The sequence below is a fragment of the Haliotis rufescens genome, unplaced genomic scaffold (assembly GCF_023055435.1).
Source record: "Haliotis rufescens isolate VD_foot unplaced genomic scaffold, xgHalRufe1.0.p SCAF_13, whole genome shotgun sequence".
Lineage (NCBI taxonomy): Eukaryota > Metazoa > Mollusca > Gastropoda > Lepetellida > Haliotidae > Haliotis > Haliotis rufescens.
Genome location: NW_025963813.1, coordinates 35204346 through 35265293, shown reverse-complemented (window position 1 = coordinate 35265293; position 60948 = coordinate 35204346). Strand labels below are relative to the sequence as shown.

The following is a 60948-nucleotide window of genomic DNA, read 5'->3' as shown; positions in this document are numbered from 1 at the left end:
CCCAGCGTCCAAACATCATCTTTATTGTGGCAGATGACTTAGGCGAGTATAGGTAGTAAAGACAATAAGACATTAAATTAATGTGAAATACGTATTGAAATGGGTCAATCAAAATGTGTCTCATTTCAAAGTAGAGATGTTAACACGGTGGTGTTGTCTTCATAACCGAGTATTCAGGGAACTCTGTGTTCATACAGGTTGGAATGATGTTGGTTTCCGGAATCCCGACATGATGACCCCAAACATCGACAAACTGGCAACAGAAGGAATCATCTTCGAAAATGCATATGTCCAGCCTCTGTGCAGCCCGTAAAGTGTTCTTATATTCTTTCATCTTGATTTTTAGAAAACATTAGAGACGTAAGAAAAGACATATACATGTTACTTGTTTTATCCTTCAATTTCTAATTGCCTAATCAAATAAAAAATAAAAAATACACGTACGTTTTCAAAAAGCCATAAACAAAAGCAAAAAACAGCAGTGGGTGAATTTGAAGAATGAACTTCGCCTGATGAAGGAGCAGCGGGCACGGGTGGCCCAGTCGTCTAAGGCGCCGCGATTCGCTGTGCAGAGTTGCGTCCCTTGGGCACGCCACAAACCTATGATTGTGGGTTCGAATCCCGGTTCGCCCCGATTATGTTTCTAGGTTTGTCAGCACCATACCCGTGCTCGTGGGTTTCACCGAAGTGGTTAACGTCTGAGACCTGCATCACTTCGGGCTTTCCTCCCACATTAAGCTGACACGCCGTGATATAACTGGAATACTGTTAAAAGCGGCGTTAAACCCAACTCACTCACTCACTCACTGATGAAGGAGTAAGCATATACTCCAAAACGTTCTGTTTCTCATAGTAAAGATGTTGACATCCATATATTCTCTTCCTCGTGTGTATGACTTCTAAATGCCTTTCTAAGACCTGAACTGGTTTGGGTTGGAGCTATATTGCCGAACTGCCTATGTAATAACAATATCATTGAAGTATTCAATCATTGTTTCAGATCCCGAACCGCCTTTATGAGTGGAATGTTTCCATTCCACGTAGGAATGCAGGTAAGTATGTCGTTGTTTTCTCAACATGGTCAGAGCAGCTATCTATCAACTGCTTGGTTATATTATACTATTCGTCATACTGGCATATTAGGACGTACATACACAATATAAATCATGATACAAGTTTTGGTTTGGTTGGTTTGGTTTGTTGCTTTGCGTCGCACTCAGCAATATTCCAGCTATATGACGACGGTCTGTAAATAATCGAGTCTGGACCAGACAATCCAGTGATTAATATCATGAGCATCGATCCATGCAATTGGGATCGATGACATGTATCAACCAAGTCAGCGAACCTGACCACCCGATCCCGTTAGTCGCCTTTTTTGCGACAAGCATAGTCACCCATGATACAAGTGGGAAATCCCTGAAAAAATACAAGTTGTATTGAGTGATACTCTGCCGCTCCTTGAGGGTAAATCCCTTCACTCATTGTTTGATTGGTCCTGTTTTAGAATAAACTATCTTTCAAGACCTATCGTCAGATTTAATTGTTTGCTCTTTTAAAAGGTAGCCACTTCTAATAGCTTTTCATGATTCACATTTCTGATCAAAATGATTTTCATTTCATATCACCCGTGAGTGAGTGAGTGAGTTTGGTTTAACGTCGCTTTTAACAGTATTACAGTTATATCATGGCATGTCAGCTTAATGTGGGAGGAACGCTCGAAGTGATGCAGGTCTCAGACGTTGACCACTGCGGTGAAACCCACGAGCACGGGTATGGTGCTGACAAACCTAGAAACATAATCGGGGCGAACCGGGATTCGAACCCACAATCATAGGTTTGTGGCGTGTCCAAGCGACACAACTCTGCACAGCGAATCGTGGCGCCTTAGACGACTGGGCCACCCGTGTCCCCTCACCTGTGAGCGTATATGATTTTTACGAAGAGAACATCATATTTAGCACAGGGTTTTGGGAGCTAGCCAAGCAGCATGTGTACCCCTCAACTATACCTTCCTGCCCCAGGAACTGAAGAATCTCGGATACACTACGCACATGATCGGAAAGTAGGTACTATGTAACATTGAAGTTAAGCATTCATAACCTGGAATAAATGAAAACATACTGCACGACACACAATCATTAAACCTTCAGATGACAACTTGAGACATGTGTCTTCTGGGAAGAAACATCATTCTTAGATACATTTGTAGATGGTAATGAAGGTGAGGTGAGGTCAAATGGGGCTCAACCTCGCGTCCAAGATTATTGCACTTATATAGCGACGTGCATGCACGTGTGTGTGTGTGTGTGTGTGTGTGTGTGTGTGTGTGTGTGTGTCTGCTTGTACTAGTCCGAACTGATGCCGATTTATAGTGCTAGCACACTGAGATACCATGCCGCAGTTTAACATGAATACCCCACTCAGACACAGTACACTGACTCCGAGCCGACCAGTCCTTGTTTTAGCCCTTAATGCCGAGCGCCAGACAGGGTAACAACAAGGACCATCTTTTGACGTTTTTTCGTATGACGCGGCTGGGGATCGAACCGCGGACCTTCCGGTCTCCAGAGAAATGAAGTATCTAATGAAATCATAGTGAAGGCGTAATGACGATACATGTCTGTTAAATTAATTTCGGACGAGTAGATCAATATCAGGTGTTTCTCAGGCTGAGTGACGCTGGCGGGTGCCGGGTGCCGGGTAGGAGGCGTACTGGCGGACCAGTCCAATGTCCATATGCCATCTCCTTGAAAGTAATCGGTAACGACCTCGGCATGATGTGGCATTGTTATCGTGCAGTTCAATACTTTCTGCCAGTAAGTCTGCCATCTGTGAAAGGGAAGCAAAACATTTAATCGTATGCAAACGGCGTAACGCCGTCCCTAGAGTTACCTAGCCCATCTCAATCTTTCCCGCCTATGATAAGCTGTAAGATCCACACACTTCACAGAATGCCTTGAAGTTAGTTCCTTTCCGTTTATTAAAGGTAGAAGTTGAAATTCGCTTCCCTGTTATTGTACGAAATTCTATATTGCTACCAGGAGCAGATTTGTATCTATTGCAAAATTGATGTAATGAGACGATCTTGTCTAGTTGTCGTTGTTACGTCTCCCACGACCATGTCTCATTGCAACCCGACCTGTTTGATGGCACTTGTCCCACAGACGGGAATAGAAACATTTCGATTTGAACAAACATTTGGGCAACTTGGAATATTGACGTCATTTCATCTGTTAATTGTGGCATTCTAGGCGTGTACCTAGCAATATTCCATAAGTGATTATGAATTCACCTACAGGCGCACACACTTTGTCTTATGTGTGCTCCTGGGACACGTACTGTTCATATATGATGTGAAATTTATTTATGATTAGATTGATGATGTTGCGTTCAGTATTGTAAATGTACACCTAAACGATAGCTATGTTCAAAGCATCAGATCCCTTTGTTTTTGTCGGTAGTATATATGATTACTTATGAGTTGCATTTTAAACGATACAAGCATTTTGTGACTCCAGATGGCATCTGGGTTTCTGCAAGTGGGAGTGCACACCGACGTACCGAGGATTCGATACTTTCTTTGGCTATTATAACGCAGGTGAAGACTACTTCAATCACACTGTTGGTGCGTATCATTAAAACTTGTGGGGTTTTATGGAAGCTTGTTTTAGACGTCATTTCGTGAATAAACGTTTCACCTATTCATTGTTAGTAGATGTAAGAATATGATGTAAGATGTATTATGGTCTAAGTATAATTCATATTTCACCAGGAAAGTATTTAGACTACACGGACAATCAGCTTCCCGCAAGAAACTATTCGGGAGAATATTCTGCTGTAAGTATGCAAGGGAAAAGACAAACTTGAGTTGACAATCTTCATATCCATCGCAATTATATTCTTAAAATACTTACTTTTTGTAACATATCTACATCCTCGGTGAATCATTTATTTGCCTGAACATTATATTCACTTCTATTACCATTTCAGTTCACATTCGCTCAGAGAGCCGTTGACATCATTCATCGACACAATGTTTCACAGCCGTTGTTTATGTACCTCCCTTATCAGAACGTACATGGTCCTCTTCAGGTAACGAAATTCTCTGTATTGAGAACGTGTTCCCGTTTAATGCCACCAGGCTTTCTTGTAGGTTGAGGGGCGGTCGGGTAACCTAGTGGTTAAAGCGTTCTCCCGTCACGCGGAAGACCCGAGTTCGATTCCCGACATGGGTACAATGTGTGAGGTCCATTTTTGGTGTTCTCCGCCGTAATAGTGCTGGAATATTTTTAAAAACGGCGTAAAACCATAATCACTCTTGTAGGTTGAGCGCGCATGATGCCAGTTGTCTTAACATGCACGTCAGCTTCACTTTTTTCGAAAGACATTGTTGCTAAGACTTATATATTTTCAATCGATGAATGGGTTACCATTTCAAAAAAATTTAGGTCGGTGGTGGTGTTTCTTTAGGTGAGGTTATATTTAATTACAATGCAATTACCATGTACTTGTTGTCAATATGTGTACCTCTACTTGTTTACATCACAGGTTCCTGAGAAGTATGAGGATATGTACCCGAATGTGATTAACAAAGGGCGAAGGACGATGAGTGGTATGGAAGTTTATGTCCGTATTTCATATTTTATTCAAACACTTGTCTCTGAAATCCTCACAAAGTATTTCTAAGAAAATATTATGATCATAGTTCCAATCAATTGTTATTTACTTTTATTAAGTTGATCAGCATAACCGTCACATGAGACCCCGGAAATACTGTTCAAAGCACCGATCCAGTATTTTCATTCCCAACAGGAATGGTGTCTGCCCTGGATGAGGCAGTGGGTAATGTTACCCAGGCCCTGAAGGATCGGGGCTTGTTTGAAAATACTCTGATTCTATTCACCACCGATGTAAGTAGTTGCAGTATTACCATTGGGAGAAGTTTTGTACAGAGGTTTTCTGTACATTTTGTACAGAATGCTTCTCGTATCTTGAACTCTGTGAACAGCTTCATTAATTTTGACTTATCAGCCTTGACCTCCGTTTTTTGATGATTAAATATACCTTGCCTAAAACCAACAAAAGTATGGCTTGTCATTCTGCAGTTGAGGAAAGAAAAAATAGATTATTTCTATTTCTTGTGATCATGAATCCTGAACGACAGAAAGTGCAATTGCGTGTCTAAAAAGAAACACACAAACCACCAAACCGTTGTGTGTTATACATTTGGAACATCAAACGATTGCCATTTCAACGGTATTCGTGAAGAATCCAACTGCTAATCGTGTCATTCTCTCTTCGAATAAAACATTGATCATTCAGAATGGCGGCGCTCTCGAAGCTTGTGCCAACAACTGGCCCCTGAGAGGAGGGAAGCACTCGATCTGGGAGGGTGGTACGAGAGGGACATCCTTCATGTATGGTGCTGGGCTCCAGAAGACAAGGACTACATACAATGGGTAACGCCATAAAATACAATAAGACAAAACTCAATGTTAAGTACCTTAGTGATAATCCCTAAAATCCAAAAGATTATCCTGGAAATAATTACGGCAGAACATGGTTATTCAGTAAAAGACCACGTACATTTTGGTAAACAACTGTCCTCACTATACTAATTTTATTCCATTGGTGTTTGTTCAAAATACACCTTCAATAAAGTCTTTATACACCCGACCCATGAATATCCGGGGTAGAATAAGTCTTCAGCAACCCATACTTGTCGTACAAGGCGACTATGCTTGTAAGAGGCGACTAACGAGATCGGGTGGTCAGACTTGCTGACTTGTTTCATGCATGTCATCGATTACAATTGAGTGGATCGATGCTCATGATGTCAATCACTGGATTGTCTGGTCCAGACTGGATTATTTACAGACCGCCGTCATATATCTGGAATATTGCTGAGTGCGGCGTTAAACAAAACCAATCATTGATTGTTAAGTACATCAACTGAAACTAATTGAAATGTTGTTGACAATGTTTGGCGGATTTTTAGCTGGTGGTATATTTTCATATGTTAATGGCTTCTATCTCTAAACAGGATGATCCACGCTGTCGACTGGAAGCCCACTTTAGTATCTGCTGCCGGGGGAACACCGGGTAAGGAGATTCTCATTTATACTTTACCGAATTGTGTCTCAATTGCAATAATGAAAGATTATTTTGTATCTTGAAAGAATTGGTGACATGATTTTGAATGTGCCATTAGATTGATAAAATGTTCAGAAAATAACAAAAAAAACATCGGCAAGGTACAACACAACGGTTTTACACCTTTCGTTGCATATGGGGCACAGAAACTACCATTGATGGAATGAGTCACTGGGATTCTATTCGAAACGGGCTCCCTTCATCAAGGACAGAGTTCATCTACAACATTGACTACACTGAAATTCCTGTCGAAGGCCATGCTGGAATAAGGTATTTTAGGACGTCTTGTCATCAAATAAGTTTAAATGCAACAGCTTGACTGAGTTACCTGCATGGTGTACCCCGATTTGCATATTTACATACCTAATCAATGAACTATTTCAAGTACCATATCACACGCCACTGCACTGTATACAGTCGTGATCTTAAAAGCAATGAAATACCTATTTGCATTATTATGTATCAGAGTAGGAGACTACAAGCTCATCATGGGATACGCTGGGGCTCCTGATGGCTGGCACAGACCCATGAACACAACCCAGTATGAACAATATGAACAGACAGTTTATGTCAAAGGAGATTCTCCAGTCCATCTCTTCAACATTCGAGGTGCGCTATGAATTAACATATAAATCTGAGTATTTGTCATTTGTCTTTAGTAGTCCTCCTTAGCGTTGGGCACACAGTACGTATCAGCACCTATGTGTACTGCTGCAAAACTGCAAAGTCACTTACTGTGTGTTTGGATTCGGCTAGTAATTTTGATCGATCCATAATAGTATACATTCAACGCTTAGTAGAACCCTCTCATTCTGATGCATTTCAAGACTTGTCTTTTAGGTTCTCATCATCCCATCATTACTAAACTTGATTCATGCTCCAAAATGTATGCAACATCACGATGAAAACAATGCTTATAAAACTCTCTTCCCCTAAGTTTTTACACATATTACGTTTCACATTCAGAGGATCCGACTGAGCACAATGACCTTGCACAGCAGATGCCAGACATGGTGGCGAAGTTGCATGCCCGGTTTGAGGAGTACAAGAAGACCATGGTGCCAGCCAATTTCCCCGATCCGGATCCTGCATCTGACCCCCAAAAGTTTGGAGGCGTTTGGAGCCCCGGGTGGTGCTAAGGAGATGTACTTGTGTCAATATGAATCATGCTCTTATGGTATAATCTTCATTTCGTACGCGCATAATAAATTAAAATGTGTTAGTTAACATAAGCATGACTTAATGACGAAGTCTTTTATCAAAGGATAGCCATGGTTACCGTGAGTAATTAATTATTGACTGATCTAGACTTTTCCCAGAGCATCCTGTAATGTTTAAGGTATATCATTCCGGCCAATACTTTAACGACACTTGCAATACAAATATGTCATTGGTATACATTCTAGAATTGTACACTATTGGGAATTTCTTTCATTCAATGATGCACACACGCTGAGCCCAAAGGTTTGCATTTAACAATGGCACGGAATGTTATCGGTGAAATTTCTGAAATCGAAAATCGTTCGAAAATCACTTTATGTTTCATTAATATATCTGCTACTCAAAGTTTGCAGAGGCTCATGTTTTGACTATATAAAGAACTCATCCAACAAATAAGATTGAAATATCCCGGTCCACAACGTTTGACTAGTCCCAATAGGACGTCAATTCCTGCTTCTTGTACATATGTGCATGTCATCGATCTAAATTGCGTGGATCGATGCTCATGATGTCAATAACTTGGTTGTCTGGTCCAGATTCGATTATTTACAGACCGCCGTCATATATCTGGGATATTGCTGAATGCGGCGTTAAACAACAAACAAACAAACAAATCTAATTTTTATTTTGGGTGAACAACTGACTTGCCTTTGAGTGTGCAAACTACATAGATAACATCCATGTGTTTGAGTTTTAGGACACGTTGGCAACAACGTTGACCTTTACCTTAATCTTCATGTGTATAGTTGATCAGATATTGTTCGATAATGATCAAGACCCGTGAAGATCCGGCGTAGAATAGGTCTTCAGCAACCCATGCTTGCCTTAAAAGGCGACTATGCTTGTCGTAAAAGGCGACTAACGGGATCGGGTGGGTGCTGCCTGGGTAGATGCATGTCATCGATCCCAATTGTGTCGATCGATGTTCATGATGTAAATCACTGGTCTAGATTCGATTTTTTACAGACCGCCGTCATATAGCTGGAATATTGCTGAGTGCGGTGTAAAACAACACACCAAACCAAACGAATAATGATCAAATAGCCAAGTCCCTTCCAAATACAGATAAATGAGAAAGGTAAAACCGCATCTTCTGTGTCAAACAAGACCCTTAGTGTGATGACTTCTACTTTGCAATCGTCAACTTTCCTTCATGTCGAGAAATATTACTGCAGCACCAGTCTTAAGTTTGTCTACATTTCACAACTTGTGAGGTACAGTCGAACATCCGTTTTTTTGAGTGACATACGGCTCTGGCTCACAAAAGTTGGTTGATAAAGGTTACAAGAAAGGCCACAGTAAAATTTCGTTGGAATCGTACAATGGACTATCGTATGACAAGATAGACACAATTTTGTGGATAACAACTTCTTTAATACTGTAAAAAGCGACGTTTCGGTATAGATCCTTATACCGTTGTCAAGCAAGACTGAATGAGGGACATAGTGCAGAATATATATAGCAAGTGGAGGATTAACAGTAGAGGATTAACAGTGGAGGATACTTCATTATTGTAATGTTTGTATATGTTTCTTATCATTATAATATACTTCACCTTATAATGTATAATAAGGTATGTATAAATGCAGACAAGGTTGTTCTGTGCGGCCTTCAAATCGTTTTGGAAAGAAATGTGGAACTGATGTAAAATGTTATCACTCAGAATGACAGCATGTGATAGCAAATATACGAAATTTAGACTGAAATTAAAACTTCAGCGGGGGTAATTACATGTACATATACTAGTTGAGCTAGTTATGAAATTTACATGGATTTATATCAAATTCCAATGAATTTGGTGTTTAGGTATTGGCGCACTTCAGTTCCTACCCATCACCTTAATGTCATCATGTCAATGTATTTGGAAAAAAACAGGAGGTGTGATATTAAAACTTCTGCGGTCAAATTTGGAAATTAACCCATATCTGAACGCAGGCTCAATCATACCCCTCTTTTAATCAGTTTATCTCAAATTCACTGAAGAACACTGGGATATTCCTAAGCCTCGGCTATTTCGTCCGCGGGGAAGAACTGGCAAGCGGAAAGTTCAGCCTGGTACACCGGAATATTTCTGGCTGCAACGTTACTCAACAAAGTAAAATCGCACTATGACAGCATGCATCATTCTGTAATAACATGGTTCTGGGATTGCGTATGTGTTTGAGATGTCCTGTACTGTCTGATCTCTTTACCCAACATCGTTAGCTCAGATGATTATTAATCGACCCTTTATCTCCCTTTAAATGCCATTCTTCTCATAGATGCCCAACATTAGATGGGTGGCGTCTACGAACCCATTATAAGTTGTCTTGTCTTTTTTAGTCCAGTGCCATACATGAAGGATGTCCCCCCTCGTACCCCCTCCCAGATTATGTGCTTCCCTCCTCTCAGAGGCCAGTTGCTAGCATAAACGTTAATAGGACCGCCATTCTTGAGTGATATTAAATATCCTCTGTGCACTCATTAACGACACTTTCCATTCACACTATTTCGTTTGATCAAGAATACGACCTTCCTCACTATGAATAGAATCAGTGTGTTTTCAAACAACCCCTTCTCCTCAAGTGCCCGTGTAACGATTCCAACTGCTTCGTCGAGGGCAGACACCATTCCTAAAAATAGATCATATCAACATACAATTCTGTAATCATGTAAGCATTTTGTTTTCATAACATATATTCACAGTTTAGCAGGGATACCACAACTTAGGCACATTATACTGATTCCAAGGCAACACGTCCTTGCTTTATCCGCTTAATGCCCATCAAGAGGCAGGAAACAACAAGCAAGTACCATATATTAATTAAGTACCGTATCATTTGGTATGACACGGACAGGCGATCGAATCTGTCTATCCCCTACACCACGGGGTAGGAATAGGGAACACGAAGAGGAATGTATGTGTAATTACAGTTTGAACAAAAGATTTCCTGAGTATGTTCTGCGACCTTGGTCTATCACATTAGAATACACGTTGAAGTACTTTTCGGGAACCTGAATATAACAAATTGGCAAATAAGAACATGAAAATGCATGAGTATCAAATGTCTGGTGATTTTGCAATTATTTCCTCCGACAGATAAATATTTCAACTATTTGAAGTCGACTCATCCAGTGACATTTTCAAAGAAAGCTAAAAGCATTAATTTGGCTAAACATATTGTACTGTCTAGACTTTCAAAACATACATTCTTGGGAATTAAGATACACATACTGGGGGGTGCAATTGTATTCATCTTAATTCCCAAATCTCCCTGTTTGCATTCTCTCAGAAGTCGCATGGCATAGGATGCTGCTCATCTCCATGGAAAAGAAGGAGCTGTTCCAGAAATATTTTTTTTCAAACAGACAGACAAAACTGATGCGACGGAAGATGCTCGTTTTTGTCTTGTAACGAAGCTACCTAAAAGACTTCCTAATTACCTCAATAGGAGCATGGACATTCTGATAGGGCAGGTACATAAACAGAGGCCGGGAGACGTTGTGCTGGTGGATGATGTCAACAGCTTTCTGTGCGAATGTATACTGAAACAGAGCAACAGAATGAGTATTTGACAAATTATTTAAGTTTGATACATACATTGTGATATTATAAAAGCCTGACTATTTTAGTGAATGAAAACAGTATAGAATGAGCAGTTCTCAGTATAACCATCGTATTTAAGACCTCAGATACATCTAATCATCAGATATATCTAAATTCACAAATAACTACCTGAAATTCATTTAGACACAAGGAGGAAACACAACATACAAACAGGTGTTATTGTTTTGCATTTGTTTTGTTGATAATCTCATTATTTAATACCTTAACAGAGGGATACATTAGCGGCAATTAAGCATTTTAGAAAGATCCACCTCTTCTTGAGTTGCGAACTTTTTTTCCATTTTAATGTCAATAAAACCGTTTGTGAATGATACAGAGAAATGAATACACAAAAAGCTTCATCAATATCGTGGGCATCATAGAAGATTAACATTTGTCAATAATCATTAATTTACATAAACATCCTTATATTTCACAGTTATAAATATAGAAACTTTTCTATATTGTGGTAAAATATCTAAACTATTTGAAGACGAATATAAAGTTTCATAAATATGTGAAACATGTCAAATATGGAGTTCCTGAAGAAATCCATTGGTGGGGGGGGGGGGGGGGGGGGGGGGGGGGGGGGGAGACTGGGCATAATTATATAAATAAGTTACTTTCCTACATGTTTGAATACGTGGGGAGGTACGACCACAGTGAATAAGAACTGGCCTGAGATGAGAGAGAACTGGCTTAGGTTGGAGCGAAGAGAGGGGCAGGCGTGGCCTTGTCTGAACCTTCCCCGAGGAAGAACTGGCCGGTTACGGCGGTTTTATGGGATCTGGGCCAGAGCAATTAGTGGTTTATACAATCTGGGTCCCATTCCATCATCATACCATGACACACAGTCACCCAAGTCAGACCACCGGATCCATTTAGTCACCTCTTACGACAAGAATAAGTGTTGATCTTGGGATCCTTCTGACCTTGGTTTCCCTCGTGACTATCTACAGTGGTAGAGGAACAAAATTATCCTTCTGACCTTGGTTTCCCTCGTGACTATCTACAGTGGTAGAAGAACAACATGTTGTACATTGCAAAAGTTCACATTAATCAAGATACGCAGCTGGTATCAGTACCTAACTTGAATCTGGAACATGGTGATACTTATTAACACCATCGTCCAATATCGATATATATAACTACTAGAGGCGATTTTTGTGCACATTACTCACTACTGAATACTCTACCTTGTAATCCCAAGCAGGAAGTTTGTTATCTCGGTAGTCTAAATAGGCACCTGTAAAATACATCAACGAACACTGATTTAAACAAAATGTTCATTCACCAGACTTGAGCATCTGAAATAAAATTAATGCAGGCAGGAGCAGCAAACGTTTAACAACATTCATGAATTACCAACGTCATCAGTACTAAGTAGGTAGATGATGAGTAAGATTTAATGTAGCTGCCCACCCATACATCAACATGAATAGGTTTCGAATTAACTCACACTCACACAATTTATTATGTTCAATCAATTAGTTACACTCCGACATGCATTCATTGTTCAAAGAGATATGCTGGGCAGTATCTTTCAGATTTGCTGGGTTTTTTAAACACGCCTTTGGTGGTGGCATTGTCAAGCATTGTATGTGGTTAACATTTCATAACGTTGAATATATTTTGGATGTACATTCACGTGCGTTTTTAGCAAACATCCACGTGTACACTGTGATACATACTGATTATTCAGGTCGAAAATGGTTATTTTAAGTTTATTGCGATTATCGGAATTATTATAATTCAGCCAGGATGTTCAACGTATAGTCCCAAATTGCACATCCCATCACTTCTGAATGACAGTGTTGTAGATCCAACGAAGTGACACATGAAACGATAACCTTGAACTCATCAGTGAAAATGGTTTCACTTGATCATTGATTTTCAGATGATCCTGGGTTGGATCACCAACTACCACCAAGTTCGATGTGCTGACATGTTGAGTCGGAAAAGGTTTATGTCGTATTATGGGAAGGGTGTTTGTCGCATTTATTTAGTTAATGTTAAGAACAGTTATATGTGGTTTGATTCTGATCCCATGTAATGAACTTTGGGTCTAGTTTGAAAAAGGATCCAATCAGAAAAGATTCGAAATTACTGGTTACTTTGTCTGGTTTAATGGAAGTTGAGATAAGAACAGGGTTAGAATAGGCCTTCAACAACCCATGCTTGCCATTAAAGGTGATTGCTTGCCGTAAGAGGCGACCAACGGGATCGGGTGGTCAGGCTCGCTGACGTGGTTGATGCATGTCATGGTATCCCAGTTGTGTAGATCAATGCTCAAGATGTTAATCACTGGATTGTATGGAACTGACTCGATTATTTACAGACCGACGTCATATAGCTGGAATGTTGCAGAATGTGATTTATATCATAATCGGGGCGCTCCGGGGTTCGAACCCACTATCATAGGTTTCTGGCGTGACCAAAGGACACTTATGCGAAGGCAAGTCAATTGTTCACCGAAAAAACACGTGAACCCGTGTACAATCCCGCGTCATCGTTATACATGGATATATGCAAACTTGTGTGGTGAAAACATATTAGATGCATAATATTGTCCTTATGTTCACATGAACAGAATGTATACCAATGATAATTATTTTTGAAATGATGTTTCCCTCGTTTGACGTTTTGAATCAGGGGGAAACTACTTTCTCCTAGTGGTACGTTCTATAACCAAGGGTGGTAATTATGCCACTATATGGCGCTGATATTTGGGGGTTTAAAAGGGTAGGGTTTTATGTTGTCGCCTCTCTCAACATATAAATTTATTGATGTTTGCTTCATGAGCATGTACACATGTTTTGTTTTCTTTCTTTTTACATTATTCTGTTTCTGACACCTTTTTCATGTGTTTCAGGGATTTCGTTTGAGATGTGGACGTGTGACGGTGAGGTTACATTCTGTTACGGTTAAGTGTCGCTGTTGACATGTCATGTTTGTTGATGAAGCTGGAGAGATGTTATAATACCCACTGGTATAATTGTGTTAACTTTCACGTGTGCATTGTGGCTGCAGAGCCTTTAGAACACTACTTTGAATGTATGTTTGCATTTCATTGGCTACATAATGCACGGTAGGCTGCGGATCCATAAGACTAATTCGGTTGGCAGAACCACTATAATACTGCTGTATTGGGTGTGTGTGACCCATGTAAGATGAGTAAAATAAAGGTTTTGTGTATAATCTGTATTTGTAAAAGTATGTATGACGTATGTAAAAGGTCAAAATTCAAATTCTGTAAACTCACCAGTTACTGGTGCTGTTGCATTCGTAGGGAGAACACGGTTCCAGAGCTTTTTGTATTCACAAAAGATTTTATCTCTGGTTTGACATGTCGGGCTTCATCCACCATTACAATCCGTATGTTTCGATATTATATATGATATATGATATGTAATAATGGTATATGGAGTGAAGTGATGTCACTGTGTGTTGCGTGAGCTTCGTAAATAAACTGCCGTGTACCACACAGCCGTTACAGTATATATTTGTGTTGTGTTTTAGATGATTATATGAGTTTGGTGTGGTCTAGGAGAACGTTGGTTTCACCTCTTGGTCGTCATGATATAGCTGGAATATAACTGGAGGTTATTTATCAGTCAATGAATAATTACACGCTAACGCTGACGATGCTTTGATAAAAAATTCGCCTTAAAGTAACACTGATATTGATTCGTGACAAATTTTCGTTTATTGTGCACGTACGAAATACACATTACACTATTATACTAATATGCACATCATACTAATATACTGACACGAGCAAATCTGATCAGCACCACCCGGGGGTCCAAGCGTATCCATATTTTCTGGGATCAGATGCAGGATCCGGTTTAGGGAAATTAGCTGGCACCATCGTCTTCTTGTATTCCTCGAACCGGGCACGCAACTTCGCCACCATGTCCGGCATCTGCTGTGCAAGGTCGTTGTGCTCGGTAGGATCCTCTGGATATGTATCAGAATATTTGTTAACATGAGAGAGCTTTATAAGCAATATGCATTCATCGTGGTGTTGCATTGATTTTATAAACAGCTTGTATTCTCGGGTCTGGATCCACCATTAGTGAGTGTGTATGGTTTCATGCCGCTTTTAGCAATATTTTAGCAATATCACGGCAGTGGACACCAGAAATAGGCTTCATACATTGTACCCATGTCGGGAATCGAACCGGGTCTTCGGCGTGACGAGCGAACGCTTTAACTACCAGGCTACCCAACCGCTCCGGGATCCACCATTAACATATGCAGCATGTATTTGATGCTGGCGCTGCAATCATGTAACGGTGGTCAAGTTCAAGTGGAATGTGATGATGAAAACCTGAAGCAAACCAGGTCTTAGAAACCCATCGGTTTGAATGTATACGATTACAGATCAATAACCACGAGTCGAATCCGAACACGCAGTAAGGTGGTCATAGCAGTAGCACATACAGGTGCTGGTAGGTACTGTGTGATCAGCATGTAGGACATCTCGGGATGACCATTCACTTTTATGTTGAATAATTGCGTACCTCGAATGTTGAAGAGATGGACTGGTTCATCACCAGCGGTGTAAACTGTCTCTTCATATTTGTCATCCTTGGTTCCGTTCATGGGTTTGTGCCAGCCATCAGGACCTCCTGGGAACCCGAGGATCAGCTTGTAGTCACCTACTCTACACAAGAATGCAGATACAGTTACATAAAATCTGTACTTGATTGCTTTAATGATAACGACTTCATATAGTGGCATGTGATACTAGGTATTGCTTATTAAATAGGTCCTTGATTAGGTATAGTAGATATGCAAATCCCAATAACAAATGATACTGGTAATTCTGACAGCCTGTTGTATGTACTCTTATTTGTTGACAAAACATGCTTAACACACCTTATTCCAGCATGGCCTTCAGTCGGAACTGGAAAGTCATCAATGTTGTAAATGAACTCTGTCCTTGATGAAGGAAGCCCGTTTCGAATGGAATCCCAGTGACTTATTCCATCAATGGTAGTTGCTACAACCCAAATGCAATTTAAGGTGGACAAACACTTCGAAGAACCTTGGCGATGATTTTTAGCAATAGTTTATCGAAATAACATTTTAAATTGTCTCATTGATTCTTTGAAGTTACCAAATAATCTGTCTAGATTGAAATTGTGACAAAATATTTTGGAAATATGAATGAGAATCTCCCTACCTGGTGTTCCCCCAGCAGCAGACACTAAAGTCGGTTTCCAGTCGACGGCGTGGATCATCCTGTTTAGAGGTAGAAGCGATTCACATTTACAAAAAAACACATACTTAAACCCATCAAACATTGACTAAACATTTCAACTAGTTTTAGTTCATGCAGTATATATATTCAATGAGTGGTGTAACAAGAATGTCATCGAAGGTACATTTTGAATACACTCATACAGTCATGATATTATTACAGTGATATTAGACATAGTTATGTAACAATGTGGACATGGTTATGGAAACATGAACACAGAAACGTTTCACATGCTATGTTTTCTTCAATTCAGGTTTCGATCGGGAAAGGTCAATAATCCTTTACTATTTCACTATATGCCTGTCGAAATTCGAACTAGGATCATTTATTTTATTTGCATTATCACTGAAACACTTTTCCGAAAGAGGATCATTTAATTGGGTCTGATTGTATTCACTTGTCTTACTACCCATCGTAGGTCGTCCTTGTCTTTTGGAGCCCAGCACCATACATAAAGGATGTCCCCCTGGTGCCCCCTTCCCAGATCGTGTACTTTCCTCCTCTCAGAGGCCAGTTGCTGCCGAACATTTTCATATGACCTCCATTCTGTATAATCAATGGTTTATAACAAGGGAGAACGATATGGTTAGCAGGTTAAAGAGACATGAGTATCCAGCTGACAAAATAAAATGTATTTCACCCTTCACTAACTGAAACAATTGAACAGTTCATTGTATTTTTCACTAACAAAGTTAGAGTGGTAAAGGTGTAATGTTCCTATTGTATAACATGGAACTGCTTGGTGGCTGTGTGTGTTTCATTTTTTTTAGTCTTGCAATATGCAGTTTCTTCCATGCATGGTTTGATAATAATTAACAAGAAATAAAATATCTTATTTGCTGCCATCTAATGTGAAACGTCATAAAGTTATACTGGTATAGGTGTTAGGCAAGGTATAATTATTGTTAAGAATAGTGAGAAACATATTCTGATTACTCATGCTTTCCAAAGAATGCAAACTATGCTTGTCGTAAGAGGCGGCTAACATGATCAGGTGGTTGATGCATGTCTCCGTATCCAAATTGCGTGGACCGATGCTCATGATGTCAATCACTCGATTATTTACAGACTGCCGTCATACAGCTGGGATCTTGCTGAGTGCGGCGTTAAACAACAATCAATCAATAAATCAATCAATCATAAAGATTGTCACCAAGTTCAAGAAACGTGAATCATTCTGTAAAATAATGATTGAAGATTCTCTCCGATGTTGATATTGCAACTGCAACTACTTACGTCTGTGGTGAATAGAATCAGAGTATTTTCAAACAAGCCCCGATCCTTCAGGGCCTGGGTAACATTTCCAACTGCCTCATCTAGGGCAGACACCATGCCTGTAAGTAATGAAAGTAGTGGGTCAGTGCTTTGAAAAGTATTTCAGATATGGCAGGGTGGGTGAGGTTATTCTGGGTCAAACATTGATATATAGTGCAGATGTTTTCGATTCGGGTGAAACCAACTTACAGATTGGGGCAAAACTCGCTTATAAGACTCAACTCAACAATAAGTCAATATTACTTTAAGCTTTGATTATTTTCTTTCTGAGGCACACAATGTGAGGATGTAGATATATATATTAATGTACATACCACTAAACTTTCTTCGCCCTTTGTTAATCACGTTCGGATACATGTCCTCGTACTTCTTGGGCACCTGTGATGTCCATTGTTGAGGTACATACATTGACAAACTGAACACATTCATTGCATTGTGAACAAATAGAGCATCACCCTCAGTGACACCACTATCACCATATTACCATAAATCACAATATGCCACTTACAACAGTATTCCAGTTCTTTCACAGTGTGTCAGCTTAATGCTTGAGGAAAGCCCAAAGTGATGCAGGCCTTATAGGTAGGGTGCTGACAACCCCCCCCCCAAAAAAAAATAAGATTGGGACTGGGTCATCGTGCCGCTGGTTATGAATTGATCCATTCTGGACTATATATATATATAACTCTCTTAATAGAAACGTCTTTCGAAAATAATTAAATTGAGGTTAATGTTAATACGTGACATATGTACTACAGATTCAACCGATAAGAAAGGCTGGAGGAACTAAACTGACTCTCGTTTTCAATACTGTGAATTTCCTTACCTCAATAGGCCCATGTACATTCTGATAAGGGAGATACATAAATAGAGGCTGTGATACATTATGTCGATGGATGATGTCAACGGCTCTCTGTGCGAATGTGAACTGAAAGGATGATAGGACTGTATACAATGACTAAAACAAAACCCGACTTGCCGAGGACTTTGATATATTACAAAATGTAAGCATTTTAAAAAATATAATCAGGATTGATATGAAAATTGTCAACTACACTAATGTTAATGACAAATTGTTTTTTGTATACTTACAGCAGAATATTCCCCAGAATAGTTTCTTGCTGGAAGCTGATTGTCCCTGTAATCCAAGTACTTCTCTGCTGAAATATTAAAAAAAGCCAAGATCATCATACAGCTGCCAACAATGTATAAGTAAAACGTAAATTCACGAAACGACCCTTTCCCTAAAACCATCAACCAGAATAATACGTACCAACAGTGTGATTGAAGTAGTCTTCAGCTCCATTATAATAACCAAAGAAAGTATCGAAGCCTCGGTACGTCGGTGTACACTCCCACTTGCAGAAACCCAGATGCCATCTGAAATTATAATGCAAATGATAAATGTACAGATTCATAATGCAACTCACATATCCAAGCGGAAAACAATTCCTGTGCACTATAAAAATCACATTAAAACATAACTGGCATGGATGTTTTTGTTCAGAATCATGTATGGTTATCACATTTACGAACACTTCGTCAATATTACCCATGATGACCCTGAAAATGCACGTGCATCCCGGGTCAGTGCATGTACAAATCCCTCGTGTAAGAAATTCGTCACATTCACAGTTCACGTTAGGCCGTAAATTCTTTTACTACAAAAAAAAAAAAAAATCTTGATAGCCAAACCCGGTAAAGGTCTAGCCACGCCTATTTGAAAATGCGCAGTTACGTGCAGTTTGAATGTGTGAAACCGTAATTGCACTAAATGTTGTTGCTAGACGTTTTGATGTTCATCGTAATGCCGAACATTCAGTCTTGGAACACCAGGGACCGACCACCTTCTGGACGTCCACGAGTAACCTCACTTTGGCGAGGTCATCTTATCAATCTGGTTCACTTGAGAAAGTCGGTTTCAGATTAACAGCCCACAGCATCCCTGGCTTACCTCAGTACAAGGACTGTAAGGAAGCGATGATGAGAGATAACATCCGACCATGAGGTCAACCTACGTTTATGTTTGATGCAACGTCATTTTACGGCACGCCGGACATGGTCATGTTTCAAGATACAGGAATAGAGGTCCTCTTTACGAATCAGACAAGGTTATAGCTTGACCACAGTGATAATCTTCAGCGTGTGTATCGACGCTGAATGGAGCGTTACGTTTACGCGTGCGTTTTTCAACGTAGTGCGTTAGGTGACAGGAGCATAATTGGATGGGAAAGCCTCACTGGACCCCTCTAATGATCATCCTTCAGACCCATGGCCGTCACATCACTTTATATCAGGACGTGTGGGATGAAATGAAACGTCATGTACACCGAACTCCAAACCTACCGAAGTTGGTTCAGCTGTGACAGGTCAAAGTCAAAAACTGAAATGACTGCTCATAAATCGTCCTCAACATTTTTTGTCGTCAAGTGGGCGCCGTTGTTAGTATTTTGTCATTGCTTATGACGATACTGACTTGTGAAACTGACAACCTACCCAACTCTTTTATGGAAATTGTGTGAGCGGCCTACCGGTAGGGCAAAACATGCTACCTTTTATTGCGAACACCTGGTGTCATCATTGATTTTCAGTGATCCATTTATATCACGTGCACGTCTATGCTTTTTATTCCAAAATGGATCACTCTCGGCTGATAACCGAGACTGGTTATTCTGTATCCTTGCTGTTTTATATGTTTAGATGTTTTTGGTTCAGCATATATTATACTGACACGGTCATGATGAGCTCATGTTTCACGGAATATTGTTCTGTTGCAACATCGTTCTTTATTTGCGTTTATTTATTATTTCCCATACAAGTCAGTAAGGAACAGGACCGTTTGTCCACTGGTATATAATCATATATGTACTGTAAGTTTTACATTAGCAGAAACCAACGTGTATTGCTCCATAGGGTCTATATATTTTTCAAAGTATGTCACAAAATATGTTTGTTGTCAGAGATCAGAGGGAACCAGCTACTGTAACATTATTGAGAGTGTCCATAACAGATTCTGAAAATCCGTTTTGAAAGTAAATGAGTTCACCAATAACAACATGGTTCTAGGAGAATGTTGTGGGATCTCCCTACACTATAACTACTACATGTCAAGAGCAGTCAAGTACTGGAGCAGACTCATTCAGATGGAACAACGCAGGCTACCCATCCAAGCTTATTATAATATTATACTAAAATCTCTTGATGATAATGGTAATATTACCCTGGCATCACATATTAGAATGATTTTATTCCAGTTTGGATTTGGTTTTGTTTGGCTAAGCCAAGACATTGGTAATATTCAATATTTCATGACAGTTTTTAAACGAAGATTTTACGACTACCTCACTCAATAGTGGCACCTTTCCCTGACATCATCAACGAAATGCAATTACTACTCACAGTTCAAGTCATTACTAAATGTGGAGTCATAAATTACTTGTGATATGTCTTCTTACCAACGTAGACTTATAGCCATGTTCCGGTGTAATAATTTCGTGTCTGCACTTTCTGTTTTTCGAAGGGAAATAACAATGTTGAAGATGAATTCTATGTTCTTATGATTTGTGACCAGTATTCTAGAGCAAGAAGAAACTCTTTTCCCAAGCGTCTCGTTAACCCTCCCTCTATATATTCAGTATATTTCCATCGTATTATGGGCCGGTGGCCTGAATTACCGAATAAATTTGTCTGTCTGTCTGCATGATTGTACAAATTTGTAGTTTCAATGTGACATTATACCTACTTTCCTATCATGTGCGTAGCATAGCCGAGTTTCTTCAGTTCCTGGGGCAGGAAGGTATAGTTGAGGGGCACACACACTGCTTGGCCATGGAGCACAGTCTTATGCTGAATATGAATGTGTCTTTAATTTATGAGCAATTTCTATATGCTCGCATGGGACATGATATGAAAATCTGTAAAATCAGGAACGTGAATGATTAAAGAAGATCAGAAGTAGATATAAACACGCTTTTGTAATACGCTTTTGTTGCAACCTTAAAGCTTTAAGAAACATTTAAGTTTGTTTGTTTTGCTTTTTGTTTAACGCTGCTCTTAGCAATATTCCAGCTATGTGTCAGCGGAATTTAAATAATCGAGGCTGGAACAGACAATTCAGTGATATTGACGTTAGAATCGATCAACGCAGTTGGGATACGATGACATGCATCAACCAAGTCAGCGAGTCTGACCACCCGATCACGTAAGTCGTCTCTTACGACAAGCATAGTCTCCTCTTACGTGCAGAGTGGGTTTCTGCAGACCTATTCAAACCCCGATCTTCACGGGTGAAACATCTAAGTGACAATAGGGTCAGTTGAAAAATGAGTGAAGGGATTAAGCCACAAGGAGCGGGAGAATAACCTTAAATAAAACCTGCATTTTTTTAGGGATTTCCTACTTGTATCATCATGCATAGTGTGAATAGATTGCTCAAAGCGTTTTTGCACTTCTTAATATTTATGAATTGATCGACAAAATTACCTGCATGCCAACGTGGAATGGAAACATCCCACTCATAAAGGCGGTACGAGATCTGAAACATTGATATTTGTGTAAGATTGTAATGCAATTATATAGGTTGTTCTACAATACAGCTCTATCTAAATTCTCTTCATTCTTTATTTAAATCTATTTGTATTTGCTTTTTATAACTTATTTGTTTTATGCATATATGTCTTTATGTGCGTGAGAATAAGCTTCAACTGAAGTTACAACACATGTTTTTCTAATGTCTCATTAAAATAAGAATGAAACAAAATTAGAACGATTTACGGGCTGCACAGAGGCTGGACATATGCATTTTCGAAGATGATTCCCTCTGTGGCCAGTTTATCGAAGTTTGGGGTCTTCATGTCGGGATTCCGGAAACCAACATCATTCCAGCCTGTACAAAGACACAGTCTCCTATGAATACCGGGTTGTACAGAATAAATATCTCTACTTTGAAATGAGATGCATTTAGAGTGGCATACTGTTTCAGTAGGTATTTCACTTTAATCACTTTCTGATTGCCTTAACTATCTACACTCACCAAGGTCATCAGCCACAATGAACACGATGTTCGGACGCTGCGCTGATGTCAATGAGAAGAACAATAAGAACAGAGCAAGGAGCTGTCGGACCTCCATTATGTTGTCTTGTTCAGCAGAAATGAGACCATGTGACACCATCTGCCTATACATAGACCTTCCAATATCATGGACTAGACTGATAAAGCAACTTGACCGACATGTTCTGGTATTTGTCACAATTACATTTGTTCTCACTTAATCAATAAAGTAGGAACGTTTTAGCACATGTAGTGAGATTTAGGGAATCGCATAGTTTTGTGCAAGAATCGATATGAAACAGTTTTTAAGAACAGATCTCTCACCATGAGCAATGGAATGTTTACGACTGTGCTGTACATTCCTGTCAGATAACGAAACTACGCAACAACTTTGACATAAGTGCTGGTAAGATAAAACATCATGCTAACATGTTTATTGCAGACATCTGAGTCTTTCAGCAAGGAAGGATAATAAATACTTACATTGTGTTAATAAATATAATACATACTTCAAAATGCCATGCTGGACCTTCAACCTACATTGATGTGCTTGTCGTTTTTCGCTACATCCAGCAACAGTCCAGCTTTTTGCCAGATATCTGTAAATAATCGAGTCTGGACAAAACAAACCAGTGATGGTTTTATGAGCAATGAAATATGCCGCCTTTGAGGTTGCCTACTCAATCTATTTAGTCGCCCCTTTTAACAACCGTATGTAACAGGAGGAACATATTCTAACCCAGATTCATCAACCGGGACAGAACAGATAGAAGGGAAGCATCAATAAAGTAGGAAGGTATTAGCAAATTCAGTGCGATTGAGGGAATCTCGCGACCGCATAGTTTAGTGCAAGAATCGATATGAAACAGTTTTGAAGATCAGGTCTCTGTTTGAAATGATATCCTACATAATATGCTGCATGAAGGATACTACTTTATGTGAAGATTACCTAGTAATCTAGCGAGTGAATAAGTATGCCGTGTTAGAAAATAGGTTGGTCCGCGGGCCCTTGAGGAATTTGCATAAGGTTTATCAACATTTCTTGAAGTCTTGCACATGATAGCGGGTCTCTAATCTAAACTGAAACACACAGGGACTCGTCAATCTGTAACACATGATGGTCCCATGAAAAACAGCCAACTCAATGTTGTTGATTGGGGTCGTGAAGACGTAAACCCTTCTAGAGCCTCAGGTACAGGACTGTGAAGGATGCCCTGCCTCACCAAAACAGAAGATCCTCCTGTTGCTTTATCCCCTGGAGGGGAAAAGCAATGGTAATAATCGTACTGTCTTAAATCAAAATTATGGTTTTGAAGAAGGTTTCTTGAAGACAAAATGCTGATGGCTTGAAATCTTGAATTAAGAACTGAAGGTCACTAAGGTTGTTCCGAAATACTCTACAATTCCATTGTAATAAATTGGGAGAGCAACTCATGGAGGCCCGATAAGAGATCGTGAGTGGGGGAAGGTCCTCTACGCTGTAATGGTAGCGATGGAGTGACCTCCATATCTAGAGGTTCAAGTGTGTTATAAACGTCCAAAGAACATTCAATGACAAAGGCTCCTCAACACGTTTAAGGGCCCTTGCTTCTTTTCGTCGTTGTTTATTTTCTTCGTTCGTGAGATGTGTATTAGTTTTGGGGTCTTGTACAGAGTCTAGTTGAATGGCAGGTTCTGGTAAAAGTACAGCTTCTAGCAGCGGTTCAGTTTGTAAAGCTGATGAAGATGAAGTGCAGATGTCAGCATCTATTTGATATAAAATGTTCTGGTCAGTGCATACCCAGCTAATAGCTGTTTGACAGCTACCACAGCCTTGATAGGAGAAATCCAATTTATAAGTCTATACACCATGGCCACATATCCTTGGTTCTGTATATCCTTAAAATGACCCTATGGAACAAGGTTAAAAGCGCAACAGTTTTCGTGACACAGTCCAACGGACATGCATCACACATGAGAACTTAGTGTTGCCATTTTAACAAACTGAACATAGTATTCTGTATTGGCTCATGGCATGAGTACTGCCATCCAACAGTAGAACACATGCTACTTTACCTTGGATGGTGGTAAGAAGAAATATTATTAAAAAATAATTAAAACAGTTTTGTTACTTGTAAATTTCAAGAAAAAAGTATCTTTGTTACATCAGTCACCTGAAACACCCAAACCTAGCCAGTCCAAAGAGAAACGAAACGATTAACGAAAGTGTCTACATTTAATCCCATTCACAAAGTACCGTGCCTGTGACTCAAAACTAAAAATGGCTAAATGATAGCCAATAGTAGGGTAACTGGCGTTCAAATATAACCTCAAAATTTCTGAAAACTCATTCGAAATTAGGCTATTGACGCAGCCTGATAAGTAAAAACATAGGATCGTGTATACTTACAACAAAGTAAAATACTTTCTCTTTTAGGCAAAATTGGAATTTGTACATAAGCAAACTGCATTAGAAAAAGTGGAAAATGGCCTGTTAAAATAGGTTGTAAAATGATGTAAAGGGATAGGCCATAGTCTAATTAACCAATCAGAGTGAGTGACTTTTACCAGTTTATAAGTAAGTTCGCATTGACCACAATGATGTCTTACCCAAATCCAGAATCATGTAACCTAGAATGCATGTCTATGACTGGGTTCAAGTATAGTTTTGATAACTGATCCTGAATTCAAATCTATCTTTACAGCTAAAACATACTGCACAAAACCTTTTGAAGACCTAAAACGTCACATATGGCATTGAATGTACCCTTTGTGGATTGCTTTATGTTAGAGAAACAACAGATATTATCGGCCAGCATTGATCGGTCATGAACAGAAATATTTCCAATTGTGTCTACTAACATTTCAATTCTGAAAATCACTCAAACCTTGGCATCAAAGATAGGCTATTGGAGAAAAAAATACCATCCCTCTAATAGCTTTAAATGAAGTCGACCAATAGAATGAAAAGAAAAAAATCCTTGGATTCGACTGTCTTTATACAGTAGGAACTTGGTGCAACATGTGATAGCTAGTGTACCCTTATGAGCCAGTTGTGAAATTAGTTAAAATTCAAATGAATTTGGAGTAAGTGTGCTGACACACTTCAGCTCCTATCCATCAGGTTAATGTCCTTAAGTCAATGCATTTGGAAAAACAGGTGGTGTGATATTAAAACATCTGCGTTTTAATTTGGAAATTTACCCGTAACAGCTTAAAGGCTTAGAACTATCGTCGCTTGGTGCAAGTGGACCCAGAATGGAATATTACCCGTACCTATCCAGCCAATTGAAATTAAAACAATGCATTGTTGACGTAATATATCACGTGAGCTTCTACCTATCACGTTAATGTGCACACATGGCAAACGATCATGTCTATCTATCTGATAAGCAGGCGAAGGTCACCTGATAAATGTGACTAGGATCTGTGATGTAATCACTTTTGTCTGAACGTGGCAATGGAGAAGTTCATTCTTGTGTTCCTCTCGGTTCTTGTGTCTTGCGCGGCGACACAACGCCCGAACATTGTCTTCATAGTTGCAGATGATTTAGGTGAGCATGTTTTCTTCACAGATAAAGGACCAACGTTTTTCTGTTCGTTCTGATGAGTACGTCAGATGATCAGTTCATCACACAAGGTCAAATAATATATCTGTGCAAAAGATTAAATGCATCAGCCGATAGAACATATGGGATGATGAGAATCGTTATTCCTGACAGTATTGAATGTTCGTCTCAAGCTCCCAACACACCCAAATATGAAATGTTATCACACATGTTTGGAAAATATACGCATGTCTCCGTCAATATTAAGGCAATTCTGACCAGGAGGACTGATTCTCCACATACGTATTGGTATATAAAAACTAAAATATATAACGTTAACAATTCCATAAACAAATTATACATATATGCGAAAACAAGTTAATACGAAGGCTAACATCCAAGAATATAGAGAAGTTATACCGTCCAAACGATTCTTATTTACACTTCATTGACGCATATGTATCCAAATATTATCCCGTCACGTTAACTTACAACAAGGATGGCACGATGTTGGTTTCCGAAACCGAAACATGAAGACTCCTAACATTGACAAACTGGCTACAGAGGGGATCATCTTCGAGAGCGCCTATGTCCAGCCTTTTTGCAGCCCGTAAATATCATTTGCTTTTTTACCCAAGCTTGTACATATAACACTCGTATCCCAACATGTTCCACCTATTTATCATCAAAACATCGAATGTTGATGTATGAATATAAGATATCTCTTGTCATGATGTATTTGTAAAATCTTGGAAATTATAACTGTTATATTAGAAGGATTTTCGAGATGAGATTGATACGAATAAGTTCACTACTGACGGCTGTTTTTTTTTTTGTATTTAAAGGTCTCGCACGGCCTTCATGAGTGGAATGTTTCCATTCAGAGTGGGTATGCAGGTAAATAAAGGTTATTCTTCCCTGTCCAAACAAATGTAAGTTAGGCAAACATATTTAAATCTCTAACATTGAAGAAACAAATAAAGGTTTTGTTAAAAACCGTTAACAAATGTGATTCTGTCGCCTGACAGCGCCCCCTGATCCAAGAGTGTCATTAATGTAGTGTGTAAATTTGTCTTGTATGATGTCATAAGGTCCTAGGGCTACATATTAATTTCACATTGTAGCACAAAGTTCTAGCCAACGTTCAGGCCGCATGTGTGCCCCTCAACTACACCTTCCTGCCACAAGAGTTGAAGAAACTCGGCTATGCTACCCATATGGTCGGCAAGTACGTCCAGCATTAGGGCACAACTGATTCTGTAGAGTGTGGTAGTGCCCATATGATTATGTTGATGTACACTTAAGGGTTTGTTATACAATGTGTCTGAAGTGATCGGAATGAACTACGTATGAGAACAAGGAAGAATGGAATCTCGATATGTTACAAGCAAGGTAGATAAATGTATATGAATGCATTCTGTGTTCGCAAAGAATTGTGTTTGGTTTGTTGTTTAACACCACACTCACCAATATTCCAGCTATATGATGGCGGTCTGTAAATAATCGAGTCTGAATCAGACAATCCACTTATTAACGTTATCCAAGTTAGTGAGCCTGGCCGCCAAATTCCGTTATTCGCCTCTGACGACAAGCATAGTCGCCTTTCAAGGCAAGCGTGAGTTGTTGAAGACCTGTCCTAGCCCGGATCTTCACGGGTATGCAACGAATTGAAATAATTCAGATTTCTTTTTTGACAAATCGGTTCAAACTATCGCGGTATCCGAAGCAGTTTCGGGTTGCACTATTCCATGCAACACAACTCCCTCACGCCATTTCTTTGATGCTTTCAAGATGGCATCTGGGTTTCTGCAAATGGGAGTGTACACCGACGTACAGAGGGTTTGATACGTTCTTCGGCTACTACAGTGCACAGGAGGACTACTTCAATCATAGCAATGGCAAGTATTTAACGACCAACACAACACACATGAGTATTTTTTCAAAGTAGACCCAAAGTTCATCACATGGGATCAGAATCAAACCACATATAACTGTTCTTGACATTGATCTAAACAAACTCGACAAAAACCCTTTCCAGAATGCGACATAAACCTTTTCCGACTCAACATGCAGCACATCGAACTTGGTGGTAGTTGGTGAAGTCGGAGAATAGTCCTACCCAGGATCACTTGAAAATGACAAAAAGTAAAAAATCAATGATCAAGTGAATCCATTTTCACTGATGAGTTCAAGGTTATCGTTTCATGTGTCACTTAGTTGGATCTACAAAACTGTCTTACAGAAGTGATGGGATGTGCAACATGGGATCTTAGGCAAAACATGCGAGCTGCCTGAATAAATTCCGATTATCACAATAAACTTAAATATCGACATGGATTATCAGTAGGTGTAACAGTGTACTCGTAGATGTTCGCTAAAAACGCACGTGGATGGACATCCAAAATGTATTCCATGTTTTGAGATACATATATTGCTGGACTCTGCCGATGTTTAATAAACCTGTAGATCTGAAAGATACTTTCCCTTAATTGCCCTGGATATTTCTTTGAAGAATAAATAATTGTCGGAGTATAACTGATTGCTTGTAAATAATAAATTTTGTGAGTTTGAGTAAATTCGAAACCAGTTTATGTTTATGTATGACTTGGGTGCAACATTAAATCTAACTCATCACCTACCTACTTAGTACTGCCTCCATTAATGACATGTCAGATGCTCAAGTCTGATGAATGGACATTTATTGTGGATATAAGTGTTCGTTGATGTATTTTACAGGTGCCTATTTAGACTACCGAGATAACAAACTTCCTGCTTGGGATTACAAGGGAGAGTATTCAGCAGTGAGTAATGTTTGAGCAGCGGACATTTGTAAATATAAATAAATCAAGTAGCGGTAACTAGAATTGGCTACATTTAGCTACACGTTTCTCGTCTGAAATAATCTTAACAGGCTTTATAACTAAAGGAGGTAATACTCAATGAGGGAGTGTTACAAGACTGTTACAACTTGCACCAAAAAATGAAACATGTACTTCTACTGAAATTGTTTTCACAATGAGAAACAAATAGTCTTTCGATTTCAAAGAACGAATGGTTGTCTACTATAATCGACATTAAACTGTACAATGACGAAATGTAATTCAAAGCTGAAATAATGCCGATGCGATGTTAAATTTTAACTCATATATAATATGAAGTGAGTCAGTGAGTATGGTTTTATGCCCATTTATGCAATAATCCAGCAACATCACGTGGGGGACACCAGCAAGGGACGTCGCGCATTGTACGTATGTGGGATATCCACCCAGGCCTTCAGAGTGCCGAGCGAACACTTCAGGCACTCGGTTTTCCCACCACGCCCAAAATATGATACAAAACATTAGCAACGTAATGCTGAGCGTTTCCGGACTTTGTAGAGGAGGAGCATTGAACACACTGTATCTGATATACTCGTTTTGTCGCTTTGTTTCAGTACACTTTCGCCAGGAAAGCTGTTGACATCATCCACCAACATAACGTCTCGCAGCCTCTGTTTATGTACCTGCCCTATCAGAATGTACATGCTCCTATTGAGGTAAAGTAGTCTAAGTCTAATTCTTCTTCTTTTTTTTGAAGGAGATGTGCCTGATCCTAGATTAAACAAGATCAGAAGTTAAGAAGTGAATGTTGTGATTTTGTAGCCGAAATGAATTGTGAAAGTCTTGACAGTACAATATGTTTAGCAAATGCATTTTTGTTTTCTTGAAAATTTGCCTGAATGCATCAACTTCAAATAGTTGAAATGTTTATCGCTCGGATGAAATATTTGCAAAATCGCAAGACATTTGATACTCATGCTGATTCATATTCTTACTTGCCAATCTTTTATATTCAGGTTCCTGAAAAGTACTTCAACATGTATCCTAATGTGATAAACCATGGTCGCAGAACATACTCAGGTACTCAGTCATACTGTAATTACACATACTTTCCTCTACGCGAGCCCAGACCCACCTCCGTGTGGTGGATAATTTTTTTTGCTAACATTACAGAATTGTATGTTGATATGATCTATTTTTAGGCATGGTATCTGCCCTCGATGAAGCAATTGGAAACGTTACACAGGCACTTAAGGAGAAGGGGTTGTTTGAAAACACTCTCATTCTGTTCACAGCTGATGTAAGACAGGTTGTCTTCTTTATCAAACGAAATACTGAGAATGAAAATAATGGTTTATGAGTACATCGTCAATCATCGGTTATCATACAAATACCCAAAGGGTTGTGGTGTTATTGATTTTGAAGAATAAGCTGGTTTTAGAGATTAATTTCACTTCATTAGACTATATACTGAATCATTCAGTGTGAGCAATACCTTATCACTCCAGAATGGCGGTCCTATTGAAGGTTATGCCAGCAACTGGCCTCTGAGAGGAGGGAAGCACACAATCTGGGAGGGAGGCACGAAGGGGACATCCTTCATGTATGGCACTGGACTAAAGAAAACCAAGACAACTTATAATGGGTTCGTTAGTGCCATGAATTTAGTATTAGACATCTGTGAGAAGAATGGTATTATTTTGAAGGAGATTAATTCTCCTCTGAGCTAACGACGTTTGGTTATATAGACCAGACAGTTCACAACAACTCAAACACACATGTAATCACAGAACCATGTTATTACAGAATGATGCATGCTGTAGACTGGAAACCGACCTTGGTGTCAGCAGCTGGAGGAACTCCTGGTAATAAGGACATACTTCTTTGATAATTCCTTCCTTGTTGTTTAACGCCTCACTCAGCGATATGCCAGCTATATGATGGCGGTCTGTAAATAATCTGGACAAGACAATCCAGTGACTGACATCATGGGCACCGATCAATGCAACTGGGATCGATGACATGCATCAACCAATTTCAGGGAATTTGAACAGTCGTGAATTAGTCGTCTCCTCCGACAAGAATGAGCTGTTGCAGATCAATTCTTTATGGGGACCAAGATAGTCTCCCACAGCATGACACGTGTCACCAGCATGCACCTGTATACTTATCACACTGGCTAACACCTCTTGCAGATGTTTTGATCTCAGTATGTATTTTCGAGTGCGACTTAAAACTGGCATGTTCCAACAAAGAATATTTCAAGAGTGGATCCCTTTAGCAATAGCACCATCGCCTCGTACAACAATACATTCATGAGTAAACTGCCCGCACATGTTCACGTAATAAACAAAACATTATGTTATTTCTCCTTTGGAAATGTTCATTATATATCTTTTATCCCTACGAATAGATGAGAAAATTGGAACTTGATCAGGTGACCTTGATTGGAAAGGGCAAAACGTGTTATCTTTTTTCATTCAGACTTCATTTCGATGATGTCAGTCACATCTTTCAATATTGTAGAGACCTCAATCGACGGTATAAGCCACTGGGATTCTATCAGGAATGGCTATCCGTCGTCAAGGACTGAGTTCATATACAATCTAGACGACTTTGAACCTGCAACGGAAGGGCATGCTGGAATAAGGTATTAGGTTTCAAAACATCCATCATTTGCAGGGTATGTATCAAAACAGGGAAGGAACACTGAGAAAAGTACTTATGGACTAAGACATTGCTATCTAAGACTTCAAAAGCTGGACTTTAACCTTGGGAAATCATTATGTAGTCGTGTCTTACATACCTTTATTCTGAACAATAGAAACTATGAACAAGAAAGTGTGCAGTTGATTACAGGTGAACCTGTGTGGTATTGTCTGTTCGCAGGGTTGGTTACTGGAAGCTGATATTGGGCTACCCTGGAGGACCTGATGGCTGGCACGAGCCTATGAACAGGACAAAGGATGATATTTATGATCAAACGATATATATTAAAGGCGATAGTCCAGTGCAGCTGTTCAATATATATTGTAGGTGCAGAAAGTAATAATACCTGTCTATTTACCCAAATTATTTTTTCTAACCATAATTCAAATTTTATTCAAGTTGGTCAATATTGAAAGACATAAGAAAATTATTTATGTTAAACCCGTCAACCACATACATACATGTCAAACTTGTCATGTAATGAATATTTTGGTTTTCACCGACAGTGGATCCCACTGAGCGTAACGACTATGCAATAAAGAGGCCGGAGATTGTTGACCAACTAAGAGCCCGGATGGAATACTACCGGAAGCAGATGGTTCCCGCCCTTTTCCCTCCTCCTGATCCTGCATCTAACCCAAGAAACTTTGGCAACGCATGGAGTCCCGGATGGTGTTGAACTTTGATAAATTTGTAGCAAATAATATATATTAATATGTTGGTTGATCTTCATTTAAATAGAGTTATCTGTTACACTTTGTTGATGGAAGGTCACATGACGCAAAAAAACATGTGACAATGTATTGGTTGAAATTCATTTTGATACTACATATAAAACGACAAATAAAAAGTGTCAATTTCCAGTGTCTCTGATTCACTGTTACGATTGGTAGGTGGGATTGAACGGTACTTTAATGAGACCGAAGAAGTAGATGCTTCATGTTTTAACACTTTGCTGAAACCCACCAGCAAAGATATGGTTCTGACAGAATGTGCTAAATTGGGGCCCCTTTGGACATTTCACCACAGAAACTAATCAGCTGTGGACCATACAACACCCTTCAGATAATCATTATGATAAATGGTGTCATTATATCATTCTTGGCGGACTGCATTTGCCATGGGTGTTCAATGTAGTCCACTGGCGTAAAATACTCACAATACAAGATTAACACTAAAAAGCCTATGCATTTATTCTCCATGTACATGACCCTGAAGAACCTATTCTTACCCTGTACACTGATGCTCACTTCTACATCCCTGTGGCGATCCCTCCCTGCTGAAAGAAACAGTTTACAGATAGAACCATATGTCAAGGTTACATGCAGATGGACCATCCCTTGTATTTTATTGCTTATGCTAACTGTAAGTAAATGTTTCATTTTCCTCGCGTTTTTAATTGCAGTATGTTAGGCAGACATTAGCACCCATCCAAAACAATCCTGAAAAACTAACACAAGAAAAGTTCAAACGACTACACACTTCCCCAACAACATGACCACACTAAATAATAAATGCACAAGTCTCTGAAGTAAATTTTTCTGGCATTTTACATAAAATACAACCCCTGTAGACTAAAGGTGGGCATGAACAAACTCAACTATCGCCATTCCACTTGGTTCTGTCTAATATGTAAAGTTCTCATAAAAACAACATTTATTCTACACATGCATACTTTAAATACACTCTTCTTACAATATAAAAGACAACACATCAAGACATTTCAGGCAAAACACATATACACACACTCTTATCCCCTCACAGCCACGCACAAATATACAGTTAAAAAAGAAACGCAAAGCCAGATTAATGTAAGGTAGGAAAATACATTTATACGGGGGAACCATACAGGGTATTGAACCAAAATGTTGTTGAGAGAACATTTGGTGACAGAAGTCAACTCAGTTATCGGTACATAGGAAAAGTCCAAGGTGAAGGTCAGCTACCATCAATTACGCGTACGTACCCCGTTGGAATCGATAGCGGCCTGACATCTCCCATGGAAGAGACGAGTCTGCTAATTACAACCTGGGGAATAGTAGCCCACTCGTCCTGCAATGTAAAGGCAAACTGGTGCAATGTCTGGGGCTGTGGTTGACATCGGCGTAGCCGTCTTTCCAATTCATCCCACAGGTGCTCTATCAGGTTCAAATTCGGGGATCTGGAGGACCAGGGGAGGACAACGTTGCTGTTGTGTAGACAGGCTCTTGTGATCCCTGCTGCATGCGGTCGAGGGTTGTCCTGCTGGAATACACCGTTGCAATTGGGAGGACGTGTTGCAGGAGAATTTCGTTGATGTATCGTTGAGCCGTAAAATTGCACTTGATATGGACCAAACCTGTCCTGCCATGATAAGCGATAGCCGTCCACATCATAATACTACCCCTACCCTACCTGTCCGCTTCCTGTATGCAGTTTCCAGCGTAACTTTCTCCCCGACGTCTGTAGACCTGTGTTCTTCCATTCCCTCGGCTGAGGAGAAATCTTGATTAGTCGCTGAACCAGACATCTCTCCATCGCAGTTGAGGTCATACCCTGTGTTGAGGACACCTATGCAGTCGTTGTTGACGATGTGGTCGACTCAATATGATGCGTCGAACAAGACGTCTTGCTTTTAGACCAGCTGCTCTTAAACGGTTTCGGACTGTCTGTTTGAAGATTCTGCACAGTCCCGGTATTTAAGATGCGGTTGGGGTGGCTGTGTTCGTCCTTTCACGTACGTGGCGCAGTCGGATGTAGCGATCTGTTAATCTTGGTATGTTGTTGAGTGAGTGAGTGAGTTGGGTTTATCGCCGCTTTTAACAGTATTCCAGTTATATCGAGGCGTGTCAGCTTAAGGTGGGATGAAAGCCCGAAGTGATGCAGGGCTCAGACGTTCGATGACCACTTCGGTGAAACCATTTTAAAAATTGTCATTCACTCAAAATCTTTAGCCCCTCTATGTACCACAAACTCACTCCAGATATTCACAAAGAAATATGTTTTCTTTCAGAAAATGATGAAAAAGATCCACTTTACCACTCCCTCATAGAACACTGCCAACATTTAATACCAAAAGCCAGCCACCCTCTAGCCTCACCAAGTGCCTTATTTAAACAACTTCCTCGCCCCCCCCCCCCCCAAACACACACACACTTGGTGATATGTTTGAGCAGGAGTTGAGGTTCATAACGCAACTGAGTTGTGCCGTGTCCTGCGAATTTCTGTCGTCTTTTTCTAAATGGCTATTACCATCGTCTGAGCTGACCCCCTATCTCTACAAACTTGTGTGTCAATGGCTAAAGTGTATCACCTACATACGTTAATAGTATGCTGATACAGGACAGTGATAGGCCTAGTAATGTAACTTTCAGGATACTAAAACTAATACATAGTTTAGAAACTTGGCCTGATGCCACAACAAAATGGGTACAAAATCACCGGACATTTTGGGTAAAATTCGCTTGGTCTACAAAATCACCACATTTAAATAAAATTAAACAGTAGGCGTGCCATGATGTTGATAAAAGTTACAGTTCAAGACAGAGTCTCAATGTTTAAATATGACCAAAAAGCGATGAGATGTCGGTGAAATGGACCTAATTACACACGTGAGACTTAGCTTTAGATTTATGTGTATATTTAGACGCTTGCTTCGTGAATACTAACTTGTTTTGACTTTCCTGGGGCAATATTAAAAAAACTGAAGTGCTTCAGTCAAAACAAAGTTGTTAAAGTAATACGGTACCTGCCCTGCTTCGAGATGACGCATACTTATGCTATGGTGATGGTATCATACCTTCATACGTAACTACATGTACCGATCTTCCCGAATTGAAAAAAGGAGTATTGGCTTTCAATGATAATGTAGTAAGCATGTGTGCTCTACTTAATACTAAGTCCGTCTGTTGTGGCTAACGTTAGTCATGAAGGGTTTACATCTTCACATCCTCAAAAATGAGTTGGCTGTTCACGCAGTCATCATTCCGTCATAAATACCTCATGCACAATGATAATGTGGAGTGGCAGGCAGGTCCCTGAATTACCAATCCCCAATTAGTATCCACTCAAACATGTCAGCACATTTTCTTTATCTGTCAGGACTTTATGTCACAGTCGTCGCTGCATTGTTTCGTAATCTGACAGGAATGTATAGCACAGTCCTTGTTAACAGTATGTGGTTCAGATAGCTGTTTAAAACTGTTCCATTTCGTGAACACACGATAACGTCAACTACCAGAACATGTAGGTCAAGGTGGAAGTATAGATATGCTTTATCAGTCTAGTCTATGACATTAAAGGTATATTTATAGTCACATAGTAGCATGCGGCCTCATTTCATCTCAACAGTCTGCACCCTTTGTGATCAGCCTCCCCTACATTGATCTAGTTTTCAAGAGAAGTCATACCATTCAGAACACAATAACAGCCACAGGGAAACCGCCATCTAGACACAAACTAGAACCATCAGGTGCAGTGTACCACATTCCATGCAATTGTGGACAAGCTTACATTGGAGAAACTTCTAGGCCCCATAAAACCCGAATTAAAGAACATCAAAGCTCAGTCTCAAAGGATGACCCAAAATCGGCTCTATCAGACCATATCCGTGACAACCCAAGCCACAGCATTGTGTTGGATAAAGTGAAAGCTCCCACCACCAACCTCAAAGACTTCAAAATCAGAAAACTTCAAGAAGCTATCAACATCAAAAGACTCCAACCCTGTTTCAACCGTGACCAAGGCTATTACATACCCCCAGCGTACTATCCACTCATCAAAGACCCTAATCTACCATAATCCTGTTGTTTATATTACTGGCGTCATCCTTTTGTTTATGTTACCGACTTCGCCGATAATTGTCTTTACTACCCTTTTGTGTACATAACAGGCTTCTCCATTCCAGTAATACTACATGAGATAACTACTCTACTGTATAAACATTGCCTCCTACCTGTATATTTACTTGTTAACCATACTCTGTATACAACTTGCTTGAAAACGGTTTTAGAACCAACGCCGTCGCTCTTAATTGTAATAAAGAAGTTACACCAACTTCTAAATGCCTATTGACGATTTGTCTCTGTGTTCTAGTTCTATTTCTCCGTGTGGAAACGTGCATTACCATTATATAATTGTCATTATATAATTCTTGGCTGACTGCATAATTCAGTAGGTTCAATGTGTGAAGCCCATCATTGATGTGAACATATGTAAAATACAAGATTAATACTTGAAGGCACTTCATTCATTCTATGTTTACATGATCTTTAAAAACCCAATACTACCGTGCGTACTACTACTTACAACTACTTATCTGTGGCGATCCTTCCCTACCGAAACTAAAGGTTTACAGATAAGACCCATCAGAAAAAGAAGACGACAACTACTGATGCTTGAGTGAACGTATAATACAGCGACACGTGACTATATGAAGCCATCTCATGAAGGAAGGAACAGGAACAGGAATTTACAATAACACTACAGTGTATACGTGTATACTGTATAATACTTAATACAAACTTAGTGTCATGAGGATCACCTTTTTCCAAAAGTGTTTACATCTTCACGATCCCAAAACACAACATTGAGTTTCATGGAGCCATGTGTTTCAGATTGACGGGTCCCTGTGTGTTTCAGGTTAGATTAGAGACTCGGTACCCTACGCAAGACTTACAAGCAAAGGGTCACAAGCCTTGTGCACAATGTTAACGACCCAGAGAGGTATAATATAGAAACATTCCTTAAGGACCCAAGGACACTCCTTATGTTCTAATACTGCATACCTATTCCCTCAATAGGTCGCTGGCATATGGTTGGACTGTTGCGGCGTATGGCGATGAACAACAAACACACCAACATAGCTTGAATGCTTCCTGGAGAACCTGACCAGCTTGGCATACCATCTCGGCATTCTCAAATATGTATTGTATTTTATAAGCAAAATGTATGTATCGATATTCTACCCTTGCCAAAGGCTGCAAATGTCTACAATAAGCATGTGAACATGATGTTTAATCTGACTGGTATTTATATCACGGTTGTTGTTGCATAGTTTTGTTATCTGCCAGGAATGTATAGCCCAGTCATTATGATCATTCCATGGATCATGGTGATCTTAAAACCTGTTTCATACAGATTCTTGGACTAAAATATGCGATCGCGACGTTCCATCAATCTCACAAAGTATGCTAAAACGTTCCTACTTATTAATTAAGCATGGTCAAACGTAATTGTGACACATACCAGAGCATATATGTCAAGTGAAAATATGAGCATATCTGTCAAGTGGAGATATGCTTTATCAGTCTAGTCCATGACATTGAAATATCTATACATAGGCAGATACCATCATACGGTCTCATTTTTGCTCAATGAACTACATGATGGACGTTCGACAGCTCCTTGCTCTGTTCTTATGTTTATTTTATTTTTCATTGGCATCAGCACAGCGTCCGAACATCGTGTTCATTGTGGCTGATGACTTAGGTGAGTGTAGATAGTAAAGGCAATCAGAAAGTGATTTAAGTGAGCTACCTACTGAAACAGTATGCCACTCTAAATGCATCTCATTTCAAAGTAGATATATTTATACTATAAAACCAAGTATTCATAGGAGACTGTGTGTTTGTACAGGCTGGAATGATGTTGGTTTCCGGAATTCCGACATGAAGACCCCAAACATCGACAAATTGGCCACAGAAGGAATCATCTTCGAAAATGCATATGTCCAGCCTCTGTGCAGCCCGTAAATTGGTTATATTGTTCCATTCTCATTTTAATGAGGCATAAGAAAAGACATTGATTGTAACTTCAGTTGCAATTCAACAAAATATAAATTATCAAATAAGTTACAGTAGACATTCATTCCATGCACATGGAGACGAACATGTTTTCAAGTTTTAAAAAACAAATACCAATAGATAAAACAATATTGAACAGGTTTTAGGTGGAGCTGTAGTGTCGAAATGCCTTTGTAATTGCATTACAATATTACACAAATATCAGTACACTCATTGTTTCAGATCCCGTACCGCCTTTATGAGTGGAATGTTTCCATTCCATGTAGGCATGCAGGTAATTATGTCGATCAATTCATAAATATTAGGACGTACAAAAACGCATTGAGCAATATATTCCTAACAATCTATTTAGGGATATTCTCCCGCTTCTTGAAGGAGAAACCCTTCACAATGTTCAATTGACCATGTTTTCGAATAAACACACAAGATGTATTGTCAGAGTTATCATGACCATTTAAATGATTCACCTGTGAAGGTCTGGGTTAGAATAAGCCTTCAGAAACACATTCTTGCCGTAAGAGGCGACTTTGTTTGTCGTAAGAGGCGATTAATGGGATCGGATTGTCAGGCTAGCTTAAATGTTTGTTAAAGCCATAAGTGCATATGACTTGTTTACATCTACTTCTGATCTTTAATCATTCACGTTCCTGATGAAACTGATCTCATGTAATGTCCCATGTGAGCATGCAGGAATTTCTCACAAAGACAAATTCATATTTAGCATAAGACAGTGTTCCATGCCCAAGCAGTGTGTGTGCCCCTCAACTATACCTTCCTGCCTGAGAAACTGAAGAAACTCGGCTATGCTACGCACATGATAGGAAAGTAGGTATTACTTTACAATGAAAATACAAACAGCTATTGACATTTAACTGGACCAAATGAAAACATAGTTTATTACATACTATGTGTACGGTCAGTTGTCAGTTCACAAGTCAGTATTGGGTCAGTATTGGGTCAGTATCAGGTAGGACCACCATCAGCAGTGACAAAATACTGAGAACGGCGCCTACCTGACAACATAAGATGTTTGAGGAAGATTTATGTGAAGTCATTTCAGTTCTGGACCATCACTTGTCACAGCTGAACCAATGTTGATAGGTTTGGAAACAGGCGTAAATGACGTTTCTTTACATACCACACATGCTCAATGGGCGATAGCTCTCGTGTGCAGACGAAATTAAGGGCGTGAATTGTCATGATGTAAAATGATGTGACGGCCATGGGTCTGAAGGATGATCATTAGAGGGGTCCAGTGGTGTGCAGTGATGCTTTCCCATCCCATTATACTCCCGCCACCGAAATGCACTACGTTGAACACGCCATTCGGCGTCGATAAACACGCTGACGATCATCACTGCTGTCAAAATGTAACCTGGACTAATCCTTAAAGAGGACCTCTAGTCCTGTAACTTGAATCTTAGATGTTGTCTTGACCATGACAGGCGTACAGTCCAGTGACGTTGCATCAAACGTAAACGTCGTTTGAGGTCATGGTCAGATGTTATGCTCTCATCGTCGATTCCTCACAGTACTTGCACGGAGGTAAGCCAGGGATGATGTGGGCTGATAAAGTTGACCTTGATGACCTTCCCAACGTGAGATTACTCGTAGATGTCGTGATGGTGGTCGGTCCCTGGTGTTCCAAGACTGAATGATAAGCGTTACGATGAACACAAAAATGTTCAGCAACAACGTTTAGTGCAATTACAGTTTCAAACATTCCAATCGCATGCAACCGCGCATTTTAGGAAAGGTGTGGCATAACCTTTATAGGGTTTGGCTGTGTACTGTGAATGTGAGACGAAATTCTTACTCGAGGGATTAGTACATGCAATGTCCCGAGATGCAAGTGATTTTATCAGGGTCATCATGGGGTTATTTTGACAAAGTGTTTGTACATATGATAACCATGCATGATTCTAAGGAAAAAACACCTTCGAAGCTGTATTTTAATGTGAATTTTATGGTGCACAGGAATTGTGTTGTGTATGTAAGTGGCAGTATGTATCTGTACACTTATCATATGCACTACAATTTCAGATGGCACCTGGGTTATTGCAAGTGGGAGTGCACACCGACGTACCGAGGCTTCGATACTTTCTTTGGTTATTATAATGGAGCTGAAGACTACTTCAATCACACTGTTGGTGCGTATTATTCTGGTTGTAAGGTTTCTAGAAAGCTTCTCTTAAAGGTCGCTTCGTGAATTTACGTTTTTTATATACATTCTTTGCAGATGTATTTTGATCTATTTTCTTTAATATTCCAACAGGAGGGTACTTAGACTACAGGGACAATCAGCGACCGGCAAGAAACTATTCTGGAGAATATTCTGCTGTATGTATGCAAGGGCAATTTGCCGTTAAGGGTAGCTGACAATCTTTATATCAATCACGATTATATTTTTAAAATACTTACGTTTTGTAACAAATCTAAAGTCTTTTATTGGTTTGATCATTGTGTACATTCCTATTGTCCTTTCAGTTCACATTCGCCCAGAGAGCCGTTGACATCATCCATCGACATAATGTATCACAGCCTCTATTTATGTATCTCCCTTATCAGAATGTACATGCTCCTATGGAGGTAATTGAATCACAGTATTGAAAACGAGTATACGTTTAGATTCTCCGCCTACAGTTGAGTCTGTCCAATTTTAACATTAACGTCAGTTTTATTATTTCCGAAAGACGTTGCTATTAAGAGTGTCATATACATAGTCACGAATGGATCAATTCATTACCATTTCGGCGGCAGGGCGGCCCAGTCTTATTTTTCTTGGTCTTGTCAGCACTTTGCCAGTGCTCGTGGGTTTCACCAAAAAGACTACTTCACTTTGGGCTTTCCTCCCATATGATACTGACACACCGTGATATAAATGGAATACTGTTGAAAGTGGCAAATTATGATTATGCTAATATGATAATAGTTGTGTCACTATGCTCTAGATGCTCTATTTATTCACAATGCAATGAATGTGTTCAGTTTGTCAATGTATGTACCTCAACAATGGACGCCACAGGTGCCTAAGAAGTACGAGGACATGTATCTGAACGTGATTAACAAAGGGCGAAGAAAGTTCAGCGGTATGCACATTAATGTCCGTATTTCCTATATATTCATTCATGCAATTGTCTCACTCATATTCTCAAACCTCATGTTGTGTTTCTCAGAAAGAAAATTATTATAGTGCCAAGTAATATTGAATTATTGTGGAGCTGAGTTACATAAGGGGAATGCCATATCTGAAATATTTTTCAAAGCACTGACCCACTACTTTCATTACTTGCAGGAATGGTGTCTGCCCTGGATGAGGCGGTTGGAAATATTACTCGGGCCCTGACGGATCGGGGTTTGTTTGGAAATACTCTGATTCTATTTACCACAGACGTAAGTACTTGCAGTTGCAGTATCGGAGCACCTTTAGAATAAAGTGCCACAACCTCTCGTGAGGACGATCGCTGCCGTAGATCACATGTCGCAAAGACAAGCAAACAGTTTTTGTGAGAATCCGTCGGACGTGAACCCGCGACCTTCGGATTGTTAGCCCGACAGCTAACCGACCGAGCTACGTCCACACTGTGAAAATAAGTGCAAATTTACCTAGTCATGCCTATGACGTTACGGAACTGAACGAAAAGGGTCGAATAGGTGACGGACACTTACGAAGGTTACGGGTAGGCACGGTGTCTCGCGATCGTGACTTTAGTCTACGGACATTTACGAATGATCTCGATGTCATTCGGCACACTCGTCCCATTCCGTAATCTACAGGTCCGTGGTCAGGAATGAGCCAATATAGCGCGAATTAAAAACGGCTCGGGGCGTTAGACGTCAGACATCGAACTCGGGAGTACGCATGAATGACATAATAATTCGTCGGTCGGATTTTGTGACAGAAAAGTGGGGTAGGGAACACTGTTAGAATGATGTGGATAATAGTAAGGAACGAGGGAGGCATGAGCATGGCTGGTGACGACGCAACGGTGATTTCGCTTTTGAATCAGTACTTAAAAAATATAGCCGGTGAAAGTGGCTTGTGTGAATGTTCAAGGACAGTTTCCAGTAGCCAAAATATTCGACACAAAACCATTTCATCCTTTATACTCAACGGTTTTGCGTGAAGAATATTAGGAGCCGCTATAGAATCTATAACATCCACTAAACGGGTACCTAACCCTCATGATCGTCAAGGGGATCCAGGGCTAAGGATAGAGTTCGAGTAATCTAATAGCCAAAAAACGGGTACCTAAACCTAATGATCGTAGGGGTGATTGATCGTAGAGGGGATCCAAGGGCTAAGGATAGAGTTTGGGATAACCTACCCTAACACTGGCGACATTTGGTTGTGTTCAGCGCCAAAATAATATCCCTAATAAACTGCATTCTTTTGCATAATAATGAAAATAAATGAACCGAAAAAATAATATATGTACATTAACCATTTTAGCCACTTGAATCAGGAGAAAAACGTAAACTAGCGCTTGCTCTAAAATGCGCCGCCGCAGGCTATATTTTGTAAACAAATATTCAAAACTCTCAACACCGCTGGGCGTATTCAATGACATTGCGGGTAGAGATGATAGATCACCTGGGGGGAGCTTATGCACACGCGATGACCCCTGACGTCACAGGGCATTGTTTCGCCGGTGTGACTGGCAACAAAATACTACAAATTACGTAATACGGTATTGTGACGTGTTTGAAAGGTTTGTGGTACTGTATTTTAAAGGTTGGCCGCAGTATCAACATCATTATTTTACAGAATGATTCACGTATCCTGTACTTGGTGGATGTTTTTTTGTAATCAGACTATAGTTCTCGCAATCTTTAACAATAAATATGGCTTGCTTAACACCAATGACAGTTTGACTTTATGACACTTTACAATACACGGCAGCAAAATAAGATCTTTTCTTTCTTGTTAAATATTATCAAATGATGTATGAAAGAAACGGCATTGTGCAAAGCTAAAAAATGAAACACACACAGCCACCAAGGCAGTTCCATGTTATACAATAGGAACATAACACCTTTCCCGCTGAAAATTTGTGAGTGAAAAATACATTGAACTTTCCCATTATTTCAGTTTATGAAAGATTAAATATATGTTATTGGTTCAGCTGGATACTCATGTTTCATAACACTGATAATCATGTCATTCTCCCTTTTAATAAACCGTTGATTTTACAGAATGGGGGCTATATAGAAAAGTATGGCAACAACTGGCCTTTGAGAGGGGGAAAGTACACGATCTGGGAGGGGGGAACGAGGGGGACATCCTTCATGTATGGTGCTGGCCTCAAGAAGACAAGAACGACATACGATGGGTAACACCAGTGGATACAATCAAACCACATTCAGTGATTCTATTTTAGAAAAGTTTATCAATGATGATCCAAAGAAAAAATAAATGATCCTTGTTAGAATTTCGACAGACATTTAGAAAGTTAATATAGGACTATGGACACTTCCTGATTGAAACTCGAATTCAGGAAAACATAGCATATGAAAATTATCAGTGTTCATGCTTCCATAACCATGTTCACATCGCCACATATGTGTAATATCACTATATCAATGTTATGACTGGTAGTGTATTCATAATGCACCATTGATGACATTCTTGTTATACCACTCATTGATTATTTAGTACATAAACTAAAACTATTTGAAATGTTGTAGTCAATTTTTGATGGATTAAAACATGCGGTTTATTGTAAATGTGAATCGCTTCTACCTCAAAACAGGATGATCCACGCCGTCGACTGGAAACCGACTTTAGTGTCTGCTGCTGGGGGAACTCCAGGTAAGGAGATTCTCTTTCATGTTTCCAAATATTTTGTCGCAATTGCAATCACGAAAGATTACTTTCTAACTTCAAAGAATCAGTGAGGCAATTTTGAATGTGTCGTTCGTTCGATAAACTATTGCTAAAATCATCGGCAAGGTACTACGAAATGTTTTTACCATCTTACATTGTATATGGGTAATAGAAACTTTCATTGATGGAATGAGTCACTGGGATTCTATTCGAAACGGGCTCCCTTCATCAAGGACAGAGTTCATCTACAACATTGATGACTTTCCAGTTCCAGTCGAAGGCCATGCTGGGATAAGGTGTGTTACCAGTATCATTTGTCATTGCGATTTGATTTTGTGCTATGCTAAATCTAGGACCTGTAATTAAAGCAATCAAGTAAGGAGTTTATGTAACTGTGTCTCCTTTTTGTGTCTCAGACTAGGAGATTACAAGCTGATCCTCGGGTTCCCAGGAGGTCCGGATGGCTGGCACAAACCCATGAACGGAACCAAAGATGACAAATATGAAGAGACAGTTTACAACACAGGAGATGAACCAGTCCATCTCTTCAACATTCGCGGTACGCACTTATTTGGTTGGTTGGATGGTTGGTTGGTTGGTTGGTTGGTTGTTTGTTTAACGCCGCACTCAGCAATATTTAAGCTATATGACGGCGGTCTGTAAATAATCGAGTCTGGACAAGACAATCCAGTGATTAATGTCATGAGCATCGACCCACGCAATTGGGATCGATGACATGCATCAACCAAGTCAGCGAGCCTGACCACCTGATCCCGTTAGTCGCCTTTTACGACAAGCATAGTCACCTTTTACGGCAAGCATGGGTTGCTGAAGACCTATTCTACCCCGGAATCTTCACGGGTCCGCACTTATTTGACATATAAAGTCAATGGTCATGTCATCCCTAGATGTCCTACATGCTGATGACACAGTCCCTGTCAGCACATGCATGTACTGCTACCGTGACCAACGTACCGTATATTTGTTTCGACTTGTGGTTATGACTGGTCTATTATTGGATACATTCAAACTGACGGGTTTCCAAGGCCTAGTTCCCTTCAGGTTTTCATTATCACATAATAACTGAACTTGACCATCGTTAAACGATTGCAGCGCCAGCAACACCCACACTCTGCAGACGTTAATGGTGGATAAAAACCAAAGAATACAAGCAGTTAAAAATCTAATGCAAAACCACGTTGAATGCATATTGCATATAAAGCTCTTAACCCCATGTTAACAAATATTCCGATTCATATCCAGAGGATCCTACCGAGCACAACGACCTTGCACAGCAGATGCCGGACATAGTGGCGAAGTTGCGTGCCCGGTTTGAGGAATACAAGAAGACGGTGGTGCCAGCCAATTACCCCAGACCGGATCCTGCATCTGATCCTAGAAAATATGGATACGCTTGGACCCCCGGATGGTGCTGATCAGATGTACTTGTATCACTATATTAGTATAATAGTGTAATATGTATTTCGTACGTGCATAAACGAAAACTTGTCAACAATCAATATCTGTGTTATTTGTTGACGAAGTTCTTATGAAAGCATAGTGATGGTTAGCGTGTTCTTTATCAATGACAAGGTTTACGCTTTTCCTGGAGCCTCCAGTTATTTTCAAGCTAATATCATGTCGGCCAAGACGTTAAACCAACGTTCAGTGATGATTATCAGTCATTGGTATAAATTCTATTAATGTGGACATTTGGACAATATGATGCATCTTATATGTTTTCACCTAAAGAGTTTGCACATATTCATGTATAACGATGACGGAGGATTGTTCATGTTATAACATGTGTTCACGTGTTTTGTTTTGTCAACAATTGACTTGAATTTGCGTTTGTTTGTGACCTGTGGGGCGGGATACATTCACGTTTTCGAGAACACCTGGTATCGTCACTTTTTGACAGTGTTACCTCCACGTATACTCGTGACGTGGTTTGAATCGTACTCTCTGATGACTATGGTCAGGGTATGGAGCTTGACAGCAGATACTTCCAAATAGTCCTTCACTGTTAGAACCCACTTCAATCTTTAGAAAATATAGATATGCATTAGAAACCAGCTTGTTCACATGTGACACTCTAATTCCAATCATAAATATGGTTCAGGCAGAGGAAGTGTTCATATAAACTAGTCATACTGACATGAAACAATTCAAAGTTATTAGTTATTTCTAAGGGGGTTTCACAGGTCCCTGATATTTCTAGTTCAGGTGTTCTGAGAAGTACAGCACCAATCAAGACAGTGAGTTTGAGAGTGAATGGGTAGAGTCATCTTCCGCACATTAAAGAAATCTTCAAGTTTCATGTTTTTTTCATGTTTCCACCGTGCACTGGTAGGGGGTAGGCTGGTTCGGGTGCCACTTGTAAATTGTGTTTTCACAATAATTCACCATATACCTTGTCCAAGTTCCTTTGTCAAGTGGTATACATCTCAATTAAATAATTGTGGTAACAATTCTCAGACAACCCTGCGTAGATGTTTTTTGTAGAATGCGTAAACGATTTCTGAGTTGTGTCTTACTAAGGAATGATTCGTAACAATTCCCAAACTATCAAAAGGCATCAGTTTATCACTAGACCTATTTGTAAGCCAAGTTTGGTGAAGAAATATTGTACGGTTTTCAAGATCTGTGCCACGTATGGTGATTTTCAGTCCAAGTCAAATTCATTTCCAGGGAATTCTTTTGTTAAAATCCCAAAGTATCAAAAGGCACTATGTGCCATTTTGGTTAATATATCTCTCATGGTTTTTTGGTTCTGCTCCGGAAACGAACGTGACGGACGGATGGACGGATTCCATTTGTAAACTACCTGGGCAAATACATTGCCGGGAAAAAGAAATAACAAATATACATTTGTAATTGGATATTTAAAGAACATTTGTATCATCAACTGTATTTGAAAAAAAGCATTATAGGAATAGGATGAACAATATTGAAAAAGATTGCTCGATTATTGATTGTTTTCCTTCAAGGAAACAGTTTTCTTGATGTAAGACAGAATGGAACTTAAGAGACTGTCCAACGGACATGCTTCAGTTATATAAACTCATTGCCTCCATTCTAACCACACTGAACATGGTATTCCGTGTTGGTTTGCTTGCATGAGTACTACCATCCAACAGTTGTGCACATGTCACTGTACCTAGGATAGTAGTCTGAAGAAATATTTGTCAACATAATTAAAACAGATGTATTACCTCCAAATTTCCAGAACAATATTGTCTTTGTTACATCAGTCACCTAAAAACACATAGAACAAAGAGAGACGAAATGAGTGTGTGTCTACATTTAATCAAAATCCTCAAAATGATATCCAATAGTAGAGTAATTAACACTCGAAAACAACCTTAAAATAAACTAAAACTCATTTCGTAATGAGGTGCTTTATGAAGCCTGGTAAGTAAACACATGGAATCGTGTGTACTAATAACAAAAGACAAGACTTTGTGTTTGAGGCACAATAGTAATTCATGTAAAAGAAACTGTCGGATATGTTGCATTATATGGTCCGATTGTAGGCAAAAGCATTGGAAAAGCGGAACATGGTCTGTTGAAATAGCTTGTGAAATGGGGTAAAGTCATAGGCCAGAGTCCAATTACCCAATGAGAGTGAATGACCTTTACAAGTTTATAAGTAAGTTCACACTGACAACAATGTGATGTGTAACCCAGACCCAGCATCACGTAACCTCGAATCCATATCGACAAAGGGGTTCAAGTGTAGTTTCAACTGTGCGTCGAAAAGAGACACATCAGTCATACCCCCGAATAATATTAATACTGGACCTGATTTCCAAAATAGTGCACATGACCACCAACCCATGAAGAGACTGACTGTATCCACAAGGACAAGGCTATACATTTTCTCCTTTCCTTAATGAATCTATGTAAAGTACATGTACCTATATTAATGCATAAACACCAACCAACCAATCAACCTATTATTGACGTCACCGATAAGGATACTGTCAGATGCTTATGTTTATCGCACATGGTATGGTATATCGATAATACCCAATGTTCTTTATATGCATCAAGAAATGGATAACATCTCACGAAGGGTATTCTTAACATATTGCACACAAGTACATAAAGTGGTCCCAAAGTGATTCTAAGTTTTCAACATAGTTTACTTGACTTCCATCAGTGTGTATTCACTAGTTGAGTGTTCCCAACAAAAACATCAACAAAAGCCAATACACATTCAAAACCGAAAAGATCCAGCTTATAATGAGCACACAAACTGATTTTGTGCAGCAATAGAACAGTCATAAATAAGGTTATAGGATAATATTAATACCTAACGAGACAGAAAAGTAATAAGTTATCGCTTGGTACAAGTGGACTACGAATGACAGCATGTGGTCAGCAAATTGTGTGACTGAAATTGGCGAAACATTGACTGAAAGTAAACTTAAGACAGAAGGTATTACATGTATGTCAATGATCTAGTTGTGAAATTTAAAAGAATTTAGTTCAAATTCAAATGAATTTGGTGTTGACGTATTGCCACACATCAGCTCCTACCCATCACGTTAATGTCCTCATGTCAATGTATTTGGAAAAACAGGTGTTGTGATATTACAACATCTGTGTTATAATATAGGAATCAATCCTTAACAGATTACATATTTAGAACTTTGATCGCAAATGCAAGTGGACACAGAATAAAATGTGAAACAAAATTATCAGAAGTCGGACATGGAATATTACCTGTACCAATCTAAACCATTTGAAATCTTAATGACTGTAGTGTTGACGTAATAAATCACGTTAGCGTCTTTCCATCACATCATTGTCCACACATCCCATACGATCATATCTATCCACCTGATTAGCAAACGAAGGCCACCTGATAAAACTTGACAAGGACGTCTGTGGTGTAATCACTTTTGTATGACCGTGGAAATGGAGAAGTTCATCCTTGTGTTCCTCTCGGTTCTCGTGTCTTGTGCGTCAACACAACGCCCAAATATTGTCTTCATAGTTGCAGATGATTTAGGTGAGCCATTTTCTTCATGGAGAAAGTGCCTACGCTCTTCTATTCGTTCTAATTGATCAGTTTATCATACAAGGTCAAATTATATGTCTATGCATCAGATTTAAATGCATCAGCCGACAGAATATATGTGATGACGAGAATCGTTATTCCTGACAGTGTTATGTATTTGTCTCAAACTCCTAACACACCCAAATGTATCACGTGTCACGTTTTTTTACAACAAGGGTGGTACGATGTTGGTTTCCGAAACCCAAACATGAAGACTCCTAACATTGACAAACTGGCTACAGAGGGGGTCATCTTTGAGAGCGCCTATGTCCAGCCTTATTGCAGCCCGTAAATATCATTTGCTTTTTAACATCACTCAAGCCTGTATATATTGCAATCGTATCCCAACAACTTCCACCCAATTATCAACAAACCCATCAAAAGTTGGTGTACGAATATAAGATATCTATTGTCATAATGTATTTGTAGACTGATCAGCCTTTGATTTTGAATCTTGAAAATTATGAGTACTATTTAAGAAGGATTTTCGAGATGAGATTGATAAAGACATGTTCACTACTGACGGTTGTTAATATGTGCACTGATAATTGCCTTCTCGTCCTCCTCAATATGTTAATGAAACATACCGTACTCACGTAATAAGCGCCCCGCTCTAATAAGCGCCCACGGCGATATTTGCTAATATATTGGCCAGTGAACAGTCCCAATTAGCACCCCTTCCGATTGATCAATGTACACAAGACTTATTTACTCGCGTAGAATACGCACTCGTGTGCTATATGCACCCTTAATTATGGGCAATTAAATTCTGGAAAAATATATCTGTCGTATATAAACATTTCAGGCTGTCAGCATAAACCACGAAATTTATCTTTCAATTCTGTTTTTTCCACCAAAATAATATTCTAATAAGAGCCCCCTATTTCTAATTTGGAGAGCGCCCTGGGCGCTTATTACGTCGAATACGGTACTTTTCATGCAAAGTGTGTGTAATGGGTGCTGCAAGTAGGACAGGACATGCTTTCCATTATGGCGAACAACGGTTGTCATCACTGATTTTCACTAATCCACTAACAGGTCTCGCACAGCCTTCATGAGTGGAATGTTTCCATTCAAAGTGGGTATGCAGGTAAGTAAAACAAACAGATTCCCCTTCCCTGTCCAAACAAATTGAATTTAGGCATTAAATAATTAAATTTACGATGATGGAACGAATAAGGTTTTGTGAATAAGTTTTTATCTGTTACCAATTAGAATCGGTTGGAGGTCAGCGCCCCCTGATCCAAGAGTGTAATTAATACCGTGTATACTGTTGTCTAGTTTGATGTCATAGGGTGCGATATATTAATTTCACATTGTAGCACGAAGTTCTTATCGATGATCAGGCCGCATGTGTGCCTCTCAACTACACCTTCCTGCCACAAGAGTTGAAGAAACTCGGCTATGCTACCCATATGGTCGGCAAGTAAGTCCAGCATTAGAGCACAACTGCCTCTTTTGAGTGTGATATTGCCCATTTGTTTATGTTGATGTACCAATGAAAGTTTTTGATACAATGTGTCTTGTCTGCCGTAATCAGTGTTCACTATATATAAGAACAAGGAAGAATGGAATCTCGGATACGTAACAAGTAAGTTACACAAATGTATATGAATGCATTCTGTGTTCGCAAGGAATTGTGTTTGTTTGTAACTTGTTTAACGCCGCACTCTTCAATATTCTAGCTATATGACAGCGGTCTGTAAATAATCGAATCTGTGCCAGACATTCCACTGGTTAACATCATGAGCATTGATCATGGGATACCATGACATGCATCAATCAAGTCAGCGAGTCTGACCACCCGATCCCGTTAGTCGCCTCTTACCACAAGTAGTCGACTTTTAGGACAAGAATGGGTTGTTGAAGATCTATTATAACCACGGATCTTCACGGGAATGCGGGGAATTGAAATAATTCTTTAAAATGATTGATAAGAGTGATTGATAAATGAGTTCACACTATCACCATATACGAAACAGTCTCATATTACACTATGCTACACAACGCATCACCCTCCCATCGTTTTCAAGATGGCACCTGGGTTTCTGCAAATGGGAGTGTACACCGACGTACAGAGGGTTTGATACGTTCTTCGGCTACTACAGTGCACAGGAGGACTACTTCAATCATAGCAAGGGCAAGTATTCATCAACCAAAACAACGCTCTGTAAGAAACTTCCACTGAACCAGGCAAATAAACCACTACTTTGAAATAATTTCTAATGGGGTCCTTTTTCATAGTAGGCCCAGAGTTCATCACCTGGGATCTGAATCAAACAACTTAATACTATTTTTAACATTGATCTAAATAAACGCGAAAAAACCCTTTACGAATCAACATCAAATTTGATCACTAAAAAATGAAACAAACTTATGCATGTACAGACAGGTAAGTAATCATCTATCAAGTGAAACCATTCAAACTGATGGGTTGAAGGTAATCGTTTCATGTGTGACTTAGTTCCATCTAGAACACTGTCTTCCTGAAGTGATGGGATATGCAATATGGAATCTTATAGAAAACATGCTGGCTGTCTAAAATAATTCTGACGAGCGCAATTAACTTAAAATTATCGACCTGAATTAACAGTACTTGCAATAGAGTACTCACATGTTTGTAAAAAAGCACGTGGATGGGCAAATGTTAACTACATTCCTTGCTTTTAACTACTATGCCAATGTTCCACCACCAAGTGGTTGTTTAAAAAACCAGCAGATCTGAAAGATACTTTCCTATAAGTGCCCTGCATATTTCTTTAAACTGTGAACACATGTCTGAGTATTACTAATTGCTTGAATATAATACATTTTGTGAGTGTGAGTTTATTCGAAACCTGTTGATGTATGACGCAACATTAAAGGGCGCAACATTAAATCTACATGTGACTCATCTCTTACCTACTTATAATAGTGCTAATGACGTTGATAATTCACAAACGTGTGCCTACCTGCCTGCATTAACTACGAAACAGATACCCAGGTCGGATGCATGGACATATTTTGTGGATAACTGTGTTCGTTGATGTATTTTACAGGTGCCTATTTAGACTACCGAGATAACAAACTTCCTGCTTGGGATTACAAGGAAGAGTATTCAGCTGTGAGTAATGTCCACTGAAATCTCCTCTAAAGTTTAAATACTAGTATATCGATATTGGACGATGGTGTCAATAAAGATGACCATGTTCCAGATTCCAGCAAGGCAATGATACTGGCTGCATACATGGAGTATTGTGAATCTGAAATGTACAAAGTTTTGTTCTTCTACCACTACAGATAGTCACGGGAAAAACCAAGGTCAGAACCATCCCTAGGCCAAAACATATTCTTGTCGGAAGAGGTGACTAAATGGATCCGGTGGTCTGACTCGGGTCATTGTGTGTTATCGTATGTTGATGGAATGGGACCCTGGTTGTATCGACTACTCATTACCCTGACCCTGATCCCAATCATGATAAAACCACTGTAACAGGCCGAAACATCCATTTGACCAGCTCTTCCCCAGGGAAGGTTCAGCCCAGGCCAGATCTCTGGGTTCCAACCTTTGCCAGTTATATCTCATCCAAGCCAAGTTCTTATCCACCGTGGTCAAACATCTTCAAACATGTTTTGACATGGGGAAAAGGTTCTTTGAGGCATAGTTTCTCACCTTGTAGATTTATTCTGGAAAACCAAATTTCTCATATTGTTTTTGGAAGCATCATATTCATTTTAAAATATTTTAGATATATTCCCATTATGAAATAGGTTCTAGTTTTATTGCTGTGGAATATGAAGATGTTTATGCTAATAGATGCTCAAATTTCTATCTTCTACGATGCCCATGATATTTATTAGGTTTCTTTCTGTATTCATTTCTCTGTACTATTCAAAAATGGCTTTATTGACATGCAAATGGCATAATGACGTAATTCAAGTAAAGGAGGAACTTAAATATATAAAATTGTTGCATGACGAAGGAATACTCACTCTAATTGGTCCCTCTGTTTAGGTAATGAAATAATGAGATTCTCAACAAATCAAACGCAAAACAATAACTCCTCTTTTTATGCTGAGTTACCTCCTTGTGTCCGACTGAAAGTCAAGTGTTTTTCTTGTCAAAATAGATATATTGAAGATGACACTGAAAAGTGGCTCCTTCAAAGACATGATAATTGCATTGAAACATGGTTTAACATTTATAATGCAATGATCTGAAGTGTTCAATTCGGTGGTTATACTGAGAACTATCCAGGATATTGTTATATCACAATGTATGGCATATCATAATTTTTCAGATATGATATCTGTCATCTCGATATACAAATCTATAGGTTAAGGTTCTGCATGGGGTCCATCAATTAATTTGCAACATGAAAATGAAATGTTGTTGATAACTTTAAGTCACTCTGACGGAAAATGATTGTGAAATGGCTAAAATATTTTAATATGGGGAGTGGGGCTGGGATATTCCGAGGTCAGGAATATCCTTGTACACCAGAATATTTCTGACTGAACGTAACTCGACAACTGAAATCGTATAATTACATATACACAATATCAACACTATATTTCATTCTTTGTTGTTCTTCCAATATCATTTTAATTTTTTTTGTACTGTGAGCGCACTGTCAAACCAGGTATTATAAAAGATCAGCGTTACAACAGTGATGCTGTACAAAATATGTGACGCTGAGTAAGTGTTTTGGGATTTCCTGAGCAGAATTGGTCACTGAGTTTTGCATAGTTATGAAATGCTTCCAACCAATTGCCAGCGGACATTTGTACATATGAATAAAACAAGTCGCTTGGCTACATTTAGCTACACATGTTTCTCGTCTGAAATAACCTTTACAGGATTTAGAACTAAAGAAGTTATTAGTCAATGCGTGAGTGTTACAAGACAACTTGCACCAACAAGTGAAACAGATATGCTTTCTATTTTAACAAATGGGCGTCTACAACATTTAAATTAAATTGCACAATGATAAAAGGTGATTTAAAGCATAATTGTAAGTGAGTGAGTGAGTGAGTAAGGTTTTCTGCCAATTTTGCAATATTCCAGCAACATCATGCGGCGGACACCAGCAATGGGCTTCACGCATTGTACCCATGTGGGATATCCAACTCGCGCCCTTAGAGTGACGAGCGAACACTTAAAAGCACTCGGCTACCCCACAACGTCCAAAATATGATACAGAACGTTAGCAATGTAATGCTCAACATTTCCGGACTTTGTAGAGGAGGAGCATGGAGCACACTGTATCTGATATACTCTCCTTGTCTCTGTTTCAGTACACATTCGCCCAGAAAGCTATTGACATCATCCACCAACACAACGTCTCGCAGCCTCTGTTTATGTACCTGCCCTATCAGAATGTACACGCTCCAATTGAGGTAAAGCACCATTTACTAGTTACAAGACAAAAACGTGCATCTTCCGCCAGATCTTCCGAAAAATGGAAAAATTCTTATCTTTTCAAGAAGATGGGCCTACTCCTAGTTTAAACAAGATCCATGCGACTTCTGAGAGGAATGCAAACAGGGAGATCTGTCCATAAAGATAAACAGACATAGGGGTGCAGTTGTAGCCAAAATAAATTGAGAAAGTCTAGACAGTACAAAATGCTTAGCAAATGCTTTTAGTTTTCTTGAAAATGTGCCTTGATGAGTCAACCAGTTGAAATGTTTATTTGCAAACATTTGATACTCGTGATGATTCATATTCTTATTTGCCAATCTTTTAAATTCAGGTTCCCGAAAAGTACTTCAACATGTATCCTAATGTGATAAACCAAGGTCGCAGAACATACTCAGGTACACAATTTCTAGTCAAACTGTAACTACACATGCATTCATCTATGCGTTCCCTGTTCCACCTCTGTGTAGTGGATAGATAGATTCGATCGCCTGCCTCCATCATGCCAAATGATATGGTACTTAAAATATGGTACTTGCTTGTTGTTATCCTGGCTCTTGATAGGCATTAAGTGGATAAAGCAAGGGCTTGTCGCCACGGAGTAAGTATAATGCGCCTGTGTTGGGGCATTGCTAAACTGCGAATAGATGTTATGATAACAAAATGCTTGATTACAGAATTGAATGCTGATATCATCTATTTTTAGGAATGGTGTCTGCCCTCGACGAAGCAGTTGGAAACGTTACACAGGCACTTAAAGAGAAGGGGTTGTTTGAAAACACACTCATTCTCTTCACAGCTGATGTAAGAAAGGTCGTCTTCTCGATGAAAGTTGTCGTTAATGAGTACATAGTCAATCAACGTTAATCATACAAATACTCGAACGGCTGCGTTATTGATTGTGCTGAATAAGCTGATTTCAGAGATCAATTGCACTTCATTATACCTTGGAACAGTAATAGGTGTATAATAGCAATTTTGTGTCACTCCAGAATGGCGGTCCTATAGCAAGTTATGCCAGCAACTGGCCTCTGAGAGGAGGGAAGCACACAATCTGGGAGGGGGGCACGAGAGGGACATCCTTCATGTATGGCACCGGGCTAAAGAAAACCAAGACAACTTATAATGGGTTCGTAGACATCTCTGAGAAGAATGGGATTATTTTAAAGGAGATTAATCCTCCTCTGAGCTGACACTGTTGGTTTACAGTGATCAGACAGTACAGAACGTCTCAAACCCACATTTAATCGCAGACCCATGTTATTACAGAATGATGCATGCCGTAGACTGGAAACCAACCTTGGTGTCAGCAGCTGGTGGAACTCCTGGTAATAACTGTGATTGTTTGTTGTTTAACGCCGCACTCGGCAATACTCCAGCTATATGACGGTGGACTGTAAATAATCGAGTCTGGACCAGAAATTCCAGTGATTAATATCATGAGCATCGATCCACTCAATTGGGATTGATGACATGTATCAACCAAGTCTGACCACCCGATCCCGTTAGTCGCCTCTTACGACAAGCATATTTGCCTTTTACGGCGGTCGGGTAGCCTAGTTGTCACGTCACGTCACGTCGAAGACCCGGGTTCCAACATGGGTACAATGTGTGAAGCCCATTTCTGGTGTCCCCTGCCGTCATATTGCCGACACATTGCTAAAAGCAGCGTAGAAAACATACTCACTCACTCACTCTTCGAGTGTTAACCTGACATGTTCCAGCAAAGATTATTTCATTCCCTTTAGCAATATGACCAGCGCCTCGTACAACAATACATTCATGACTAAACTGCCCGCACATTTTCAGGCAATAAAAGTAACATTATGTATATTTCCTTTTCGGAAAAGTTTAATATATATCTTTTACCCTGACGAATAGATGAGAAAATGTAAACTCTGGCAATGCGATGAACTTAATTTGAAAGGACAAAACATATGGTCTATTTTCATTCAGACCAGATTATGTTGCTTTTCGACGAAATTTCGTTTTTGTGAGTTTAATCCACCAATATTGTAGAGACGTCAATCGACGGTATTAGCCACTGGGAATCTATCAGGAATGGCCTTCCGTCGTCAAGGACCGAATTCATATACAATCTTGACGACTTTGAACCTGCAACGGAAGGGCATGCTGGAATAAGGTATTAGATCTCAAAACATCCATCATTTGCAGGGTATGTACATGGGCGGATACAGCTTTTTTTAAAAGGGGGGGTGGGGGGGGGGGGGGGGGGGGGGGGGGGTGCACAATAAAGATCTATTTATTGTCTTTGGTGGTAATTTATACAGAAATAAACCCACACATCCCCCCTCTGTATCCGCCCATGATGTATCAACACAAGGGACGAACAGTTAGAGAAGTACTTATGCACATACTATGCAAATTGCTATCTGAAACTTCCAAAGCTGGACTAAATTTAACCTTTGGAACTCATTACGGAGTGGTGTCTTATATACGTTTATTCTAAACAATACATACTATGAACAAAAAGTGTGCAGTTGATTACAGGTGAACCTCTGTGGTATTGTCTGTTCGCAGGGTTGGAGACTGGAAGCTGATATTGGGCTACCCAGGAGGACCTGATGGCTGGCACGAGCCTATGAACAGGACAGAGGATAATTTTTATGATGAAACGATATATATCAAAGGCGACAGTCCAGTGCAGCTGTTCAATATACATTGTAGGTGGAGAAAATAATAATACCTATACATTTACATAAATTATTTTTTCAAACCATTATTAAAATTTTAGGCAGGATTCACCTTGCTCAATATTGAAGACATAAGAAATATATTTATTTAAAAGTCATCAACATATACATACATGACCATCTGTCATGTAATGAATATTCTGATCTCATCCTACAGCGGATCCTACTGAGCGTTACAACTATGCACCAAAGAAGCCGGACATTGTTGACCAACTAAGATCCCGGATGGATGACTACCGGAAGCAGATGGTTCCCGCCCTTTTCCCTCCTCCTGATCCTGCATCTCACCCTAGAAATTTTGGAAACGCCTGGAGTCCCGGATGGTGTTGATCTTCGATTAATTTGTAGCAAATGATATTTAACAATATGTTGGTTGACCTTCATTTGAATAGAGTAAGCTGTATCCTAATGTTGATTGAAGTTCACTTGGCTCAAATAATATGTTACGATGTTTAAATATATATATATATAGCCTTCAAAATGACTGAGACAACCAGACACAGCAAACTTCTAACTTCAAACACAGACTCACGCCCTATCGAATACTACACTCAATCAAAACACTAACCAATCAAAATAATATAGTATGGAAACCCTCATATAATGCGATCACGTGAAACGAAAATTGTGGCCGTTTTCCCTAAAACTTGTGGTCATTTTCTCCAAATTGTCTGGGGCCATTTATACATAGGGCCATTTTCCCTAAAAGATCCTGGGTCAACACACGACTCCCGCATCTTGACTTCAAGAGGGTTATGTCGGATGTTTAAGAGGAACTGGTTACCAGTCATCTCTCACCTGCTTAGCGACCGTGTGTCTACCCTTGTCGGAGATGGATCCTGATACCATTTTTGCGTCCTCTCCAAATACCACAGACAAACTACAACAGGTATAAATATTACTTCGTTCAGTTTACTACGAGCACTAAGCAAAAGAGTGACTTCCCCTGGTGAGGTGGAGTTCTTTCTCAAACATATAAATGCAATGAAAAAATACTGTACGCATCTCTGCTGAAAAGTATTAATCGGGAAACATTCCGTGTAATTCCAAATTAATTGTCGTAAATTTAAAATAAATTTAAGTAGCCAATCAGTAAAGAAAATATGTTTGTGCAAAACAAGATGTATCATGATATATTCATCTGAAATAAAAACATATATATTTTTTTTTCACTTCTCTATAATGTATGAAAAAATGAAGCATAATGAATCAATCACACACACTACAAGAAGCAGCAATAGAAATTGGCACTACTCCTAGTGCTAAACTGTCATATGTCGAAGACATCACCAGGACTGGTAGACATTTGCCATATTTAAGGGGTATGCTTTATGTTATCATTATAATAACTATAATGACTTAAAAATGTAGCATCTTTTCCTTGTTCACTCCATTAATTTTATATGATTATCTTTCGATTTCGACTTTTCATTCCAATTGTCAGAGCACATCAGAAAACAAGGAGTTTTGTGGGTAGAGGCATTGTGCAGTTGAAACAGCGGTTTCATGTATTACTTGGGGAAATCAGACTTTCACCGCTAAAGGCTTCCAAGGTATAGCAGTTGGAATCATATGTTTATTTAAGTTTGATATAAAACAGTAGAGTTTTAATAGTCCTTGGACCCGTGAAATCCGGGGCAGAATAGGTCTTCAGCAACCCATGCTTGGCTCAGAAGGCGACTATGCTTGTCGTAAAAGGCGACTAACGGGATCGGGTGGTCAGGCTCGCTGACTTAGTTGATGCATGTCATCGTATCCCAAGTGCGTGGATCGATGCTCATGATATTAATCACTGGATTGTCTGGTCCAGACTCGATTATTTACAGACCGACGTCATATAGCTGGAATATTGCCGAGTGGCTCGTTAAACAACAAACAAACCCTAGCGATCACGTGATCGCATTCGGTGAAATCGACTTTACTTTCCACGTCAGACTTAGCTAAGTTTTAGATTTAGACGCTTCGTCAAAACTACCTTAAGTTTTTGACTTGGCTACATAAATTTTTAACTTGTTTGATGAATACTGCCCCTGGCCTATTAAACTTCGTGATGACGGCTACTGATGCTTTGGTGACGGTATCATACCTTGACACTTAACTCCATATACCGATCTCCCTGAATTGAAAAAAGGAATATTCACTGACAATGATAATACCGTAAGCATTAATACGTAATATTTAAGAGTAATTTCGTTTGTTGAGGCTCACGTTAGTTATGAAGGGTTTACATCTTCACAACCCTAACATTGTGTGACTGTTCATGCACAGTGATAATGTATTATGGCAGGGATGTCCCTGAATTGCCAATCACCAATTACTGTCCACTCAAAGTAATCTCCAATCTTACTTCCCTTCAATCTGTTCTGGGCCAGTAATGATTTTAGGTTAGAATAGATTCCCCCAACTACGTATGCTTGTTATAGATGCGACTAAATGGATCAAGTCAGCAACTCGGTGATATTAATTTGTTTAATGCCCGTCACTGTACTACGGCGGCACAGGTCATTGCTACTAAAACAGTCAATGGTTTGTTTGGTCCAGACTCGACCATTTCCAGGCCGCTAGCAACAGGCCACTGTTGCTTCCCGTGGTGATAAACAACAAACACATCAACATAGCTATAAGGCTCTCTGGGGGACATGACAAGCTTGGCATTCTGAAATATGTTTTGTATCTTATTAGCATAATGTAAGTATTGATGTACTACCCTTGCGAAAGACTACAGATGTCTACAATAAACATGTCAGTATGATGTTTTATCTGACTGATATTTATGTCCCAGTTGTTGTTGCATAGTTTTGTTATCTGCCAGGAATGTATAGCACATTCGTTATTACCTTTCCATGGCTCATGGTGAGAAACCTGATCTTAAAATCTGTTTCATACAGATTTTTGCTCTAAAAATGCGATCGCGACGTTCCCTCAAACCCACTAAGAGTGCTAAAACATTCCCACTTATTAATAAGGCAGGGACAAACGTAATTGTGTCACATACCAGAGCATGTCGGTCAATTGGAGATATGCTTTATCAGTCGAGTCCATGACACTGACATGTCAAACAAAGGCAGATAGCATCTTACGGTCTCATTTCTGCTAAAAAAACTACATGATGGAGGTTCGACAGCTCCTTGCTCTGTTTTTATTTTTATTTTATTTTTCGTTGGCATCAGCGCAGCGTCCGAACATCGTTTTCATTGTTGCTGATGACCTAGGTGAGAGTAGATAGTGAAGGCTATCAGAAAGTGATTTAAGTGAAATACCTACTGAAATATGTTACTCCAAATGCGTGTATACACCATGGTGTTTATTCTAACACTGTGTGTTTGTACAGACTGGAATGATGTTGGTTTCTGGAATCCTGACATAAAGACCCCAAAAATCGACAAACTGGCCGCAGAAGGGATCATCATCGAAAATGCATATGTCCAGCCTCTGTGCAGCCCGTATATTGTTTATATTGTTTCATTATCATTTTAATGAGACATTAGAAAATACATGGATTGTAACTTCAGTTACAATTAAAAAAATATGAATTATGAAATAA

At 39.5% G+C, this 60948-nt stretch overlaps 5 protein-coding genes across 6 annotated transcripts; 4 read left to right on the top strand and 1 right to left on the bottom strand.

Moving 5' to 3' along the window:
• The first annotated feature begins 203 nt into the window (after positions 1–203).
• LOC125378639 (arylsulfatase B-like) lies at positions 204–7383 on the top strand. Its single transcript, XM_048394476.1, has 13 exons — positions 204–309; positions 1001–1052; positions 1962–2065; positions 3522–3628; positions 3776–3840; positions 3994–4095; positions 4552–4615; positions 4816–4913; positions 5326–5462; positions 6047–6105; positions 6303–6426; positions 6623–6765; positions 7123–7383. The coding sequence occupies exons 1-13, from the start codon at positions 230–232 to the stop codon at positions 7293–7295; spliced, it is 1308 nt and encodes a 435-aa protein (XP_048250433.1). The 5' UTR covers positions 204–229; the 3' UTR covers positions 7296–7383.
• A 7263-nt stretch (positions 7384–14646) lies between these two features.
• Positions 14647–22677, bottom strand: LOC124151556 (arylsulfatase B-like). 2 transcript variants are annotated; one of them, XM_046524072.2, is made up of 14 exons: positions 22540–22677; positions 22281–22392; positions 21990–22041; positions 21250–21353; positions 18781–18887; positions 18600–18667; positions 18334–18435; positions 17822–17885; positions 17469–17566; positions 16642–16778; positions 16155–16213; positions 15848–15971; positions 15490–15632; positions 14647–14923 (listed from the first exon to the last, which is right to left on the bottom strand). In XM_046524072.2, the coding sequence occupies exons 1-14, from the start codon at positions 22634–22636 to the stop codon at positions 14751–14753; spliced, it is 1440 nt and encodes a 479-aa protein (XP_046380028.1). In that variant the 5' UTR covers positions 22637–22677; the 3' UTR covers positions 14647–14750. The 2 variants fall into 2 exon arrangements, with proteins under 2 accessions (XP_046380028.1, XP_046380029.1); XM_046524073.2 differs by having other exon boundaries at positions 18600–18664.
• A 3281-nt stretch (positions 22678–25958) lies between these two features.
• On the top strand, positions 25959–32475 carry LOC124151555 (arylsulfatase B-like). The gene is made up of 14 exons (XM_046524071.2): positions 25959–26090; positions 26583–26694; positions 26930–26981; positions 27209–27312; positions 27876–27982; positions 28821–28885; positions 29518–29619; positions 29920–29983; positions 30106–30203; positions 30412–30548; positions 30710–30768; positions 31430–31553; positions 31793–31935; positions 32119–32475. The coding sequence occupies exons 1-14, from the start codon at positions 25997–25999 to the stop codon at positions 32289–32291; spliced, it is 1434 nt and encodes a 477-aa protein (XP_046380027.1). The 5' UTR covers positions 25959–25996; the 3' UTR covers positions 32292–32475.
• A 5507-nt stretch (positions 32476–37982) lies between these two features.
• On the top strand, positions 37983–46669 carry LOC124151544 (arylsulfatase B-like). The gene is made up of 14 exons (XM_048394478.1): positions 37983–38080; positions 38228–38339; positions 38617–38668; positions 39116–39219; positions 40438–40544; positions 40670–40734; positions 40882–40983; positions 41420–41483; positions 41690–41787; positions 43591–43727; positions 44148–44206; positions 44394–44517; positions 44638–44780; positions 45485–46669. Exons 2-14 carry the CDS (start codon positions 38260–38262, stop codon positions 45655–45657), a joined length of 1308 nt encoding a protein of 435 aa, XP_048250435.1. The 5' UTR covers positions 37983–38080; positions 38228–38259; the 3' UTR covers positions 45658–46669.
• Positions 46670–49096: 2427 nt separating this feature from the next.
• On the top strand, positions 49097–57949 carry LOC124151581 (arylsulfatase B-like). Its single transcript, XM_048394467.1, has 14 exons — positions 49097–49241; positions 49466–49577; positions 50328–50379; positions 50612–50715; positions 51323–51429; positions 52328–52392; positions 54567–54668; positions 55025–55088; positions 55397–55494; positions 55683–55819; positions 55960–56018; positions 56710–56833; positions 57232–57374; positions 57562–57949. The coding sequence occupies exons 1-14, from the start codon at positions 49136–49138 to the stop codon at positions 57732–57734; spliced, it is 1446 nt and encodes a 481-aa protein (XP_048250424.1). The 5' UTR covers positions 49097–49135; the 3' UTR covers positions 57735–57949.
• The last annotated feature ends 2999 nt before the right edge of the window (positions 57950–60948 follow it).

What these genes read in the sequence shown, in the direction of transcription:
- LOC125378639 (XM_048394476.1), top strand. Translation starts at nt 230, where the DNA reads ATGATGACCCCAAACATCGACAAACTGGCAACAGAAGGAATCATCTTC. An exon ending in TGATTCTATTCACCACCGAT is followed by an intron (nt 4,914 to 5,325) that starts GTAAGTAGTTGC and finishes TTGATCATTCAG; the next exon opens with AATGGCGGCGCTCTCGAAGC. An exon ending in GAAGGCCATGCTGGAATAAG is followed by an intron (nt 6,427 to 6,622) that starts GTATTTTAGGAC and finishes ATTATGTATCAG; the next exon opens with AGTAGGAGACTACAAGCTCA.
- LOC124151556 (XM_046524072.2), bottom strand. Translation starts at nt 22,636, where the DNA reads ATGGAGGTCCGACAGCTCCTTGCTCTGTTCTTATTGTTCTTCTCATTG. An exon ending in GTCCAGCCTCTGTGCAGCCC is followed by an intron (nt 22,042 to 22,280) that starts GTAAATCGTTCT and finishes TCAATGTTTCAG; the next exon opens with ATCTCGTACCGCCTTTATGA. An exon ending in CCATCTCTTCAACATTCGAG is followed by an intron (nt 14,924 to 15,489) that starts GTACGCAATTAT and finishes ATACATATCCAG; the next exon opens with AGGATCCTACCGAGCACAAC.
- LOC124151555 (XM_046524071.2), top strand. Translation starts at nt 25,997, where the DNA reads ATGGAGAAGTTCATTCTTGTGTTCCTCTCGGTTCTTGTGTCTTGCGCG. An exon ending in ACAAGGGAGAGTATTCAGCA is followed by an intron (nt 28,886 to 29,517) that starts GTGAGTAATGTT and finishes GCTTTGTTTCAG; the next exon opens with TACACTTTCGCCAGGAAAGC. An exon ending in TGGTCGCAGAACATACTCAG is followed by an intron (nt 29,984 to 30,105) that starts GTACTCAGTCAT and finishes ATCTATTTTTAG; the next exon opens with GCATGGTATCTGCCCTCGAT.
- LOC124151544 (XM_048394478.1), top strand. Translation starts at nt 38,260, where the DNA reads ATGAAGACCCCAAACATCGACAAATTGGCCACAGAAGGAATCATCTTC. An exon ending in CATTCCATGTAGGCATGCAG is followed by an intron (nt 38,669 to 39,115) that starts GTAATTATGTCG and finishes ATTCATATTTAG; the next exon opens with CATAAGACAGTGTTCCATGC. An exon ending in AGGGCGAAGAAAGTTCAGCG is followed by an intron (nt 41,484 to 41,689) that starts GTATGCACATTA and finishes CATTACTTGCAG; the next exon opens with GAATGGTGTCTGCCCTGGAT.
- LOC124151581 (XM_048394467.1), top strand. Translation starts at nt 49,136, where the DNA reads ATGACCGTGGAAATGGAGAAGTTCATCCTTGTGTTCCTCTCGGTTCTC. An exon ending in CATAGTTGCAGATGATTTAG is followed by an intron (nt 49,242 to 49,465) that starts GTGAGCCATTTT and finishes TTTTACAACAAG; the next exon opens with GGTGGTACGATGTTGGTTTC. An exon ending in ACCAAGACAACTTATAATGG is followed by an intron (nt 55,820 to 55,959) that starts GTTCGTAGACAT and finishes ATGTTATTACAG; the next exon opens with AATGATGCATGCCGTAGACT.